General features: G+C 44.2%; 1 protein-coding gene across 1 annotated transcript; it reads left to right on the plus strand.

The window, feature by feature from the left end:
• Positions 1 to 14005: 14005 nt before the first annotated feature.
• On the plus strand, positions 14006 to 50904 carry BSG (basigin (Ok blood group)). Its single transcript, XM_082269401.1, has 8 exons — positions 14006 to 14188; positions 35352 to 35508; positions 37145 to 37233; positions 39588 to 39724; positions 46826 to 47102; positions 47523 to 47547; positions 48971 to 49032; positions 50828 to 50904. Exons 1-7 carry the CDS (start codon positions 14116 to 14118, stop codon positions 49023 to 49025), a joined length of 813 nt encoding a protein of 270 aa, XP_082125527.1. The 5' UTR covers positions 14006 to 14115; the 3' UTR covers positions 49026 to 49032; positions 50828 to 50904.
• The last annotated feature ends 21185 nt before the right edge of the window (positions 50905 to 72089 follow it).

The raw sequence follows: 72089 nt of genomic DNA on the forward strand, positions 1-72089 counted from the left end.
GACCACGGAAAACAACTGTGGTGGTGTAAGATTCTGGTACCGCTGGTACCCTTATTTTCCATTTTCTTTCAATATGCGTCCCACCTTTCTAATTAGGTTGTACGCATACACCTTTAAGACGGATGACGTCATCGCCGAGCGCCGCAGAGCGGCTATTTCAACCGCCGGCGTTCTCTCTCACGTTGTTCGTTCAACCTCCAGCTATTCTCTTTTACTTGGAACAGACCGGAACCTCGCTACTGATCCCTGTATCTCGCTACTGGATCACTCCCTCACTACTGGACCCTTCTACTACTAACCTTACTAGTGATAAGTACCCCACAGGGGAATCCTCCATAACCTTACTTACACTATCTACCTCTGCACATTAAGGACTGTTACTATCTATGCATACTAATTCTATCATCTGCACTGATACATAGATTGCTAGCTCTTGAGTCTACTACCATCTATCCTTGCACTGGGTTAGTCTATCCTGTATTTGTCATCTGCTGTCCTTACCACCTGTTACCATACTCGATTACTAACCTATCTGCATTCTACCTAATACCATCTAATACTCTCCAGAACATTTCTATCAAGTGCTTACCATCTCTGTCACTGTTCACACCTGTCCCTTCAGCACATCATCTTCATACTATCATATACATCCTATCACTCCAGGAACATCTTATTGAGTGTGTATATCTGTATGCTGAAGCTGACAGGCCCATAGTGATGAGTCTGGAGAGTTGGATCTGGTTATTCAACACATCTCTACATGACTACTGAGTGGAGATTCTGCAGCTGCAAATCCAGCCTACTACAAAAACGCAGGAGTGTTACAGGTGGATGACCAAAGAATTCTTTCCCTGGTGAAGAAAACCCCCTTCACAACAGTTGGCCAGATCAAGAACACTCTCCAGGAGGTAGGTGTATGTGTGTCAAAGTCAACAATCAAGAGAAGACTTCACCAGAGTGAATACAGAGGGTTCACCACAAGATGTAAACCATTGTTGAGCCTCAAAAACAGGAAGGCCAGATTATAGTTTGCCAAACAACATCTAAAAAAGCCTTCACAGTTCTGGAACAACATCCTATGGACAGATGAGACCAAGATCAACTTGTACCAGAGTGATGGGAAGAGAAGAGTATGGAGAAGGAAAGGAACTGCTCATGATCCAAAGCATACCACCTTATCAGTGAAGCATGGTGGTGGTAGTGCCATGGCGTGTGCATGTATGGCTGCCAATGGAACTGGTTCTGTTGTATTTCTTGATGATGTGACTGCTGACAAAAGCAGCAGGATGAATTCTGAAGTGTTTCAGGCAATATTATCTGCTCATATGTAGCCAAATGCTTCAGAACTAATTGGACGGCGCTTCACAGTGCAGATGGACAATGACCCGAAGCATACTGCGAATGCAACCAAAGAGTTTTTACATACATACCCGATGTTTAATGATCTTTGAATAAAGAAGAACTGGTTAGAGAAAATTCTAGAAACTGTGAATTCATAGTACAAAGGTTAAGGCTCTTAATATATGCCATTTATACAGTTAATTTTTATAGCTTGAATTATTTTTCCCATTATGGGCGTGAGTGGGGCCTCATGTCCAAGTTTTGCCTTAGGCCTCACAAAGCCTAGAGCCGCCTCTGCGAAGTAGGCATCCCTTATGTCCACAAAGAATAGTAGATCTCCTTGCAGAAGGGTGGCAATGACCAACCTGGCAGGTTACATGCAGAACTTCTGGACCTTTAGAAACCTGTTGAGGGTCTTAAGTGAATGCCTCCATTTTCATTGGGAACAATAAACAAGCTGGAGTAAAACACTCCCTGTCTAAACCTGGGGAAATTACTCCCTATGCAAGAAGTTGCAGAATAGCAGTGTGCAGAACCACCTGCATGTGGATTGGAGACCATGAAGTAGGAAGGTTGCTGAGTCTGAAAGTCCAGTTTGTAGCCTATACATACTATACTCTGGATCCAAACTGTTCAGCCTTCCAGGAAACATAAAAAAGGCAGACAGGCGTCTCCTACCTTTTCCCAGATTTGTCAGGCTTGACGATCTGCAGCTTCCAACAGAAGTTTACCCTTGGTTTCGTCTTGGAATATGGGACCTAGGGGGAAAAATAACCCTTTCAAGGCAGAATATCTGCCTACTTGCAGGAGCACAAACCCTCTGTCTTGGGGGGGTACCCTTACCTGCAGTGATTTCCTTGATGTACTTATCTAAGGAAGAGCCAAAGAGGTGTTCCCTTGAAAGGCTATGTTCATCTTTTGTAAAAAATAAATTTTAAAAAATGTACACAATTTGGAAGGTAAAAATATGCATCTATTATACATTTTTTACACTGCAGCCTGCAAAGTATTGCACCCACGATCAGTGGATCACGGGTGCAATGTCAGGCTTCTGAATACACTCAGTACAGCTCTCTCCCTTTAGCTCCCATATGGGCAGACAGCTACTAAAGTGCAGGAAGAGTCAATGAACTACGAGGGTGCTCATCAGCACTCTTGAAGTTAATTGAGAACTACAAGTTGTCAAGCTGCCTGGACTTGTAGTTCATTCATTCACAGATCTCTGTGAATGAATGACACAGCTGTGTGTACGGAGCCCTGCACAGCTGCACTGTTTTTAAAATCTGACAGCAGATTTTCATGACCAGTGAGGGCAAATAAGGCATTAAAGAGGGCTTCTCGCCTCTGTCACTAGTTTGTTAAAAACAAGAACATCCTTAACAGGGACCTTTAGGGTTTTGTTAGGGTAAGAAGTGGCTGGGTCCACAAAATGGACAGACCATTTTTCAGGAACCCCTTGGCAATAGGGATATTGGTGAGCAAAGTGTTTGGAAGGTGTGAGGCCATTCATCATACAAAACTAGCCCTATGATTGAGTGGACAGGAAAGGTTTTAGGAGGTCTGGGCATTTTCTGGGAGCCCATTCTAGTGACCCTAGGGTGGTTCAGCCCAGGCTGTTTTGAGGGAAGGTAGGAACACACCTACTGAAATAACTCAGTAAAAAAAACATCTCTGTAGGGTCTATCTCTGCAGAATCAGGTGACTCCTCATATTTTTCCACCTCGCCCCCTCCTCAGCAGGAGAAAGGGAAAAGTCAGAGTCTGAAAGGGAGGTGATTAATTGCCTCCAAGATATTCTACTCATAAAGTCAGACATGGCAGCAGAGAACTCCTGCCTACTCAAAAAGGAGGATGGGATTGTGTTTGAGGGGTCAGACAAACTCACAGAGGGAGCCAGAGAATCAGAATGGGGGTGACTAGAACCCTGTGGAGTCCATCACCCATTGTCAACTGAATCACAGCAGGCCGGGCCCCCTGACCCCCTAACTTTGTCTTTGCGATCTGCCGCATGCAGTGATCAGTGTCCCCAAAAAGGGGTCCTCACTCCTCACAACCTCCAGAGCTCTTATGCACATTGAGCCAATGTCAGCCCCCACACATTGACTTTGTTGCAGGCTGGACCTGCATCTTCTTCAAAATGAGGTCTAAGTAAAGCCCCTAAGGCTCAGCTGGAGACTGAACCAATGCCAAAAGCTGCGCATGAAAGCCTCAGTGGCTATGGAACAGCTACAACTCAATAGAAAATTCTGTGGAACAAAGTCCCAAAAGAGGGGGAAAGTAATGCCTCGTTTCCACTGAGCGGAACGGTTCGGGTCGGTACAGTTTGGAAGGGTTAGAATGGTCCGGTCTATTCAGGTGAGCGTTTCCACTGCAAGTCGGGCCACCAGGGACCATGCGGTGTTTACACCAAATGAGGTGTTTGTTTTGCTCTTTCATTTGACGTGAGTATTGAAGTTTTCCTGTCTGCCAATCAGTGGAATCTATTGTGTGATGCCAGTAGCTCCGCCCTAACCGTACCGTACCATTTCCTATGGCCCTACATCTGAAGCAGGACCAGGAATGGTGCGGTTTGGTTCTGTTGTATGGGCCACTTTCATAATGGAAACACTCAAATTAGCGTACCGAACCGACCCAAACCGATCCGCTCAGTGGAAACGAGGCATAAGTTCACTCAGGAGAGAGAGAGTCCATCACCGAAACACACTAAACTGAGGTTCGTTGGGAGGGTTTTTTATAAGGAATGTCCCCATAAGTGCATGCCATAATTTTTTTACTGCACAGTTATCCCTGCGCAGTGGCATGAACTTACATGATAAGACACAGGGCTTTGTGCCTTATCTTGCCTTGGACAATGCTGGTCAGTTTTGCAGTTCTGCCCAACCCACCTAGTGTGAACGTAGGAATGGAAAAGTGCTAAGAGTGTGGGTTAAAGGTTTTTAGGTAAAAGAGAGTTTCATGTCTATTTTGCCAAAACATACTAGCTCCTAGCAGTTTTCAAACCAGTTTGACTTGTTGATTTGCCCAGTTATGCCCATAATCTCATGCTTTATGACACCTAGACAAGATATAGTGTGAAGGGGGTTACTAGGATAAATTGGCATAGTAATATAAACCCAAGAGAGAATGTAACCTTTCCCCACTCTGCTAAAACAAACAAGAAAATATGTTTCTGTTGCTGATCTACAATTTCCATTTAAAGGAAGTGTTAGGCTGCAATCACTCCTTAGCAATTTGATTTTCAGGCATATTTCACAAGGGTGAACAAGGACAATTAGAAAGAATAGGATTCTGCATATACATACGTAGTAAGGTGTACAGACATTGTGCTGCCTTGGTCCAATAATGAAATGCTGCCCCCCCCAATAAAAAACTCACACCCACCAAAAGGCCTCAACATCCATAATTTTATATAAATATTAAAATTAGAAAATATTATATATACTGTTATCTTCTTCCATAACCCACCACCAAACCAGCTCACCATACCAGCCCACCAAACACCCGCTGTCTGCCCTCAATTCTCCTGTCACTCCTGTGTCTGCCACGCTCACCACCTTAGAAGATCCAGCCTGCCCTGCGTGAGATGGAGTGCGCTGATGCCTGACATCATTGCGCACACCACGATCATGTGAGGGGGGTTCCCTGGAGGAGACGCTCTGCCTCCTCATACTCATCAGTTTGCACTACGGGCGGCAGTGTGAGATGGGGAAATGACGCCCGTAACGCGCCTGCGAACTGATGACACAAAACTGCAAAAAAAAAAATCTTGGGAGTCAATTTGCCACCCCTTTCCAAGTGCTGTCTGGGTCCAATGGACTCAGCGGGACCCATGGTAGGGCCAGCCCTGAAGGTGTAGGGAAATAAGCAGAAACACACTCATGTGAGTGGAGGCTATCGAAGTACTGGGTATTTTTGGTCCCCTGGTAGACATGACTATGGTAGACATCTGAAAAGGCAAAAAAAATTTTTTTTTTGTTTTTTGGGTGTTTTCAGGATTTTATAGTCTGTAAGAACATGTTCCATCCCCCCCAATAAAAATGCTGGTATTAAACCCAAAAACAAAAATTGAATGCATTGCAGCTCACCAATCCTTAAATGTGGTGGTTGCACATATTTATTTTTAGGCTTTCTTCCTTTATTTTCACCTAGTGATGTGGACAGTAACCCACTTCCTGTCTTAGGATGTCTCTACTCTGGATGGAGGAGCAACAGAGACACCTGTGAACAGCAGCATTGTTATCTGGGGAAAGGGAATTATGCACTTGACTGATCTAGAATGACTTGACTAAGGGTGGCTATAAGCTAGTAGAATTTTGTTTGACATTTTCATTTTAAAGTAGAACTTTATGCTCCCTACCCCCCCCCTTTTATTTTTACCCCCACTTACTTGGTTGGAGGCCCTGCACATTTCGGGGTCTCACTCACCCAGTGGATCCAGCGTTTTCCTGCTGCGATCTGCTTCTTTTCTGCACCCCCCACGGTCCCACCCTGCCATCTTTTTCTGTGACGTTATCGGTAAGCTGCTGGCTCTTTTGGGTTAAGCTGACGGCTTCACCATTAACTTGGCACTTGGCCCCAACCCACTTCTCTTTTCCCAGTGAAGGTCCATGCCTCCTGGGATATGAGACGTACATATCCCAGGAGGCAATGCAGGCAAAGTGCATGTCATTCGATTAAAGAAAATTGGAAGTAACAGGATGGAAAATGTTTCTCAAACACTCTTCTAAATATGTATGTGGTTTTCGTTTGGTAAAGTCCATTTATTTCAAAATGGAATGTTAAAAGCAAGCAAAATGTTGAATTTCCTTTAAATGACATTGTCAGGATGTTTGATGTACTGAGAATTTTTCGTTTGCACTAGTGTATAGCCAGCTTAAATTGGTTTTACACTCTAAAGTAGAACTTTGCCTACAGGTAAGCTTATAATAAATCTTACCTGTTTATCCTTTGGAAACGGCCTAAGGGCCAGCCTGTCATCTATAGATGGAAGAAAAACAGACAGCAATGCATTCCTATGGGCAAATGGATGTAAACGGATGATCATCCGTTTATATCCATGTCTGTTTAGGTCCATTTTTTTTTTCTTCAATTAAACAAGTCTCTATTTTTGTTCTGTTTAAAAAAGGGAAGCGGACTTAAATGGATATAAACAGTCAGTTTTTTCATTGGTTGTTAGGAGTCGGCACCCACCAGTGTCCTAACAATCAGTGACTCATCCCTGCTGTCAGGGCGGAACTCCTATCTAAAACTCGCCATACCTCTTACTAAATACATAATTTCAAGTGAGATCGCGCAAATGGAAATAAACCCTAAATGAGCTGCAGCAAGTAAATTTATAGGATAACATACATTAAGAAATGAATCAATAAACCACATGTCTCCAAGATATTTGGCGCTAAACTCTGTGATTATAAATATTGTGAAACATAAAAACCAAAGAAATATAAAAAAAAGTTCATGTAGATGATGTGATCAGTCCACAACCATATGTTAAATCCTGGTGATAACTAATATATTTGTGTGTCCCAGCTCCACTTAAAACACCACATGTGCATACACCAGTGCAGATGTCTCCTTACCATGAGATGTGAGACTCTCTGTGAAGAGAAGTCTTAAAACGCTTGCGTGAAAATAACCTTCCATTAGTTATCAAGTTTCCCCACTTAGGTCCCCTGTCAGCCAGAGACTCCTGCAAACATAAAAAAGGAGAGAGCTCCAGACAAAATATTATACACTGATTTGGGTTATGTTTACCAAAGAAAAGTGGCAGAATACATTTTGGCCTAAATGTATGAAACTAAGAAAAACATGTTTTTTTTTCTTCAAGATTTTTGGTATTTTTTTTATTTATATAGCAAAAAAAAAAAAGATATAAAGCAAAATTATATAAATTTGATATAAATGATATAAATTGTGTTGTAGTGTTGCATGACCAGGCATCTGCCAGTTAAATTAGCGCAGTGCTAAATAGCAAATAATGCTATGGTAATAAAGGGGGAAAAAAAATTCTGGAGGTCAAGTAGTTAACACCTTCCCGTCCGACATATAGCACAATGACGGCCGGACAGTGGCCTTAAGATCCTGACTGGACATCACATGACGTCCAGCTAGAAAGTGCTGCTCACGCAGCACGATCTGTCACTGGCTGTATCCACAGGACACAGCCGATGACTGATCAGAGTACCGGTGTTCCGTGAAAAAACCATACCCGTGAGAAAACCATACCCTCGTCACTTCCGGTGCACCTACGGAGGGTATGGATTTCTCACGGTAGTTAAACTTGCGGCGCTTACATTAAAACAGCTCCTCTGCAACATAAATCATCTCCGCTCTTCCCCTGTCACTTCCCTGATCTCCGGTAATAAATATAAAAGCGGATCACGGAGCCGCGATCGCCGTCATTTACATCTCATACACCCGCCGCCGCTTTTATATTTATTACCGGAGATGAGGGAAGTTACAGCGATAGCAGAGGAGATGATTGATGTTGCAGCCGAAGTGTTTTAATGTACCCGCCGCAAGTATAACATTAGACACAGTGCCGTGATAATTTCATGCCCACCGAGCATGCGCACTTCTCAAATTCTTTCATGTTCAATTGTGTATCCGGGGCTCTGAGTATGCGCACTGCTGCGCTGCTCAGCTGTTTCAGACAGGAAGTGACGAGGGTATGGTTTCTTCACGGGGTATGGTTTTTTAACGTTACACCGGCTCGCTGCCGGTACCATGTGACCGCTGTTACCATTCACAAAAGGTCAAATGACAGCAGTACACAATAGATGGCTTCCTTTAATGCCATCTATTGTGTACAATTGTGTTGCTAGCTATGTTTGTTCAATTTGATCACATGGTACAGACAGGGCCAATCACAGTCCACCTGTACCATGTGATTATCTTTGACCAAGCACAGCTAATCACAGCAAAACAAACTGAATTAATCAGTCTCATTTAGTAAAATGCTTGCTTATAGCAATGTAATTCACTGCTATAAGAAAAAATTATGTGTATAAAAAAAAAAAAAAAATCCTGATCCTTTTTCTAGACTTATTGTAGTAACATTATATTGATTTGGTCACAGTGTGCTAAAAAGAAAAAAATGTAATTAAAAGTCCAAATGTTCCAACACGTGCAAAGTGCAAACAAGTGCAAAGAAAGGTGCCACAAATTGTCCGTGGTCTTCAAATTCAAAACGGTATAAAAGCTGCGCAGCAGTGGGATAGTGCTCCCCCCCAATAGGACCGCACTTACTGGATCAGGGACCCCCTGCAGGGGTAAAAGATATGTAACCAGGTACTATATGGAGTAATTCACAATCCCTGTGACACCGATCAGCCCAGATGGAACTTTTTATATGGAGGGATATCTCTTCTCCAACCTTGCTGGGGTATACTCCTCATGGGTTAAGAAAGGAGGCTTACATAGCGTGAATCCATTAAAAATATTGATTTATTAAACAACAATAAACTTAGATATAGCTTCGGAGATGCAGGTATGTATCGGCAGTGTAGTTCCGGTATTCTGCGTGCCGGAGCGCAATGCATTACACTACTAGGGGTATTAGGGGTATTTAAGGTAGGCAGCATCCTTTTCAATCCACTGGATATCCCGGCGCAGAATTTGTATGTACTAAAAAGAAAAATCGTAAACAAAATTATTTTTAAATTGCAATAAAAGTTTTTTTTTTTTTTTCCTGACGCCAGTCAGTGTCCCTGATCACCACCACACCAGTTATATGATGATGCTGTACTGCACTGGTGATAGTATATAAAAAAAAAAATGAATTTTTAATTTTTTTTTTTCTTCATTTTCCACAAAATTATGACAAAAAATTACAACTTCAAAAAACTCGCCATGCCTCTTACTAAATACCTTGGACTGTCTACTTTCCAAAAAGGGGTCATTTAGGGGATATTTGTACTGTCCTGGCATTTTTTGGGCCTCACAAAATGAGATAGGTTGTCAGTACAATCAGGACTGAGCAATTTTCAGATTCAGTGGATATAAAAAGTCTAAACACCCCTGTTAAAATGTCAGGTTTCTGTGATGTAAAAAAATGAGACAAAGATAAATCACTTCAGAACTCTTACCACCTTTAATGGGACCTATAAACTGTACAACTCAATTGAAAAACCAACTGAAAATATTTTAGGGGGGAAGTAAAAATAAAAAACTAAAATAATGTGGCTGCATAAGTGTGCACACCCTCTTATACAGTATCTCACAAAAGTGAGTACACCCCTCACATTTTTGTAAATATTTTATTATGTCTTTTCATGTGACAACACTGAAGAACTGACAGTTTGCTACAATGTAAAGTAGTGAGTGTACAGCTTGTATAACAGTATAAATTTTCTGTCCCCTCAAAATAACTCAACTGTCCCCTCAAAAATAACTGTCAAGTACCTGGAGATGGAGCCTGACGTGGAGAGGAAGGCGATCTCTTACACCTCTGGCCTGGTACCCCTGATAATATAAACAGGAGGCACAGTAGCCTGGAGTGGCCTAGAAGTTCAGATGGTGAAGGTTGCAGATGTGAGGTCTGTGCATACTTGGATGCAGGCTGGATCGTGACGCAGGACAGCAAACACTTGGCAGACTGACCGGTCACAGGCAGCAGATGCTTAGCAGGTTGGCAGGTCACAGGCAGCAGGCACTTGACAGGCTGGCAGGTAGCAGACAGCAGATATAAGGATGGCTGGACACACAGCAGGGTCAGGCAACCTGGGTCGGTAACTAGCAGGTCAGTCAGGAACAGAGCAGCAGGCAGCAGAGTAGTCAGGTTCAGGCTGGAGTTGGCAATGGCAAAAAGGCAGACAGAGAGATCAAGCAGAGACGTGGTGGAAGAGCAGGCCAGGGGTCGGTTCAGGCAAAGTACAATTGTGGTCAGACGGATCAGAACAGCAACAGAGTTAAAACACCAGGAACAGGTAGCAGAATGCTGTAGACCATACGGCAAGGTCCTAGTGCAGCAGAGGTGTTTATATAGCCCATTTAGCGACACTTTAGTGGGGGGCGCGCACATGCGCTGGCGAGTCATGCGAACCAGAATACTCTGTCCATGGGTTTAGCTAATAGGTTTTCTTCATCTGTAGATTTGGCTAACAGAAAATGTGCCTGGGCTTATTTCTTCTTCTCTGAAAAATTTGCTGTCCCCTCAAAATAACTTAACACACAGCCATTAATGTCTAAACCGCTGGCAACAAAAGTGAGTACACCCCTAAGTGAAAATGTCGAAATTGGGCCCAATAAGCCATTCTCCCTCCCTGGTGTCATGTGACTTATTAGTGTTACAAGGTCTCAGGTATGAATGGGGAGCCGGTGTGTTAAATTTGGTGTTATCGCTCTCACTCTATCATACTAGTCACTGGAAGTTCAACATGGCACCTCACGGCAAAGAGAAAAAAATAATTGTTGTTCTACATAAAGATGGCCTAGGCTATAAGAAGATTGCCAAGACACTGAAACTGAGCTGCAGCATGGTGGCCAAGATCATACAGCGGTTTAACAGGACAGGTTCCACTCAGAACAGGCCCTGCAGAGGTTGAAGGTGTGGGGGGGAGTCAGCCTGTCAGTGCTCAGACCATACGCCACACATTGCATCAAATTGGTCTGCATGCCTGTCGTCCCAGAAAGAAGCCTCTTCTAAAGATGATGCACAAGAAGCCCGCAAACAGTTTGCTGAAGACAAGCAGACTAAAGCCCCGTACACACGTACCGATCGTCGGCATACAAATGTTCGTCTTTTCTCCCCGGGATGTCGGTGTCTGTTGAAAAGTGCAAAGACAGCACAAGGACAGCACAAGAATTTTGTCTGCAGACTTCAGCTGACTGCAGAAGTGATGTCATGTAATGGTTAACTTTCCCTGTGTTTTTAATTTTCTGAGCATGCCCAGTCTTGCAAATCTGCGGTCTGTCGGCCGAATTCTGTACTGACTGGCGAACAATCGTCCGTTCTGGTGTCCGCAGACAAAAATTTTCATGTTTGCAAGAAAGACTTTTGTCCGCGGATTGTGCGCAGACATCTGTCGGAGGCACCATACTAACACGCGTACAATCGGCAGATCTTTCGTCCGCCGACGTTTGTATGCCGACGATCGGTACGTGTGTACGGGCCTTAAGGATGTGGATTACTGGAACCATGTCCTGTGGTCTGATGAGACCAAGATAAACTTATTTGGTTCAGATGGTGTCAAGCGTGTGTGGCGGCAACCAGGTGAGGAGTACAAAGACAAATGTGTCTTGCCTACAGACAATCATGGTGGTGGCAGTGTCATGGTCTGGGGCTGCATGAGTGCTGCCGGCACTGGGGAGCTACAGTTCATTGATTGGCTTCTACCCAGAGCTGCGCCATATTTTGCACTCTACCTGAAAGCTGATAGGTTTCTATGCCGAGCTGCGCCAGACTTTGCACTTTACCTGAAAGCTGATTGGTTTCTATGCAGAGCTGCGTCAGATTTTGCACTCTACCTGAAAGCTGATTGGTTTCTAAGCAGAGCTGCGTCAGATTTTGCACTTTACCTGAAAGCTGATTGGTTTCTAAGCAGAGCTGCGTCAGATTTTGCACTCTACCTGAAAGCTGATTGGTTTCTAAGCAGAGCTGCATCAGATTTTGCACTCTACCTGAAAGATGATTGGTTTCTATGCCGAGCTGCCCAAGATTTTGCACTCTACCTGAAAGCTGATTGGTTTCTAAGCAGAGCTGCGTCAGATTTTGCACTCTACCTGAAAGCTGATTGGTTTCTAAGCAGAGCTGCATCAGATTTTGCACTCTACCTGAAAGATGATTGGTTTCTATGCCGAGCTGCCCAAGATTTTGCACTCTACCTGAAAGCTGATTGGTTTCTTTGCCGAGCTGCGCCAGGTTTTGCACTTTACCTAAAAACTGATTGGTTTCTATGCCGAGCTGCGCCAGATTTTGCACTCTACCTAAAAGCTGATTGGTTTCTAAGCAGAGCTACGTCAGATTTTGCACTCTACCTGAAAGCTGATTGGTTTCTAAGCAGAGCTGCGTCAGATTTTGCACTTTACCTGAAAGCTGATTGGTTTCTAAGCAGAGCTGCGTCAGATTTTGCACTCTACCTGAAAGCTGATTGGTTTCTAAGCAGAGCTGCATCAGATTTTGCACTCTACCTGAAAGATGATTGGTTTCTATGCCGAGCTGCATCAGATTTTGCACTCTACCTGAAAGCTGATTGGTTTCTAAGCAGAGCTGCGTCAGATTTTGCACTCTACCTGAAAGCTGATTGGTTTCTAAGCAGAGCTGCGTCAGATTTTGCACTCTACCTGAAAGCTGATTGGTTTCTAAGCAGAGCTGCATCAGATTTTGCACTCTACCTGAAAGCTGATTGGTTTCTAAGCAGAGCTGCGTCAGATTTTGCACTCTACCTGAAAGCTGATTGGTTTCTAAGCAGAGCTGCATCAGATTTTGCACTCTACCTGAAAGATGATTGGTTTCTATGCCGAGCTGCCCAAGATTTTGCACTCTACCTGAAAGCTGATTGGTTTCTTTGCCGAGCTGCGCCAGGTTTTGCACTTTACCTAAAAACTGATTGGTTTCTATGCCGAGCTGCGCCAGATTTTGCACTCTACCTAAAAGCTGATTGGTTTCTAAGCAGAGCTACGTCAGATTTTGCACTCTACCTGAAAGCTGATTGGTTTCTAAGCAGAGCTGCGTCAGATTTTGCACTTTACCTGAAAGCTGATTGGTTTCTAAGCAGAGCTGCGTCAGATTTTGCACTCTACCTGAAAGCTGATTGGTTTCTAAGCAGAGCTGCATCAGATTTTGCACTCTACCTGAAAGATGATTGGTTTCTATGCCGAGCTGCATCAGATTTTGCACTCTACCTGAAAGCTGATTGGTTTCTAAGCAGAGCTGCGTCAGATTTTGCACTCTACCTGAAAGCTGATTGGTTTCTAAGCAGAGCTGCGTCAGATTTTGCACTCTACCTGAAAGCTGATTGGTTTCTAAGCAGAGCTGCATCAGATTTTGCACTCTACCTGAAAGATGATTGGTTTCTATGCCGAGCTGCATCAGATTTTGCACTCTACCTGAAAGATGATTGGTTTCTATGCCGAGCTGCCCAAGATTTTGCACTCTACCTGAAAGCTGATTGGTTTCTTTGCCGAGCTGCGCCAGGTTTGGCACTTTACCTAAAAACTGATTGGTTTCTATGCCGAGCTGCGCCAGATTTTGCACTCTACCTAAAAGCTGATTGGTTTCTAAGCAGAGCTACGTCAGATTTTGCACTCTACCTGAAAGCTGATTGGTTTCTAAGCAGAGCTACGTCAGATTTTGCACTCTACCTGAAAGCTGATTGGTTTCTATGCAGAGCTGCGCCAGGTTTTGCACTCTCCAGTTATAGTAAATCAACCCCTATGCTTGCTAAGGTGTCCTTTATGATTTCAGTGTATTCTGGTGTCTCTGGCATTAACAGTGAGGAGAAATGTCTCCACAGACTACAATAAACCCATTGCCAGGACTGCCCATGCTCCCCTCCATACAGCAGCAGAGAATAGTGTTGTGCGCAGTAACCACAGTGACTGAGGAGCACGGCAGCCATCTCCAGAGCTGTTTGTGTTCTCTGTACGTGACACGGAGGAAGGCGGAGCCAGTGTGCTTCCAGGCCTCTCCCAGCAAGGCGCATGATCGGCTCCCCGCCCCCTGACATAAAGCAACAGCTGACCAAAAGCACCTTCTCAGTTGGCTGCCGGTGTATGAGGAGAGCAAACGAGGGCCAGCCGTGACTTTGAGTGACCCCGGTGAAGAGGCCGCACGATGTACAGCTTCGCGCTGATCACGGTGCCCGCCGTGTTACTCTTACTGGGCGGGAGAGGAGCGGACAGCTCAGGTAATTGGCATGACCTCCGGGCCTGGTACCGTGTTTGCGGGGTCATTTCTGGTGTCAGGGGAAGGACACGGAATCCATGTTTGTCGCTCAATAGCACCTACCTAAACGCAGGTCTCTCTGTGACTAATCTAGGGGGGGTTAGGCCTGCTAGGAGCTGGAGAGGGCGCTGTATACTGCTGACTGGGGCACTAGCGGTGGTTTCTAGTGGCTCCAGGCTGGACATTGGATGGAGAGGAGCACTTACAGCTTTGGCTTCAGCCTGAGCTCTGTTTATCTAATACATGCTAGAGAAAGCTGTCTACTCACAAGCTAGGCCTTGTGGGATTTTTATTTATTTTTGCTCTTGATACAGTAGAGCAGCCTTTCTCAACCCTTTCAGCACAGAGGAACCCTTGAAATAAATTTCTGGTGTCAGGGAACCCCTGATAAAAAAAAATAGAGATCTACAACTCATGAGACATTAGTGTGACAGTCAGTGGGAAGAATGCTCCTTACTCTTGTTATCATTGGGAAGAATTACCCTCTTACAGATAGCTAAAAGGAACAATGGTGTCATTGGGAACATATCTGAGAGGCAGAAATTGGCCTCTTCCAGGAGGAACCCCTAGCCTCCTTCCAGGAGGAACCCCTAGCCTCCTTCCAGGAGGAACCCCTAGCCTCCTTCCAGGAGGAACCCCTAGCCTCCTCCCAGGAGGAACCCTGAATTAGATGATGGTAACCTCCTGTTTGTATGTTTCTATTTGGGAGATTTCCCTTTACTTCCTGCTGCCTCCAGAGACGCAACTGGAAGTAAGAGAATGATGTTCTTGGTGTCATTCAGTTCTCACAAGGATTACATGCACTCGTGCATGTTCCCATGTGCTTTTTTTTTTTTTTTGCAGCCTATTTATTGGAATGGCTGGTATTGCATTAGAAAGCAGATAAAGTACTGCACTCACTACTTTTAAAACTCAACATCAATTGAACTTACCTGGTGCTGTGGTACCATGTGATTTGGTGCCCACAAACCCATTGCGTGCAGTGGATCGAATAGGAAGTGAGTTAAGTGCTGTGTGGGAAACTCGCATGGGTTGTACGGTTCCCACACCTTGTTCTGGTGGGAACTGGCCCTTAAAACACAACTAAAGTTCACAATGCTTACCTCTCCTTCCAAAGGTGCACATTCTTCACCGGCATCTTGTGTGGTTGTTTGTTTCTCTCCTTTGGTGTCAGGCTGCAGCCATCTAGATCGGCCTGGTTGAAGGATGTGTGGGAATGTAAAATGAGCTGTGCATGCACAGCTCGGTGCACATGCTGAAAGAAGGCTGCAAACAGGCAGGTAGGTTTATTTTTTTCCTGTAAAGTCTTCTTTGCGTTTTCTAATTTGGGGGCTCTAGTTCTGCTTTAAAGGGTTAGGCCGGTTGTACTCTGTTAGAATCTTGGCCAGCTCAGCAGGAACTGCCCGAGGTTCGAATCGTTAATGGGCAGGCTGAATTCACCAAGTTAATAACTCAATTTATGCGGCAATCGGCTTGCCAGATTCTCTTACGATTATCGCTAGTGGCTGCTAGAAATGATCATTCTTCTCCCGAGGGCGGTGGCTTCCCCAGCCAGGAAAAGACAATGGCCTGGCAGGAGGGACTCCTGCATCAAAACAGTCTGTTTATGGGAGTGACTGGGAGAACACAATGGCTCTGCGGGAGGGATACTGCCATCAACACTGTTGGGGGTTGCAAATTAAGTGATTTCTTTCCTGCAGAAAAGAATCCCATTGTGTATGGCCAGCTTGATCTGTCCTGATGACTGAAAACTGTCATGGGTGACTAAAAGTGAGGAAAACTTTGGGTTGTAATTGGAGTAAAGGCTGAATCCAGGGACAACGGTCTTCAGCCCCCAACACACATTACAATTTAAATCTCCTTTTAGACCTAACAAGATGTAGTGCACAGGCCTGCCTGATTGAATAGATTTGGTAGGTCCTTATTGGCCATCTTATGGTACATCTAAAGTTGATTTCAGATTGTACCCTAAGGCTTGCGTACATGTTATAGTCTGACCATACAATTGATTTGAGATCTAACAAATGTATGTAAGGAGTCCCTACCTAAATTATCCAATCAGGTGGGTCTTAGCACTACATGCTTGTTGTTAGCGCTCAAGATTGTACAATCAGATTGTAAAGTGGGAGCATAAGATTGTCACCAGAATTCACCTTTATTCCTTTTCCAACCCAAAGTTTATATTTTCCTTAACCCTTGGTGCCGACTGTACGCAAATATGTGTCCCCTCGGTGCCTGACCCTTAGCGCAGAGGGGCTGCACATTTGCGAGAATTGCTGCCAATACACCTGCGCCGAAAGTGCACTCCCGGCATAGCTACATCACCTAACCGACAGGAGTTTTTGGGCCACATGATCACCGTGACAGCCAGTAACGGCAGTCATGTGATCTTAAGTCGGGCTCTGCTTCCGGGTATCATAAACCTCTTAAAGGGCCAGGAAGCGCTGGCGCTAAGAGGAAAACAATTAAGTGTACTGAAAATGCAGGATGCACTTGGCTGAAAACTGAAAATTCGTTTTTTGTTTTTTTTTTTAAATATCAAATATGAATTCAAATGAATATGAATTGTTGGCCATTTAATGCAAGAAAAGCTCAAGCAAAATGTATCCCTTTAAATTCTATGTATGGCTGGGTTCACACTTGTGCGATGAGAGATCACGCGATCTGCACCGCATTGCTGTGCAGATCACATGTGAGGTCTGCGATGCAAATTCAGCCATACAAACTGGCTGAATTCTCATCCCATTCAAACCAAAATGGTGCAGGACCCTTTTTTTTTTTTTTTGTTCTGCACTGGAATCGGATCACACTGGATGTTCACACCTATGCAATCCAATTCCTGCACCATTTGACAGTTCACGCTGCTATCTGCAAACTGATGGGGGGTTGTCATAAACTTTACATTGACATCCCCAGCGGTTCGCAGATGTCAGTGTAAACCAGTGTGTGATTTCAGGTATAATGTGGGAACCGGCACTTAAATTGCAGGGTTTCCCGCATTGCAACAGTGTGAACCAGGACTAAGGCTTTACACTAGTCCGTTGCGTTTCCGTGGTGTTAAAAATCCTGCTTGCTGCATTTTGCACCTCCCTTTTAAAATGCATTGAAAACAGCAAGAACGCATCATTAATGCACCTGTAATGTTTTGATGTCACATGACATGAGAAATGAAAAACACACCATAAATACAGTACAATTGTGGTAAGTTTACTGTGAATTTGAGTCAAAATAATGTGTTTTCAAGTGCCATTATCTGCACCTTTTTCTGTTATCGGCAAAATGCTTTAAATCTAGGAGCCAGCAAACGAGGAAGAATGTGTGCTCTTGTCAGATGAGACTAAAATTGAACTTTTTGGACTAAAAGCAAAATGCTAAGTGTGGTGGAAAACGAACACTGCACGTCACCCCTGAACACACCATTCCCACTGTGAAACATGGTGGTGGCAGCATAATGTTGTGGGGATGTTTTTCTTCAGCAGGGACAGGGAAGCTGATCAGTTGATGGGAAGATGGGACGGAGCCAAATACAGGGCAATCTTAGAAAACCTGTTAGTCTGCAAAAGACTTGAGACTGGGACAGAGGTTCACAATCCAGCAAGACAACAACTCTAAACATACAGCCAGAGCTACAATGGAATGGTTAAGGTTAAAGCATATTCATGTGTTAGAATGGCCCAAAGTCCAGATCTAAATATAACTGAGAATTTGTGGCAAGACTTGAAAATTGCTGTTCAGGCGCTCTCTATCCAATCTGACAGAGCTTGAGCTATTTTGCAAAGCAGAATGGGCAAACCTTTCACTCTAGATGTGCAAAGCTGGTAGAGACATACCAAAAAAGACTGTAATTGCAGTGAAAGGGGGTTCTACAAAGTATTGACTCGGGGTGAAATACAAATGCACGCCACACTTTTCAGATATTTATTTGTAAAAATGTTAAACCATTTTCCTTCCACTTCACAATTGTGTGCCACTTTGTGTTGGTCTGTCACTTAAAATCCCATTAAAATCTGTTTTAGGTTGCAACATGACAAAATATGAAAAATATCAAGGTAGAGCCTGTGGAGTGAGGACCAGCCCTGGGTCCTCACTCCACAGGCTCTACCTTGATATTTTTGACACCCACACCATCTGTCTGCTGATCCCTCACAACTGTTATACAGATGTCTGTGTACCTGTCATTAGCCCTGCACACTAGAGGACACACAGTACAGCTTTGTCTCCAGTGCGGCAGACATCTTCCCAGAGAGCCGCTGTGGCATTCCATGCCATTAGTCTTAAAAAAAAAAAAGACTCCGCCCCTTAGTCATTAAAGAGCCATAGACCCATACAGACTTCACTACTATACAGGAGTGTTCTCCTATCTAATGTAGGCAAGGTTTTTTCTTTTCAATAGGCTGACCGAAGCCCAGGCGCCAGTATACAATTTCTAGTCGTCATGGTGACCTGGCGCCTGGGATTTATCAAGCGCTGCTTTAATACTTTTAAGTGTGTAGGTTTTTTTTTTTTTTGTTTTGTTATACCTGCCACCTCTGTGCAGAGGGTTTGCACACAGCATCCCAGAACCTCTTCTTCTCGGGTCCCTCTTCAGCTCTCCTGGTCCCTCCATCCTGTTGGGTGCCCCCACAGCAGGCAGCTTGCTATGGGGGCACCCAAACTGAGCCACAGCTGTGTCCATTCAGACATGGAGCTGTGACCTGGCCCTGCCCTCTTTCTATTTACATTGGCTGACTGATTTGACAGCAGCAGGAGCCATTGGCGCCACGCTGCTGTCTCTGCCAATGAAGAGGGCAGGCCGGACGGCCGAGACATTCCTACCACATTGCTGGAGCTAGAGGGACCTCAGGTAAGAATGATAGGGGCTGCTGCACACAAGGCTTTTATCTTAAGGCATTAAGGTAAAAACCTGCCTTTACAACCCCTTTAAAAAGCCAGACTGGTTGTAAGCCTTCCATGCTTCAACAAAAAAAAAAAACTCGCATACATGATTCTAGCGGCCATACTGAGACATCCCCTTAAATCCCCTGGTTTATCATACTAGATAAAAAAAATAGTATCAATTTAGATCTCTTCTTGGCAAAAGGATCATCTCCCGTCCAAAAGAGACTGTTTTTGTATGATCACATTGGATTCAACTTGCACCTCATCGGCTTGATGGTGCTCTTAATTCCACTTTTCTTGGTACACTTTATGTAAGTTCTAATTATGCATCCATATAAAAAATATAGCAACTTAAATATAGTAATTTCCCCTCACTTTTTCTTTCTAGAATATATTGAGATATAATGTATTGAAGAAAACTTACAACATTTTAAACAGTGGAAGAAATGGATTAATAGCCTTTTTTTAACATGGAGATATAATTTCCATATTCACATTTGAGGGTTTTGTAGCTCAAAGCTCCAAAATACAACGTTCCAAATCCCATTGTTTTTAATTCTGCCTGTGCACACGAGCATAGTGTCACTTGTAGCCCAAAAAAAGTGATATGAGCATCTTTGAGCTTGTGTGTTTTTTGGCCTCAGAGTTCAGTGGGTGTGCCTGGGAAAAAAATGCACATCTATCGCATCATTTTTTTTTTTCTAACTTTTCATTGGCCAAGAAAAAAAAAAATCAAGCCTCAGAAGGCCTTTACAAATGCTAAAGTAGATGCTCATCTGAAGGGATTCTACCCTACTGTAAGTAAGCAAAAACTACAGTGTGGCATCACTTCAGTATCTGCCGACTAGCCAGTTATATGACATGGGGAAAAGGCATTGGGGTAAAGGTTCCCTTGCCATGTTTACTGAGGCAGCCATACACTGATGGATTTATTTTTTTCCTGATGGGTAGTTCTAATGAGGTCCATTGCAGCTCAAACTTTGGCTGATTCTGTGGGATTATGGGCAGTTAGGGCCAAGAAGATTGGGTACATAAAATATTTGTATTACAAAAGGGTATTAGGAAGACTTTAAATGTAGGTGTTAGGTTTAGCCTTTGTTTAATAGCACTTTTTGAACTCTGAAACCAAGCAGGGTTAGTTTTAAGAGATGAAACTTAGTGTGGTAAGCTTCTAGGTCTGATAATCTTTCCTTCTCTGCCCTGAGATGCAGCATGTGATTTGTAAACCCTTTGATGGCCTTTATTCTTCCTGGTCTATGTAGAAACCTGGTGGTAAATCACTGTTAAGGCAAAAGTAGAGTCTATAGCTGTCAATGGTAATGCACCAAAATGCTGCATAATCATGAACCAGCTGTAAGGCAGACCTGGTTTAAAAAGAGAAAAGCTTATAGTAAAGTGAGCTATGTGTAGTTAAATTATACTGTAGTCCTAAATGTGAGTAGGTTTATATATTTACATAAGGTCCAGTACATACTAGAACACGGAGTAGCGCACGTCACTGGATGGTACTGCATATGGCCGCATAGAAGCTATGCATTTACTTGAATGAAGTGCATGTCAAAGTTGGCAAAAGAACAGTGTGATGTGGTAGAACGCGCATCAAACACCCTCTCGCCATACGTCATTGCAGCCCTAAACCGACCTCTGCAGCAGAATAAACCACTTCAGTTTAGTGTGGGGGCAAGTGTGAATAGGCCCTTAATGCATATTTTAGAAGTCTGGCTAGTGAACCTTGCCCATCCTAAAAAAGGCTGCAGATGAGTGAAAAATTGCAGTTATTTTGCAAAAGGCTTTACAACCAATCAATTTGGTTTATGCTCATCCTATGGGGCTCCAGTCTTTAAGTGCGGGTGGAAGGCATAGGTCAGTGATGGTGAACCTTGGCAGTTGGCACCCCAGATGTTTTGGAACTACATTCCCATGATGCTCAACTACACTGCAGAATGCATGAGCATAATGGGAAATGTAGTTCCAAAATATCTGGGGTCACAAGGTTCTCCATCACTGGCATAGGTGTACTGTTCAGCCCTGCTGCTGGCAGCCTGTAATAACTCGGAGGCTGAAAGCTGCTGAAGCTGGACAGTGCTCAGTGCTACGAACATCTAAGGCAGCATGTGCCCAGGAATAATTTCCCATCTGCATGAAGTCTGTTAGGGCAATTGTCCCTGGGCCTATATTGCCCTTCCAAGTTTGTATTTTGTGCACTGTCATGCCACAGCAGCTTTCAACCTCATCTGTCTGCCAGACAGCAGGGCTAGATAGTGCACATACATCCAAATGCTGGAGCCCTGTGCGTAGAGCCTTATTTTAAACCATTGCTTAAACCTGATGCATGTTTATGGTTCTGTTAACAAATGTCTTTAAGTCTTACCTGGTCTCTATATAGCTAGATCTCGCTATCCATCCATTCTTAGTATTTGCATTACTGAAACTCACCTGTCTCTAAGATATAGATAGATACTTGCTTAGGCATTGATGTTGAAGCTAATCTTATCCTTTGTGCTACATAAACCAATTCAGTTTTATGACGGATGATGTTGACATTCCTTTCTCTTCAGATGAGGTGAATGTTGAGCTTTGGGTGCTAAATTCTAGCTGACCCAGCTGTTAAATTGAATCATTGACCTGGAAGTTTCAGCCTCCATAATTTGTCCCGTTTAATTGAAGAAAAAAAAATTTAAGTTTCATATTGAGACTTTCTGTAGGCACACACTTCATTCATTTCTCCATCTGCACCTTCCACTCATCCTGATTTTAAGGTCCCTTTCTGTGATGGCTCAGTTATTCCCTTTTTTTTTTTTTTCTCCCCTTCTATTGACGATAGTCGCCAGGGCAAGGAGTGATTCTCCTTTAGCCAGGGCACAAATTGCAATTGACACCTCTTAACACCCTAATGCTTTTATCCAAAATGTAAAAGGTTTTGGCTTTAGGGCTCATTCACACGGGCATACCGTATGCTGCCATCAGATCTGTGCAGGATATTGTCCTTACACACCAGCATTGCAGGCTATGGGCCCATTTGTACAGCTGTTTTTGTCTCATAGGGGTTTATTTACTCCTGCAGAGAAAACAATCAGCTTCCATGTTTTATTGCCGAAGCTTAATTGAACAAGCTGGAGTTAGAAGCTGATTGGTTTATATGCAGGAGTGAGTCTGATTTTTGCACAGTCCAGCTTTAGAAAAACCCATAGTCTCTAGCTGTGTAAACCAAAACAAGAGAAATTTGTGTTCAGTCGGAATTTTGGCCGGATTTTACTTTGTACACATGTAAAGTTTGTGCAAATGTTTACATGCATATGTTTACATGCATAAATATGTCCATGTGTCCTTGCCTAGTGAGTTCAGGGTCAGAGGGGTTGTAAACATGAACAATGTGTTAAGTAGTGGTGGCTGCACGTAGGGACTACATATAACTGTACATGGGCTTCTATTTCCCAAAGATAAACTTTGGATATGACGCTGAGCATGTGCACTAAACTTCTTTGGTCGCCCATGGCGAGGCCTGTTCTTAGTGGAATCTGTCCTGTTAAACCGCTGTATGGCCTTGGCCACCATGCTGCAGCTCAGTTTCAGGGTCTTGGCGATCTTCTTAAAGCCTAGACCAGGGGTCTTCAAACTATGGCCCTCCAGTTGTTTAGGCATGATGGGAATTATTGTTCCTAGTCATGCCTGTTAGGCTGCATTCACACTTGAGCGTAGCGTTTTCGCTTGTGTTTTTTTACCGCGATTTCAGGCTTTTTTTCAGGCGTTTTTTGGAGGCAGTCATTGACATCTATCAAAAATGCTGGTAATCAGCCCAAAAAGCTCATGTACTTTTTTTCAGCTACAGGCGTTTTGCAAAACGCTCAGATGTGAACAGGGGCCATTTAAATGAATGGGGTTTTACTTGTTGGGCATTTTGGAACGTTTTTTTTGAGCGTTTTTGGAGCAGATAAACACTCAAACGCCCAGGTGTGAATGGAGCCTAAATGCCAGTTTTACAATGCCTCATGGGATGTGTAGTTCTGCAACAGCTGGAGGGCCGTAGTTGGATCCCAGGCCTAGACCATCTTTATGTAGAGAAGCAATTCTTTTTTTTTTTTTTTTTTTTTTTTTTTTTTTTTTTTCAGATCCTCGGAGTTCTGTTGCATGTTGACCTTTCAGTGACCAGTATGAGAGAGTGAGGGCGATAACAAAAAATTTCACAACTGAGACCTTATAACACTAATAAGTCACAAGACACTGGGGAGGGAAAATGGCTAATTGAGCCCAATTTGGACATTTTCACTCGGGGGTGTACAACTCACTTTTATTGCCAGTGGTTTAGACCTTATTGGCTGTGTTGAGTTATTTTGAGGCGACAGCAAATTTACACTGTTGTAAAGTAGTAAGTGTACAGCTTGTATATTTTAGCAAAGTGCCATTTCTTTAGTGTTGTCACATGAAAAGATATAAAATATTTGGGTTGGAAACTGGCATCTTTATTTTAGGCTTGCTTGTTTCAGGGACAGGAACCTGCTGCAAAATAGATTTCTTGGATATTTGGAAAGATGTATGTCCAGGGACCTGGACTCTAAAGGAGTCCAGACTACCGATCAACATTATGGAATTCAGCGCAATAAAACTTTGCTTGATTCACTGGACAAATCATCTTCGAGGGTGTCTCGTTCAGCTTCCTTTAGACAAATGTCACTGCAGTGACTTGCATCACATTAATCATCAAGGGTGTACTAGAGTGTCCTGGCGGCTCAAGAGGTGACCAAGATCCTAATATGGGAGGAAAACTTTGTTCCAGCCCTATCCGCCGTGCATATCTCTGGAGTGGAGGTGTCATCAGGTGTTGAATCGGGGAGAATATTCCCTTCACCCAGAAGAGTTTCACCTGCTGTGTCCAGTGGGGGGACTCTTGATGTGGATCTGTTGGCCTCTCGGGTCAACAGGAAGGTACAGAGGTTTGGATCCTCTGGCAGACACCAAAGACACACTACTGGCTTCTTGGGGACAGTATCGGCTGATCTATGCGTTTCCCTGACTAAAACTGCAGTCAAAGGCTTCTGCGCAGAATAGAGGCGGAAGGGACTCCGGTAATTCTGGTGGCTACAGACTGGCCTCGCCGGTCTTGGTACGCCGATCTGGGGAGATTGGTCGCTAATGCTCCCGAAGACTTCCTCTCAAGGAAGATCTGCTGTCTCAAGGGCCGATCTTCCATCCTGCTTTAGTCGCTGGCCATATCGGCGTGGCTGTTGAAAGCCAGGTATTGAAGGATAGGGGTCTTTCTGACTCTGATTCCCACACTTTTGAAGGCCAGAAAATCGTCCCCTCGAAGATTTATCATACATGGAAATTGTACACTGCATGGTGTGAATCCATTAAGGTGCATCCGCTCTTATTTTCGGATTTTGACTTTCCACTAAGAGGGGTTGAGCAGCAGTTGGCTTTGGGTACTATCAAAGGCCAGATGTCGTCTCTAGCGGTGTGTTTTTCCAACACCCTTTAGCCATGTGTTCTTTGATTCGCACTTTTATTCAGGGTGTTCGCCACATGGCTCACTCAATATGGTCCCGGTTACCTCTGAGATCTAACCTGGTACTGTCAGTTATTCAGAAACCTCCTTTTGAACACAGGGAGATTCCTCTGCCTACACTGTCACAGAAGTTAGCCTTTTTAGAAGCTATTACCTCTGTGCCCAGAGTGTTGGAATTGGCGGTGCTACCCTACTGCTCACCCTACTGCTCACCCTGCCGCTCACCCTATCTGGTGGTCCACAGAGACAAGTTGGTACTTTGCCCTAATCAGTAGTTTCTTCCTAAGGTCTCGAATTTCCATTTAAATGAAGACGTGCTGCCTTCATTATGTCCTAAGCCCAAGCATTCTAAAAAATTTTCCTTGGATGTAGTTAAGGGTAATCGGGGTTTACCTGGCGGCTACTGAGTCCTTCGGAAAAACAGATTCGCTTTTGTCCTCACGGACGGACCTCAGGATTGGCTGGGTCTGCCAGATGGATCAGGCAGGCGATACAGGCTTATTCAATTAAGGGTCATGTTCCACCTTTTTCCTGTGAAGGTGCATTCTACTAAGGATTTTCTCTATCAGGTGTCAGTGATAAGTTTGCAAGGCGGCAACTTGGTTGAGCACACATTCACAAAATTCTACAAGGTAGATGTGTTGGCATCTTTGGATGCTTCTTTTGGCCGCAAGGTTTTGCAGGCTGCTGTTTAAAAGAGAATTTATTCTCTTTGAAAGTGTATGTTTCTAGGTTGAGATCCAGTTTCTAGGTTGAGCTCCAGGTTACCTGGTTGGCTAAGTTTAGCCTTTGGGAATTGCGTTCTCCCACCCCTCATGTTCAATACTGCTTTGAGACGTACCAATGGTTAAGAATATGGAGCTGCGTCTGTCAATGAGCGATGGACTAGATTTTTTACTTAACTGTACAAATGTTTTTCTCTGAAGTTCATTGACAGACGCAGCACCTGCCCCTCTATATATGAGTTGGGTTGGGGTTTTTTCTTCTGACACTGCTTGCGACAAAACTGAATGCCTATAGCAGAGAGTGGGTATATACTCCCAGGGACTGCCCCATAGGCGTGGTAAAGATTTTTTTTTCCTGCCTAGTGTTCTACTACTGTAGGGGGCAGTATAACACAATGGTTAAAAAGAAAATGGCGCTGCGTCTGCTGAACTTCAGATAAAAGGATTTTACGGTATGTCAAAAATCCAGGTGTTTTTTTTTTTTTCCCAATGCGTTTTTGCACCCAATATTCTACAAGGGTTATTTCTATTGTAGTCCCTCTATACCTACTGCCCCTCACCCACAGCAGTTGTAGCCACTGTCCCCAGCCCACTGTTACTGACTAGATTCCATGTCTTTTTGACTACCTCCCTTTATGGCTAGTCTTGCACTATGTGCACTCCTTCATTACAATGGAGACTTCAGCCATACATAGAAGGATCAAAATTTTGGCCCGTTAGCAGGAATCTGCTGAATTTTGATCCATCTATAGGAAGGCTGTTTGAAGTAGGTTGCTCAACAACCAGTCTGTCAATTTATTTTTTCCCTTCGATCACTGCCAAGAGCTATATCCACCAGCAGTGATTATTGTATCCCGATGCCTGGGAAAACCTCCCCATTTTTAGAGTACAATAGTGCAGTGGGAGGGAAATTGAGCAATTTTCTTAACCTGTGGTTGTAGGAAAGAAAATTTACATGTATGGCCAGCCTTGGTCCTATGTACTTTTTTAATGCTGAGCTTTGTGTGTTTCATTTTTTAAAACCACTACGAGCATTTTCAGTTCAACTAGATTAAATGCCTCTGTTTTTGTCTCTTTAATCGCCTGTACAGCAGTAGTCTGTTAAACTGCTTTGCCTATGTAGTGGATTTAGACCCTTAGCAGGTAAAGCTGTTGAACATGTACAATATGTACTTCAGTTGTGCTCCTTGCCTGCAGTTAAGCCTTATCAAGTTGCAAAAATAGTTGTCCCGGATTAATCTGCTGAGTTAAATTTTGGATGGTAAATCTAATTAGCGCTGTACTATGCTATGTAAATGGCATGTGACATACATACAATTTCTCTAATTTTTCCTAATTTTATTCTGGTGGTCTGTGATTGGCTGGCCACTGGACCGTCTGTGTTCTAGCTGGCACTGGACTCTGAAAGGAATCCCCAGAAACACTAAGCCCCCGTTCACACTGAGGCGACCTGGTCGCCTGACAGGTCGCCGTAGGTCGCCTTCCATAGAGAAGCTGCGGACCCGTTCTAATAGGAGCGACACAAGTCGCTCCGACTTAGAAAAAGAGTCCGGAGCTTCTTTGGGGCAACCCGGAGCGACCTGCATAGACTTCAATGTTATGAAGTCCATGCCGGCCGCTCCGAGGTCGCGGGGCGAGCAGCGCGCCGCGACCTATGAGGTCGCCCGGCAAAGTCGGGTCGCTGCAATGTGAACGGGGCCTGACCTGAATACCAGATTATTTACATTTTTAAACAAAGACCAGTTTGTTTTTCAGACTAGGCCCCCCCCCCATGCTGGCCTGCTTTTCACTTTGAGGATTTTGTTAACTTCACTGTGCCCATTGTCTAGATTTGGAGAAGGTCTTCACGTTTTGCTTCTTGGCCACCACCTTCTTTTAGACCGATGTCATTCCTTTTCTTACTAGAACATCCTAAGAGGTTCTCTAGCTTCTAGTTTCATCATTTTATAAGTGCATTTTGACAGGTTGCGGTTTCATATGAGGGTATAGCCTTCAGATTCTGTGCGCTTGGTGTAAATTTCTCCTGTAGGTGGCAGTATAACCCTTGGTTGCTTTGCCATTAAATCCCACCCTCTGAATTTTAGGGAATATTAGAGAAATCTTTAGGGAATATTGCAGAAATCTTTATCTACCACTAGGGCTGCAACTAATTATTTCTCTTCTGTTCATTGACGTACGCAGTCTTCTGATCTTCATATCAGTAGGGTTATGCTGCCTCCTACAGGAGTAGGACACTATGCAGAAAAAAGTTCTGGCTACGCCTATGGCCAGTCCCAGGGGAAATACCTTCTCTCCCTGCTTTATGATGTCTGTTTTAATCTGCCCAGTCAGGAGTAAGGACCTAGTTCCTTGCTTGGGATCTCTGGTCCTGCCAAGGTGTGTGTGTGTGTGTGTGTGTGTGTGTGTGTGTGTGTGTGTTCTGGGTTTTTTTTCCTGTGAGATCTACAAGCAACTATGCTGGATCTCTGGGTGACAGGCTGGTTATATAGATCCAGTGGTCACCCCAGCCGGCCAACGAGTGCGCAGACCTTAACTCCCTGCTGCATCGGCTACGACCATAGTTCCACTGAACCGGGACTGGCCCCTCGAGTTAAACATCTTGCCAAGTCGCAGCCCCTCCCTATACACTGGTGCTCATCTTTCAGGTCTTTCTTTCTGGATCAAGATGCATCTTTGCTGTAGGGTGGTGAGTCTTGGAGTCTCTCCCTCTGCTGAGGGTCTCCATTGCGCGCTGACCTCTTAGGGGTGTTGTAGCGCAGTGGATGTTTTTGGGGGGGGGGGGAGACTTTTTGCCGATGGGTTCCCCTGGTGCAACATGGACCCTGCAGTTGCTGGAGGACAGGGGGTTGTCTGCTTCAGTGATTCCTACTCTGCTTAAATCAACTTCTAGAAAGATCTATCACCGTACATGGAAGACGTACATTGCGTGGTGTCAGTCTCTTGGGGCTCCCCTCACTTCCTGTTGAAGGAAAGCAAAGATTCGAGCCACCGAGTAAGTTAATGAAAAGTTGGCCTTGAGTACTATCAAGGGTCAGGTCTCGGCCTTGGCAATTTTCTTCCAAATGCCATTAGCGACCCATTCCTTGGTGCGTAACTTCATCCAGGGGGTGCGACACTTGGCACCTCCAGTGCGTCCTCTGCTGCCATCTTGGGACCTTATTTTGGTGCTGTCGGTTCTCCAGAAGCCTCCCTTTGAAAGCATTTGGGAGATTCCCCTGCTTACCTTATGCCAGAAGGTGGCCTTCTTGGTGGCTATTACGTCTGCGTGCAGGGTGTCGGAACTGGTGGTGTTGTCCTGTCCTCCCTATCTGGTGGTTCACAGGGATAAAGTGGCACTTCGTCCGGATCAGTCTTTCCTTCCGAAGGTGATTTCCACTTAAATGAGGACATGGTGTTACCCTCTGTGTCTGAAGACAAAACATCCTAAGGAAGTTGCACTGCATACGCTGGATGTGGTTCGGGCAATCAGGGTGTACTTGGAAGTCAGATTCGCTCTTTGTATACACGGTTGGCCCTAAGAAAGGGCTGCCTGCGTCTGCTGCAACTATTTTCAGGGGGATCAGACAGTGGTGCAGGCTTATTCAATTAAGGGTCAGGCTCCTCCTTTCCCTGTTGAGGTGCATTCTACTTGGGTGCTTAATGCTTTCTGGGCTTTTCACCATCGGGCATCTGTGCTTCAGATTTGCAAGGCGGCTACCTTTACAAAATTTTAGAAGGTGGATGTGCTGGATATCTGCAGATGCCTCTTTTGGTCACAAAGTTTTGCAGGCTGCTGTTTAAGTGGGTTCTTGGTCTCCCTTGAGGGTTTTATGGGTTTTCAGGTGGGTCTCATCTTGTTCTGATGAGTCCAAAGTTGGCTATGGTTTAGCCCTGGACTTATTTTTCTGCGGTTCCCACCCCTCCTTTTATGGCACTGCTTTGGGACGTCCCTGATATGAAGATCAGAAGACTGCTGCGTTCGTCGACTGATGGAGAGAATTTGATTTGTCTTACCGTAAAATCCTTTTCTCTAGTTCATTGACTGATGCAGTATCTGCCCCTCTATTTTGAGTTGGGTTGGTATTTTCTGACACTGCTTTGATACAAAACTGACATCCTATAGCAGGGAGAGATGGTATACCCCCCTGGGACTGCCCATAGGTGTAACCAGAACTTTTTTCTGCCTAGTGTCCTCCTCCTGTAGGGGGCAGCATAACCCTACTGATATGAAGATCAGAAGACTGCGTCCGTCAATGAACTTGAGAGAAAAGGATTTTACGGTAAGACAGAAATCCAAATTTAGATAATAGATTAGTTGGCCGATTGTTTAATCAGTATAATAACCGAAGTGTGGTATATAATTTAGTTGTTAAGTTTAAAAAAACAAGTTTCCCACTTCAATAGAGGGCACTTTCACCCCCCCCCCCCCCCCTGCCCAGGCCAATTTTCAGCTTTCAGCACTGTCCCACTTTGAATGACATTTGCGTGGTCATGCAATGCTGTACCCAAATTTATTCTTTTTTTAACTGTAAGGCACTGATCAGTGGCTTGATTACTAGTCCTGGGCTTCCCTTTGAGGAGGAGCTCTGATAAACGGCACTTCGCATTTACATGTGACCGGCTGTGATTGGACACAGCCAATCACATGGGTAAAGAGCCACGTCATTGGCTCTTTACCAAGGTCGGGGTCTCGCTGTGCAAGAGTGGCTGTTTTGGGGCACAGCCATATGACTTCCTCCCAGAACTAGAGCTGCCCTGCCCTGCCGTCATTTGACGGTGGGAAGGCGGCAAGTAGTTAAACAAACAAACAAACCTGTTCTACTTGCCTGCTCTGTGTAATGGTTTTGCACAGAGCAGCCCTGATTCTCCTCCCCTTTGGGGTCCCCCACCGACACTTATGGCTCCTGCCTTCAGAGTGCCCCAATAGCAAGCTGCAAAGTATAGTATAGAGTGCCCCTATAGCAAGGTAAACACACCACTCACTTCCTGGCCGGGACTACATGTCATATGAGGCATTGATCCTCACACATTCACAAGTTCTGACACTGCCACATATGGAGGGTGTACTGAGCTCTGTGTATACGGATATATGTATGTATGGATGGTATGCTGAGCTGTATGTGTGCTGCACTGCATTTCCTGATATTTAAACAAATAATGCATTCTGTATGCAGACCAACTAATCGATTATGAAAATAGTTGACCACTATTAATCTGTTATCGATTAGTTGTTTCAGTCCTATCTACCACACTGCATCTGGGTCAAATCTGGAAGGAAGACCTGCATATATCCTTTTGCTTGACTGTCAGACTTTTGATTTTTGCAGTGTGCATGGATAGTCAGATTTGACATAAAAATAATCCTGTAAAAGACCTTACTGACTGCAAGAGTAGAGTGCCCCCCCTGCTCTGTAGTGTTCTGTTTCAGTATTGTAAGGTCAAGGATGTGATCTTTTCTTTAGTGTAGCTGACAAAGGTCAACAGCTGTTCAGAAACATTTACCACAAATGTCAGCAAAATGTCCTTAGTGCTTTGCGCTGTCTTTACGCTTTAAAAAATTATGTATCCAATTATGGATATGATTTGGACCCGGTTATCCTTTTTTAATAATCACTTCAATTAAGGCATTACAATTGACTTGGCAGTAATGCTGAAGTCATTCATGATTGGGTGTTGTGTGGTAACTAATGTACTACTGTATTTTTGCTGACTCCCAAGTAAGGTAATTTACTTACTTTGACTATTTCCCTATGTTTGACTTGTCTACACACCTTTACAACCACTTGGCTAAAGTGTATGCGTGTGTTCATTTTATATTATATATCTGTATCCTATACATGCATCATGCGTTACAGATGCATACTTTCCTCCCACCGATATCTCACTGATGAAACTAATTTGGTGTCCCCATGCACATGTGCATACATGTAAGTAATGTATAGTTTACCTGTGTAAACATGCAAAGACCTTGGTTGTATGCATTTTTACATATTTACCAATCAATGGTTATAAATAGGACACTTGGCTAATGACACAGACCGTTGTGGTGTTTGTTAGTGGTTTTTCTTCCAGCTGGTAACTTGTGAAACTCCAAATAGACTTCAATAACGAGATCTCCAGACAGCATTTCATCACTGGTGACCGGATTTGTCCTGTCCAGTTTAACCACTTGAGCTCTGGAAGATTTTACCCTCTTCATGGATCAGGCCATTTTTTGCTATTCAGCACTGCACTACTTTAACTGGTAGTCGTGCGGTCATGCAAGATTTATAACCCCTGAAAATTGGGTAATCAGTAAGATGGCAATAAAATAGGATCTAATGCCCTTTTTGCTTCAATCAAACAAGATGGCTGAAAAGATGGCAGCTAGCAGAGAATATACAACCTCCAAAAGACCATATGATCACAAATTGTGTGTAGTGCTTTACATAAATGAAGAAAAGTCTGTGTAACCAATTGCTGTGAATTGACGATTGTTTCTTGATTCAAAAGCCCACTGACAGTGCAATGCGTAAATGCTCCCCACAGAGCAAATGTCTAACATTCAATTATAAATGCTTGCCCCCAAAGTGTTGCACAGTGCTCCCTATCTGTGATAACCCTCTACCATTACTACTACTCACCAGGTGGTAGCCACTACCATAGAACCTGGTGACATCCTAGCTAAAACTGTAGGAGTTAAGAGGACTTCATGAAGAATCGGTGATAGATGGCTTATTAGGCGGATCCCTTGAGAATGTGCATGCACACGAAACAAGTGTTTAATTGAATGCTGGATATTCGCTTTCTGGTGAGTGTTTTTGACTTATCGCACCGTCAGTGGGCTTTTGAATCAAAGGATCGTTGGTATGGGCACTGCACCAAATATATTATATGCTTCTCTCCTGTCCTTGAAAATAGAATTGGCATAGGGAGCATTGTGGGGGACCATTCTTTTTGAGCTCTCACTTTATGGACTCTCTAAGGAGTAGGATTATCTGAGCCTGGGGGGGGGGGGGGGGGGGGGGGGGGGGGGGTCTAAGTGAAATTGCGATCTTTAAATGATTAGTCGTGCCGCTCTACTTTGTCTTACTGCAAGTTCTAGCTTTTACTGCAGTGTGCTAAATTGCATATACCGTATACTAAATTGCATAAATGCAATATGCATTGCTTTTTAGGAGTTTGGTGTAGACCATAATCTGCTCATTCATTCTGTTCTGCCTAGGTGCATGTAGTGCTTTTTTTTTTTTTTTTTTTTTTTTTTTTTTCCTCCTTTTTTCTTAAGCGTCATTATTATAAAATGTGTTAAAACACTTCAACAGAAACCACCAAGATAGAAAAAAACATTCTAAAACTCGGGTTAGTGCCGCTAGAAAATGCATGGACTGTCACCACTACTTCACTTTTTATTTTTGTGCAATGGAAAATGTTGCTCAACTTTCATTGGAAATGCTGACTAATGGAAAGGATGGACCTTTCGCCTGAACTTTTTCCAAAGGCCGCTTGGAGAAACTAAGAATGTTGGGGTTAATCATTATCTTAATGTGGTGAACTGAAGTAAAATATTTTATACAGTCTTGTGATGTCTATTTCTTGTTTGGTCTGATTGTAATCCAATCTGTTTAACTTATGCCTTGTCCTATTTAGCTGTGCGTAGCCTAATTATCTCACAGATGAAGAGAACACTACTCATAAACCATCCTGCTTCCTTTTGGTTTTTCCATATCAAATACTCTTGTATGATTAGAATTTTTTGTGCTCTTTTGTAAGGTGCATAGGATGGATGGGATAGATTAGGTTTAACAGGTGAGCACCTTGTCCTGCAAACCCTACAGTTTAACAAATTGCAGTGCCAGCTAGGTATGGGAGGCACTAGTGGCAACATTGTGTTAATATGGTTACTGTAAGGTGCTGTAAGAGTTCTAGTTAGTAATTAGATGAAGTACTAAACTGTTGGGTGAGCAGCAAGGTTCCAAAGTATACATCAGTTGATTCTGTTCACACCTACTTTTCTGTTCTTGGTTTTTTTTTTTTTAACCTTTTTACCTGTGCCCCACAGCTGGGTTCATAAAATCTCCACTCTCAGAGGTCAGACTGACAGGTGAATCAGTGGAGCTACATTGTGAGGCCATCGGGCGCCCCATACCTGAGATTCAGTGGTGGTTTGAGGCAGACTATAACAACGAAAGTTTCTCTCAGCTATGGGATGGAGCCCGTGAAGACAGAGTACAAATGAACACAACCTATGTCTTCCATGCTACAAGCACACTCTATCTTTTTGATCTGAGCCCAGAAGACTCGGGAACCTATGAGTGTCGTGCAAGCAATGATCCAGATCGTAACCATTTGACCAAGATTCCTCGCATCAAGTGGATTCGTTCCCAAGCCAATGTTGTTGTCATAGACCGTGAGTGAGCAGCTAAATGAAGATTTCCTCTGATACCCTGAAGCCCTGCTCCCTCGTTATCCAAAGTGCCTCCTCCCAGCAGTCTTAGATTAGAACTTCCCTTGCAAGTGCTTGGCTAAATATGAACTGTTCCTTGGTCCAGGATCCCATTCCTTAATGTTTATTTCCCCATTTGATGACCTCCTCTCGTGTTAGAATTGGTTTGCTGTACCCCGGCAGTGAAGCCTACTTCTCCTTGTGTGGGTTTTTTTTTTATTTTTTTTATGGATTCTCCTGGGTTCAAGAGAAAATATTTCTAACCACAAATTAGATTCTATGTTGGCATGCTTTCAGCTCAGGACACAATACTGAAGACAGATCATGTTCAACAAAAGCTTCAGCATGGAAATGTACACTTGGGAGTCCATTGTTTTCCTATACCAATTGTCATTCTCCGCATATAGTTCCAGAAGTCTGCATATTGTCTGATTTTTAGTTTCCTTATGTTGCCCAGCCCACCCTACTTCTGTCTGTCCAATAGATTGTTGTAATCTCTGTCATAACCTTTAATCTTCCCTGTTGGAGCAACCCCCATTTAGTTCTAACCTCTTATCTGTTTGCCTCTGCTACATGTGTGTCCATTTTTGTCTTCACATTACACAACCACTTCACTTCTCAGTGCTTTGTCTTGTCAGTTTTTAGTTTCCAAGGAGTGTATTTTGATGCTGACACTTACTATGGAATTGTGATGGGTTTACTAATTGGAGTTTGTACTGCAAGAGTTTAAAATGCAGACTTTTACAATGTTTAGGAAAGATCTACTGTTAGAATTTTAATATGCAAAATCTTCATTCCTGCTTCAAATTTTCTTGCCATTGCAATCGATGTCTTTGATTCCCCCCCCCCCCCCCCCCCCCATTGATTAGAAAATGGAACGGATGTTCTTTACTGCAACCTTCTATTTTTTTTTTTCTACTATTTATAGCCAGTTTAAAGTGGATCTTTACTGCATCTGAGCACCAAAAACGCTATTTAAATAAATAAATTTTAATAATCAAAGCAAACTCCCCTATCCACCCATGTCTCAATGCTTTAGTTTGATGAAAAATCTTTGAAAAATTACTCCTAGGATTTCTGTCCCTGGCCATTTTAAGTAAGGGCAAATGATTCTTATATCATTTACTTCCTGCCCTTAAGTATGCTGAGCTGAGAGAACCTCTCCTCCTCAAGACTCCTGGGATGTATGACATAATTTGCTTAGGCATGGACACCAGGAAGTAACCAATGTTTAAAAAAAAAAAAAAAAGTTTACAGCAAGTAAATATATACTTTCCTATCTATTTTACTAATGTTGGTAGCATGAGGATTATAAATGTTGATTGGGAGAGAAGTTCCACTTTAAGCAGATGTGAGTGGCAGAAGCCCAATTCTTGGATGGTAATAAAATATACTTTTTGTCTAAGTAGTCATTCCTGGCTACGTTTTATGCAATTGAGAAGATATTATTGGTGTACAGAAGTGGCATTTCACGTTGCATTTTAACTAGCATTTTAGTTAACTAGCAGCTGATCGTCTAGCCCTGCTTACTTGTGCCACCTCAGAAGCTGTTGTGAAAAATTGTGTTTTTAGTTTATCCTGACTTCTGCTGTGGTTCTAACTACTTTTTTGTCTATAGATCCACTTATTGAAACAAGCCAGCCAGATGCAACCGGTGGAGATTTGCTCATCTGCAACTTGACAGACTCTGCTCTTCCTATTTCTGGTCACCAGTGGCTTAAGGGAGCCAAAGTGATACATGAAGATGAGGGTTCCTCCCAAATTACAACCCACAAGTAAGTAGACTATTCACCAGCGATGTAAGCTGTATATGCAAAATGGAGAGCAGAGCAATCTTGCACCATGTAATGTGCAACTGGGGGGGGGGGGGGCAGAGCTCCCCTTCAACCTCCCTGCTGGTGTGATTATTTCAGATTTTAGGTGCTGAAAGCGGTACCATTATTTTTCACGGAAATCTGTTCTGTACATTTTTACCACTCGCCTTCCCCCTGCGATTCCTCCCGCTGTGTGCTCGGCCAATGCCGGCACCTTTCTTCCGGTTCCCTTCCATGTGAGCATTGCGGTGGTGGGGGGGCGGTGGCAATTTCAAAAATGTAAATACTCTAAATGACATGATACAAAGCTGTGATCCTAACGGATTACATTTTATCATGCGATTTCATCACAGGATTGCACCTGGTGACTTTTTTTTCCAGTGCCCTGCCTGTTTTCCGGTTCTTTGTGCCTGGAAAATTGGAACGACCATGGTGTCCAAAAAGCATTCTTTTTGCGCAGAAACGCTTTTAGACTAACTGGAAAACAGCAAAACTGAGTTACTTGAACTGAGCTATAGCTATCTGTGGGAAAATTCGGCATCCGGTACGGAAAGTGACAACGGCTGCCATTTCTGATGTCTTTCTGGCACATAGCTCCATTGGCAGTTGTGAAGAATCATTTGATATACTTTCCAAATTCCACTAGCTATGTGCCAGAAAGACATAAAAATCGTCGCTGTCATCACTTTCCGTACCTGATGACGAATTTCCCCACGAATTGCTATCGCTCAGTTCTTCAAGTAACTACGTTTCGCTGTCGTCGATTTCCAGTTCTTCTAAAAGCGCTTTTGCGCAAGAAAAATGGCATCCAAAATTTTCCAGGCACGAAGAACTGGAAAAGTATCAAGGTGCAATCCTGTGGTGAAATGGCATGATGCAGTGTAATCCGTTAGGATCCCAGCTTTGTATCATGTCATTTGTGTATTTAGACTTGAATTTGCTGCTGGTTCCACCCCCGTGTTGCAACGTTCGCAGGAAAGAGAACCGGAAGGAAAGTGGGAAGAGAGTGTGAGGATGGCAGGGGATCGCAGGGAAGGTGAGTAACATTGTGGGGTAATCCCGACTGTGGCTCGGTTACCGCTTTTGGTACTGAAAATTAACCCCAAGCCACACTCGGCAATACTGCTAGCGGGGTTAATGACCTAATGGTTTGGTTGTTACCACAGTGTAAATCATGCATAGTCGAGTCCTTTTGAGGGAAAAAAAAAAAACCTTTGTCCTATCCCTTTACTAGGGAGATGCCAATTCAATGGAATTTGATGTTGGTTTGTGAGCCTTCAGACCTTTGTTGCCTAAATTTGTCTTGGCATGGGAATGTCCTGTGTTGTGGAAAGTTTAGGCTTTCTGTGCTGTCAGCCTCTGCACACATTAGCATCTATGTCCTACTGATTTGTTGGAGCTGCAAATGCTATGAGACCATTCACCATCCTAATAGATTAGCAGCGCTTGAGGTTTTTTTTTTTTTTTCAACCTGACTAAATCTATAGACCAAAAAGGCATGCACTGTTTTTTTTTTTTTTTTTTTTTTTATTTATTTACATTATCTAATGCCACTTTGTGAACGTTGGGCATAAACTGTATTTGCTTCTTTTCCTAGTATTACTGCAGTGAATGCAGAAACATCTGGACAATACACCTGCAAGTTCCTGACCGCTCCTGAAGTGTCTGCGGTGATTAATGTAACAGGTAAATTACTCAATGTTGCAAAAAGCTCTAGTATTTTAATGAGCAAATTTACAACCTAAAATGGGAAAATAAAGCATCAGACCATTTACAAGGTGCTTAAGCGTCTGCGTCCTCAGTCTTTTTAGTGCCAGTTCACATTTCTGCGATGCGGGAACGCTGCGAATATACAGCGTGTTCCCACATCGCGTTCACACTGCCATATGCAATACACTGGGGCTGTCAATTAAATAACGACGCCCCCCGATCATATCGCAGTGCGATCTGAAAGTTTGCATAGAATCGGATCGCACTAGTGTGAACCACCATGCTGCGGACCAAAAAAGGTCCTGTGCGATTGTGGTGCAAATTCAGCTATACAAACTGTTTGGCTGAATTTGCACCGCACAGAGATCGCATGTAATTTTAGGAGCAGTGCACTCCGAATTACATGCGATCTCTGTGATCGCAGGAATGTGAACCGACACTTAGTCTTCATCTTGGTTCATAATTTGCTGCTTTTTCTTGAGTCTCCTTGCATTTCTCAGACCAGTCCGCTGATATTTGTATCTTAAAGCAAGCCCATTGGGGCCTAAATTGGCAATACTATAGTGTGGACCCATGTAGTCCATGGGGTGTAGTTGGTCACTTTAAGTGGGCTATAAAGTTCTGACTTTACAACTACCACTCTCATTTACCTTGTTTTGAATAGTTCTTGCTTTTTAATAAACTTCCTGGATTCTTTTTTTCTTGCCTATGTTGTCTGATACTTTTACCTATATCGCGCTTTGGTATAGGTAATACATCCTATAGGGTGTGCAATTAAACAAAAAGGGTTGCTGTTATTGACATAAATCTTTCTGGGGCAACAAATCTTTGACAGCTGCAATGCTTCTATTCAGCAGTAGTAGACTACCTCTACCATGCTTCTATTATACATACACCACTTGGTTTAAATGCATTTTTGGCAGAAGTTGAATTTGGTTAAAGCAAAACAAACTATTTTAGTTGACCTCTTCCCTAAAGGTCTGATTGTCCTTCACTGGAACCCTCCTTTTTCCCTGGGTACTGGTCTTCGAGCATCCTAATTGGCTGGCACGAGATAAGGTATCTCCTCTGTATGGGCAAGAGTCAGTAATCCCCAGCACAAAGGGACTGTGCTGGTGATGCAAGCTGAACTGCACAGTTTACATGCCACAGAATACTGCAGGTAAATAGGTGTTTTAATTTCAGAACAGACCTTGCATGTGTCTTGCGAGTCTGCTTGTAAAGTGTGTGTTTTTTACCTGGTTTAGGTTGGATCCATGGTGTTCATGGCAAAATGGCTTTTGTGCTTTTAGGTTCGCTGTGCCATATACCAAAATGTAAGGTGGTGAATGGGATACACAAGTTCACCTTGTCTCTGAACTGCACCTCAGTCTTCTGGGATGTTTCAGTTCTATAGACCTTATGAAGAGCAATGCACAGCTGTCCAAAGATGCAGATTGCATCTTTAAGCAAAATCTTGAAAACCAACTTGTAGGTAATTGGTACCTTGCCCTTGTTCTCTCCAGATCTTCCACTGATTTAGTTAAATGAAAGTTCCATGTATTCCATGAAGTAGTTCCATGTATTTGTTTTGCATATGCTTGCCTTGTGAATCTGATCATTTGGTACCGATTTTATGTTACAGCTGTATGTATTTCCAGAAAAATCAAATTACACTTGCAGTGTGCTCCCCTTTGCAAAGGGTTAAGTGCTTGTTTTTATCTAAGGGCAACATAACGGACAGACCTAATTTGCCTGATCCCATGCTCCACCAGCAGCCAATGATCTGTGCTTTTCTAAAGCTCAGGATTGTCTACCGACCCTCACAACTCTAGATCTCTGATAATTGTATGTGATGGCGTTCAAGAAAAGCTGCTTTGGGGGAGTGGGGTCATGCAGCTTGGAGGAAGCTTGTGGGACAAATAAGGTAATTAAAACAGGTTTTATTCTCCAGACCCCCCCCCCCCCCCCCTAGATACACAAGCATTTAAAGAGGAGCTCCAGGCGCCTTAGAAAAAAATGTAGCTGTTGACTTTTAATAGGATACTGTCCACAAATCCAGCGGTGTCTTCACCCCAGCCAATTTTAGTCGGCTCTTTGGTGTCGCCGCCATTTCTTCGAAGGGAGACCAGCAGTGAAGCCTTGGCCGGCCTTTGTGAATGGCTGGGCAGCAGGGAAAGGAGGAGGGGGCCAAACTTCCGGGTGACTTCGATGTGGCAAAGTCAGGCAGAGGTTGGGAGCAGGTACCTGTCAAAACCAGAAAAGTGCCAAATGTGGCAGTGGAGGGAGGGGGGAGGAGATAAACAAGCGAAGTAAGTGTTCATGCTAGTAAAACACATCTTCCTTTTCAGTTGCGCCTCATGTTGTGGCTTACAAGAAAACCGAGCATGGCAATGAAGGAGACACAGGAGTGCTGACCTGCAAAAGTAACTCCTTCCCACATGTAGAAGAGTGGATGTGGTCAATGGTTACAGAAGATGGTATTAAGGTATGAATTGCACCACCAGAGTTGTGTAGTCTCTTTAAATTCTGAAAACCTTTATTTAATCTGGCATGCTTTAGAATGGGACTATAGAAATTTTCAGTTAACCTGTTTTTTGACTGGCTTCATTTTGGCAATGGTTATAAACCTTTTTGGTTTGCAAAATAAACTGTATCCTCATAAGGCATCTCTCTCAATCCACAGCACTTGGTGTGGATTCTTGCAGCTCGCCTCTGCAATCTGCATGCATCACTTCCAAATTGGGCTATGTAAAGGGGGTTGTGTCCATTCCCTCCAATCGGGTTTAAGCCTGGTACACACTAGTAGGTATGTTTGTTTGTGTTCCCCCCCCCCCCCCCCCCCCCCAACCCTGCAGGACAGAATGAAAAAATACTGCTCAGTGAGGAGCCGCTGTACTAACTATCTGATGTTGGTACACTTATCTCCCCTGCTGCTGTTTTTGCTAGGGGGATGCCCCCCAAGCCCGAGCACTCCAGTCGGCATGCCTTTTTTGGTCATGCCCCTTCAGGTGGCTGGACGGCCGACCTAAATTGGACCAACTGCAGTACACAGTCTAATGTCAGCCAGTTTCTATTGAACCAGCTGATACCGCCTGACCTTCGGCCTGTGTGTGCTAGTGTTTACAGTGCTTGGCTCTGTAATAAGCAATATGATGTCGGATCCCCACCTGCCTCCTGGAAATAACGCTTATCCGGGCAGTAGACATATGCTGGTTTTCGGTAATTCGATATATCGCGGTATTGCATAGCCACGGTATTGTTGTTGTGGCATTTTTAAAATACCGAGTTTCTCTGCTCCTGGGTCTGACTTGTGAATTGATACATTTCAGCAGCGCGCCGCGACCTCGGAGCGGCCGCCACGGACTTCATAACATTGAAGTCTATGGCGGTCGCCTCCTGGTCGCCCCAAAGAAGCTCCGGACCCTTTTTCTGAGTCGGAGCGACTTGTGTCGCTCCTATCAGAACGGGTCCGCAGCTTCCCTATGGGAGGCGACCTGTGAGGCGACCAGGTCGCCCCAGTGTGAACGGGGGCTAAGTCTCCCAGTAACTATAAACAAAAATGATTACATTGTATCTTTTCCTTCCCTCTGCCAGGGAGAAAGGAAGTTTAACCTCTTAAAGACTGGACCTTTTTCTGACACTTGTTGCTTGCAAGTTAAAATTCGTTTTTTTTTTTTTGCTAGAAAAGTACTTAGAACCCCCAAACATTTTATATATTTTTTTTAGCAGAGACCCTACAGAAAATGGCGATTGTTGTAATATTTTATGTCACACTGTATTTGCGCAGCAGTCTTTCAAACGCAATTAATAGACTTTAATGAATAAAAAAAAAAGTAACAGTAAAGTTATCCCAATTTTTTTTTTTGTTACACAGAGAATCGTGATCTTTATTCCAAGCTAAAAAATTGTGATTCTCATTTTGGCCAGAATCGTGCAGCTCTAATATATATATATATATATATATATATATATATATATATATATATATATATATACATACATACATACATACATACATACATACATACATACATACATACATACATACATACATACATACATACATACATACATACATACATACATACATACATACATACATACATACATACATACATACATACATACATACATACATACATACATACCAGCCCACATTACATTATTATATAGCCATCAAGCAGTGTCTGGCCTACCTGGTGATGACTGGTCCTGGCGCTCTGATCCGATGGCCTGGTCTTTAAAGGGGCAAATCCTTGCGATCCAGAAGTGGTTAAACCTGCAGGAGGACCTGGTTTTTTTTTTTTTATCTATTAATGACTTTACTATTGCTTTAGGCCTGGTTCACATGTATGCGGGTTGGCGGTTCACATTTGCACAGGCATAGCAGCCCATTGATTTTGACCGGGCTGCTATGCCCTCATTTTCCGCAGAAAAAAGGTGCATGCAGCATTTTTTTAAAATTCAGTGGCCTTGAAATCCATCCTGCTTTTGCACCATGCGACTAACCTGCAGTTCCTGCTCTGGCAAGCTTTCTGCATTTTTTTGTATACGTGGGCACGGCATTTAAAAACCGTTTGCGTGTGCAGCAACGGCAGATAAGTCGCATGGTGCAAAAGAAGGATGGATTTCATGGCCACTGCATTTTTTTTAAATTCTGCATGCACCTTTTTTCAGCTGAAAACGCAGGCATAGCAGCTCAAGCCCATTCACATCAATGGGCTGCTATGCCTGTGCAAATGTGGGCCCCCAACCCGCATACATGTGAACCAGGCCTAAAGCAATAGTAAAGTCATTAATAGATAAAAACACCGGTCCTCCTGCAGGTTTAACCAATTAGTCACCACCAGGACCACCCGCCGCCTTTTTACTGCGGCAAGGTGGCACAGACAGGCAAAGCGACGTAGGTCTACGTCACTCTCCTGAAGGCCGCTAGGGGGCGTGCGTGCCCCCGATCATCAGTGGGGAAGCCGTTGCGGGTGTCAGGTGGCTCCGATTGCCGCCTGACACCCCTGCTCTCTCCTTGCGGAGACACCCCTGCTCTCTCCCCCCCAATGATCAGAGCTCATGTGTTTCTAGATTGTAAGCTCTAACGAGCAGGGCCCTCTAGTTCCTCCTGTTTTGAATTGTATTGTAACTATTGTCTTCCCTCACATTGTAAAGCGCTGCGCAAACTGTTGGCACTATGTAAATCCTGTATAATAATAATAATAATAATGTGATCCTGCTATATAGGATCGCATGTCTGAGATCATTTTACAAGTCCAACCCCAATACAGTTAGAATCGCTCCCCTCGGGTCACATTTAACCCCTTGATCACCTATACGGTTAACCCTTTCCCTGCCAGTATCATTATTACAGTAACAGTGCATGTTTTTAGCACTGATTACTGTAGTAATGTCACTGGCATCCCCAAAAGTGTCAAATGTCAGGGGTCTGACCTGTCCGCTGCAATGATGCAGTCCCGCAAAAAAACGCAGATCGCCACCATTACTAGTAAAAAAAAAAAAAAAAAAAAAAAAAAAAAAACATTAAAAATGACCAATCTTTCCCGTATTTAGTAGATGCAATAACTTTTGCGCAAGCCAATCAAAATACGCTGCTCACTATATTTTTTGGGGGGAAAAAATGTAGCAGGAAACAAATTGGCTTAAAATTTATGTATTTTTTTTTTTTTTTTTCTTTTCCAAAATTGTTGTTTTTGTTTATAGTGCAAAATAGAATCGCACAGGTGATCAAATACCACCAAAAGAAAGCTCCATTTGCGGGGAAAAAGGACGTAAATTAGTTTGGGTACAGCGTTTGTCTGTTAAAGTATTTGCGCAGAAATTTTTCATAAGCGTGTTTTTTTTTTTTTTTTTTGTTTTTTTTTTTTGTTTTTTTTTCGGTTTTGGATGCAAAAAATGCACTGAATTGCATCAAACACATAGCATGTCTATTCAAATCTGAGCCACAAAATTGTACCAAGCCGCTCAGGACCCTTTCCATCGCAGCTGTACTGCTATTGTGAATAAAATGTATGGACTAAAGACAAGGTAATATTGGAGCAGCTACACTTCACCAGTAGTAATTTTGTCACTGAAAATATTTGTTTTTCTCAGCTGCAAGTTTTCAGTGACTTGGGGCTCTTTCACACGGATGTTCCGTATGTCCGTATATCACCCCATCCATTTGTGGGTGATATACGGACATAATGCATGTCAATGGGATTGCGGATGTCAGCTGATGACCATACGCTGACATCAGATTTGCGTCCTTTCAGTTTTTGGAACGGAACAGAACCCTATTTTTCCTCCGTTAAAAAAACGGAACAGATGCAAAATCGGATGTCAGCGGTGTCATCCGCAATCCCTATAGACTAACATTATGTCCGTATATCATCCGCAAACGGATGGGATGATATGCGGACATACGGAGCGGATGACACAAGTGTCATCTGTGTCCGTGATAAAAAAAAAAACTGACCGGCCGTGTGAAAGAGCCCTAAAACGAAAATAAAAATTTAAGTCAGATTACAAAAACTACAATGAAAATAAATTCCAAATTTTTGCCAATAAACTCAAATGGATAGCAAATGTGAGGGAAGGACGTTTACCCGCCTGAACTTCCACTTTTCTTGGAGCTCTACCTGTCAAAGCTACAGTCCCCTGACCAGCTGTATTGGCTGACAGATGCAGGCTCCCTCTTTTTGCCTGGGAGTTCTGGAACAATGCCCAGAAAACCACATGGTGAGTTTTCCCTCCCCAGCAAGGTAGCAGTGCTTGGCACTGTGTAAAATAACAGCCTCCCCAGATCCGTTCTCTGCTCAGTGCACTCCCATTTACTTCCCCCCCCCCCCCCCCATATCCCCATTATGTTAGTTTTTTACTCCAGGAGTAGGAGTTTGGAAATTCTGGAGAAAAGCTTAAATGCATTACTCCTTGACTAAACCAAATGACAGTGGTGCAACTCTCCTTCTGGGGCGCCGTCCTATGACTGCGCCCTAGAATGGCCATTCTCGTGTGCCCATGCAGTGTTCTAGGTCACTGCGCGACCCTGGTCTCGGTAAAGAGACGATGACTCGCATGCGTAAGTGCTGTTGGCTCTCTTCGCCTCACACTGTTAGTGATCATCAGTGCCCTGATTACAGTAAAGCCCAACAAATTCACTGTAAATGTATACTGCTTATACATCTCCCTGTTCTCTGCTCTTTTTTTTTTTTTTTTTTTTTTTTGGGTAATGTGTTTAAAGATGCATTTTTGTATTTAGAAGTTTGTACAAGCGTTTCAGAGCTAAATGATGATGGAAAAATGTACTGTCCCATTGCCGGTGATTTGAAAAGACCAGTAATTCAAACCAGGGTATAACCTATGCCTTTTTTATTTTTCTGTTTTCCATCTGAGTGGGTGGTCAGTAAAACTTTGTTTGGTAAAAGTACAAAGATTTTCTCCAGCTGTGCATAATTCAGAATGTATACACACCTTGTACCCCCCAATGGACAAGCCCTTGTTAGTTCTACATAACTAATCTGCCTCCTGGCAGAAATCCAACAGCCTGAATAGATATTTTGGGAAGCGGTCTGGTCTGTCGTCCTGCACGTAGCAGCCCGTTCAGTGCAGGGAAATGAGCTCATTAAATGATCGGGTATTGTGAATCTTCCCTGTTTTTTATAGTATTAAAAAAAAAAATGGGTCATCACCCTTTTCTCTGCCAATAATTTTCAGATAAAATTGCCTTCTACGCTAAAAATACGCAGCTTTGCCAACTGCTAAATATTTAGCCAGCGTAGTTTGAATGTAATTTGATTTGGCTGGAGGGATCAGTTGTGACTGACACATTAACCACTTGCCGACTGCCGCCGCAAGTATATATTCTGCGGCGGTCAGCCCCGTGCCGGCAAAGTGACGTACTGGTACGTCACTAGCCTGTGAGCCAATAGGGGGCAAACCTGTGCCACAGGGGGCGCGCCCCTGCTCGTTCCCGGACACCTCTGCGAGTGACCGGCGGACCCGATGTCCACCGGTCACACGCGATCGTCAGGTTACAGAGGGAGAAAGGCAGGCGGCTAATGTAAATAAAGCCGCCTGTCATTCTCCCTTGTAACAGCAGAGATCAAACGGTCCTGCTATGTAGGACCGTTGATCTCTGCTGTTACACACACACACAGCCACATCCCTGCACAGTTAGAAACACGCCCCTAGGGACACACTAACCCCTCCCTCTCCAATAAAGTTAACCCCTTCCCTGCCAGTGTAATTTTTACAGTAACAGTGCATATGTATAGCACTGATTACTGTAGTAATGTCACTGGTACCCCCCAAAGTGTCAAATGTCAGTCAAGGGTCCGATCTGTCCCCAGCAAGGTCGCAGTCCCGCAAAAAATCGCAGATCGCCGCCATTGCTCGTTAAAAAAAAAAAAAAAAAAAATTACAAAAATCTTTCCCGTAGTTAAACCCAATAACTTTTGCACAAACCAATCAAAATACGCTTTATTTTTTATTTTATTTTTTTACCAACCATATGTAGCAGAAAACAAATTGGCCAAAAATGTTAAATTTTGATTTTTACTTTTACAAAAAAAAATGTGAAAAAAAATATTTTTTTCAAAATTTACTCTTTTTGTTTGTTTATAGCGCATGATCAAAAAATCGCACAGGTGATCAAATACCACCAAAAGAAAGTTCTGTTTGTGGGAAAAAAAAAAACGTCAAATTCGTTTAGGTACAGCGTCGTACGACCGCGCGATTGTCCGTTAAAGTCACGCAGTGCCGAATTGCAAAATAGGGCCTGGTCAGGAAGGGGGTAAAATCTTCTGGGGCTTAAGTGGTTAATAACCTCCCAATAATTCTACCTGTTTTTGTTTGGGAATAAATTGCCAGTACACTGAAATGGTTAGTTGTCGGCTATGTTAAAAATTGGACTCCTAATCCTAAATGGCAGGCTGATATAAAAGCGAATTATACCTGTAGGCTCTTAAATACTGAATTAGGGAAGTTTGTGCATCAGTAACAAAGGGCCTGTTTGCAGGAAATTTGTTTAATTTTCTAATAGTGACTACAGAATGCCCTTCTGTAAGGGGTAGCTTTTCCGTTTTATTTGAGCTAAAAGATCTAATATCTCAAGCATTTTTTTTTTCCTTTAATTTTGATAATGGCTTACAGCTATTGAAAACCCAAAATATTAAAAAAAAAAATTAGAATATTACATAAGACTGATTTTAAAATCAGTGTTTTTAATACAGAAATGTTGGTTTATTGAAAAGTACAGTACAGTATCATGTACAGTATCGTATGCACTAAATACTTGGTTGGGGCTTCTTCTGAAGAATTAATGAAATGTGTGGCTCAGAGGCAATCGGCCTGTGGCCTTGCTGAGGTGTTATGGAAGCCCAGGTTGCATTGATGGTGGCTTTCAGCTCATCTGCATTGTTGGGGGGGCTCTTATCTTCCTATCAACAATGCCCCACAGTGGTTTGTTTGTTTGTGTATAATTTAGAAATTGGGATATACAGAAGCTTAACAAATGACTGAATAACTGAATTTGTTTACTTTAAGCGTGTTGACTTAAAATGAGGCAATGAGTTCAAGTGATTTTTCTGCTGTTCAGTCCATAGTGAACGGAAGTGATGACCGATATTACATAAAGTCCTCTGGAAATAAGACAGAGCTACGTATTCTCCTGTTGGAAATTGAAAGAGATGAGCGTGAATACATTTGCAATGGATCGAATATACATGGTATCGCTGGGGCCACCATCTCTCTGCATGTGCGTAGCCGTCTTGCTGCCCTCTGGCCATTTCTTGGAATCGTAGCTGAAGTTCTGATCCTAGTAACCATTATCTTTATCTATGAGAAGAGGAGAAAGCCAGATGATGTACCTGAAGGTAATACTATATGAATATAAATTTTTATATATTCCGTAAATGTGGATAATGTGTGCATGGCATGTAAGGGAGCTCTTGGATGTCTAATCCTTTCGAAAACCTTTTTCAATTATTTTTTTTTTTTTTTTTATCCTGCCTTTTTACATGGTTCAATTGCTTCTTAAAATTCCTACTTAATCTCCTTCTGATCCTACTACAGTCTGTTCCTTCTGTGTATCACTGTAGTGAACTCATTGTTTCTTTTTCTGAGCTTCTGGACATGTGAATTCTTTTGGTAAGCTGGAGCTTGAGCCTTTTTCCTGCTTTGCTTGGTTAGAACATCTGCTCTGCTCTGAACATGTTAGCAAGGTGCCTACTGCTATGCTGTTTTTTTTCTTTCCAAGTTGTTAAAACAATTTTTTTTCCCTCTTCCCTTCCTAGATGAAGATGGTGGATCTGCTCCTCTGTAAGTATTACGTTTTACTTTGATGGAGTTAAAGGCCTGTAGCATGTGATTTCGTTGGGTATTTTTTTTTTTTTTTTTTTTTTTTTCTTCCCAATTTTGGAAACTAATTAATTTTATTCCTTGTAGTGGCCACACACTACACTGTGCCCACAGTGCAAACCCTTACTGCTTGTTTTGGTTAGAGAAGCACTTTCCCACGCTGTAGCTTTTTGCTTTGTGGCAAAAAACCTACTTTTTTTTTTTTTTTTTAACCACTTTTAAGTTCCCAGTGTTGGGCTTTAAAGCATCATATAAATAGAAAAGCTAAAGGTTTTTAAGTGTCAAAACTATAACTCTTATACTACTTCTGCAATGCATGCTACTTTTAAAGGCTTTGTACACTTTCTGATGTTTTCCTTTGTTTTAATTAGGCTTTCAAACTGCAGAGGTCATTAATCCACCTTTGCAGTTTTATTTTGCATGAGTCATGTTAGAACAAACTTCTGGCGCAGGAATATGAAGACTTAGGCAGGCCAAAGATGTGAATTTCATTCCTGCAAACCACAGGTTGCAAGAATGAAAATCACTTGAATCCCCCATAAACACATTGTTGATGGGGGAATCCCTGATGTTGTGTTCTCCCGACACAGGGAGCCATCCCTTCCGGGAGAACACAATTATTGCTAGTGGCTATAGCCACTGCCGATTGCATGCTAGAAATCTAGCATGTTGGTTGTACCAAGGTCTATCGATGGATTGACAATCCAGTCAGCCTGCCCTAGATGGTTTGAATCTTAGCTGGTCCCTGCTGAACCAGCCTTGGTTCAAACAGTCTATGGCTGGCTTTACTATAGGCTGTGTACAGAGCAACAAATGACATTTCATGATCAGTGTATATCTTATGCAGGTGAAACGCGTACGTAGGAAGGTTTATAAAAGAAAAGGTGATGGGACTTTGTTGTGTTTAAAAAAAAAAAAAAAGCCCATGAAGCCACCAGGAGTGTAAATCTGACAAGCTGACTGTTGCTGCCAGATTGTTTCCACACACCCCTTAGTTGTTTAACCCCTCGGCACTGACAGTACGCAAATATGCAGCCTCTCGACAGGTGGGCCTTGGCGCTGAGTGACCAAATATTTGCATTCATTACTGCAAATACAGATGTACCGAGAGTGTTCGCTCTCCCGGCAGAGTTACCGGCAGCTAACGGAAAGCCAATCACGGCGGTCACATAATCATAAACCCCACCCTGCCTCCCGCCATCCTAAACCCCTTAAAGGGCTGGGAAATGCCAGCTCCAGGGGGTTAGAAGCTGAGGAGCTTGTTGGACATATTGTTCTAGTAAGACTCTACAGTATACCACTAGCTTATAATCCTAAAACCTATAATATTCAACCCTCCATAGTAAATGTTTTTTTATTTATTTTTTTCCCCTTTCTTTTGTAGGAAAAGCAATGCTGGTGCAAATCATGACACTGTGCGACAGAGGAACTCTAGCTGAGTTGCAGGTAAAGGCTAACGTGCCTTTTTAAGCGTCTGTATAACTATTCTGCCCACAGGTTGGAGAAATTAATGTTCAAACATGTCTGTAAAGCTTAATGAAATGCATGGCTTTTTTTTTTTTTTGTGTTTTTGTTTACATTGTCCTTTAGTGCCGGTTCACACTGCAGCGGCACAACACAAGTCGCTCCTATTAGAACCGTTCCTGTACTACAATATGGGATGCGACGGTGCGTGACTTGTCAGGAGTACCAGTGTGAATGGAGACTTAGAGAATTGTAAGCCTGGGATGTTGGAAAGCAGGAACAGTTGGCGATTACGCACTGATAGTACTTTGAGCCCTCTACATTGCTGGTCTTAAGCTGGGTATACACGCAGAATTTTAATCAGTGTTTGACCATCTCCACTTTGTCAGAAGGCAAACAGTTTACTCAAGTTGTTGGAAGTTTTAGCCTTCTTTTCACTGTTGTAGCTCGTCCATGTGGAAGGAAGCAATGCATTCTTGACTTGAAACAGAATTATGACCTGGCCAAATTTTGGTTTGGTTTGTGGGCAATGTAATCTGAAATGCTAGCTTTGGAATTAAGTTAATTCCTCTAACCCCACCCCAGAAAATTTCTTTTGCTGGTATTTTTGTTTTTTACTGTTTTTGAAGCTCTTCTAAAGCATTGCATTTGTATTCTGCTTTCCAGTGTACAGTGACTGGTTTTGATGCCCTGCTGCATTTTTTGCAAGTATTGGCTTCAGTCTGTTTTTGAATTTGATCTTGTGTAAATAGAACTATGATCAGTCCACTTTCTGGCAAAGTCAGATGGCAAGCTTTTTTTTTTAACCATTTCCATGTTGGAGCAATTGGAAGGGGACATGCACATGGGTGGTATACCTGTGGCTTTGCTGGCAGCGCCATCCGAGTGTAGTAAATTGTTAATCACTTTAATCAAAGTAGGCAATGAGCATTAAGGAAAGCTTGTGTACTGCAGATCAACACTTGATCCAGCTGTAGACAGAAAAGTCCAACTGTGTGAGGCCAGTGTCTGTCCAGTGGAAAGCTGTTTCAGCCGCGTTGGTGGGTTCCAGTGCTCCTTGGTTTACAAGATCCCCATGTGGATGCTCAACTACACGCTCTGCGCATGCGTGCTACATCAGGCCATGTGACTTGGATTTTGAGGGCTCATGAATACCAACAGCAATATGACTGCCACATGCATGTTCGGAGCACGCACTGGCTATGGCGCCTGCTGCTTTGTTCGAGCTGTAAGTGGATTATCCACATGGGTATCTTCCAAGCCAAGGAACACTGGAACCCACCAGCGCAGCTGAAGCTGCTTTCCACTGGACAGATGCCTCACACAGCTGGACAGTTTTCTGCAGCCAGATTAAGTGTTGATAAGCAGTACACAAGCTCTTCTGAATGTGAGTTGCCTACTTTTGAATAAATTGATTTTTAACCATTTACTATACTCAGGGGGGCTGCTTGTCTGTTTAATTCATCCCACAGAGTTGCTTCTTACTCATCCAGCTGGAGGAGTAAGCAGCCATTCACCTATTAGATCTGGACTTGCATACGGACTTTATTTTGGACTCTTGCATTGTTTTTGCTACTGGTCTTCCTCTCTCTCCCTCCATAGAGCACCGCATTCTCTCATTATTCTGTGGCTGTACCAGTCTTTTGACAATTGTGCATGTTGTGCCTACAGGGACTTTTTTTTTTTTTTTTGTGGTGCTGGACTGGTGAAAAGGTACATGTACCTTGTCTAAAATTTTAACATAGCAACTGAATCCTTTTTTTGTTCTGCATTTCAGGTGAAGTCTACTACACATAGAACAAGCTCCAGAGTTTTGCACTCAAGAGTTCATTGGATTCCCTGTCCTGTGACCTTTCAAATATATAATTGACAATTCCTCTTGTGTTTTTTATGTATTTTTATTGTGTAATGCCTAGAAGACTTCTAGGTATTAGTTATACTGCTGGACTTTATGTACATGTGATTCTAGATCTGCTGACAGGGGCTACTTGTTCTAGATACTGGTGTGAATAGTTGCCAAAAATGAAAGGCTTCTGGTGCATAAAAATGAAAATGGGTTCAGCTGTGTCAATGCCACCTTTCTCTTTGATCCTCTGAGTTCTGTGACCTATGATTTACTAATGTTTGATTTTACTTTGTATGTTACAAACTTATTACAGAAAGCATGCCATGTGCATGCAACACTGTTACTTTTTTTTTCTGTTTGAGTTGACAGAATAGGAAACTTGATGGATTTTTTTTTTTTTTTTCCCCCACACAATCTGAGTTTGTTATAAGAAGTTGACACTGGATTGTAAATTTGTCTGCAAAGAAACCACACCAATAAAGATTTCCCTCTTTTATTTGTGCAGTTTTCTTACTAGTTTTACATTGCATGTAGGACCTCTGTAGATTGGTATTCATGTTCTCATACGTAATGTACTGTCAAATCTTTGCAGTTCCAAGGCATTCTTGACATCTCATCCTCACTCGTCAATAGCAATTAAGTATTTTCTGTTAAGTGTATCTAGTTAATCCCCAATGGTAATTATTGCACTATTAAAGGACCAGAAAGCCAAAATGTGTCTAGACAAAAGATGATCCTCTCCCACTTTAATAGGTCAGATTAGACGAGGATACTATTGGCTCAGTTGACTAATGCCTGCCATATGCATTTCAAATCTCGGCTGGTTCAGCAGGAACTGGTCTAGATTGGAACCATATATGGGCAGGCGCAATGTAGAAAGTTGATCGCTCAACTTGGGTACAACCAGCCTACCGGTTTTACACGCGATTTATCACTAGTGGCTGCTACAGCTGCTAGGAATAATCGGTCTTCCCCAGGAGGGGGAAGGCTTTCCCCCACCGAGAGAATACAATGGCTTGGTGGAAGGGTTTTCCCTGTCAAGAGTCTGTGTTGATGGGGGAATCCAGCTAATTTGTTTCCTGCAACCTGTGATTGCAGGAAAGAAATCTGTTCTGTGTATGTGCTGCTTAAGCCGTAATTTTATTTCCAGCTATGTGTTTAGGCTGGCCACACGGTCTGTTTTACAATGTCTTAGTTTTGATAAATATTAAGAAAAATCATACAGAACAATTGTTTCCATGCAAACAGACCTTTGTTTCAGTCCTTTAGTAGATTTAAGGATATTGTACAATAGGACAATATGGTTGGCTTTATTTGTTTTTCATTAACCACTTTACCACCGGAGGATTTTGCTGTCTTGCGTCCAGGCCACTTTTTGCGATTCGGCGCTGTGCGAGTTTAACTGACAATTGTGTGGTCGTGCGACAACGTACCCAAACGAAATTTACGTCCTTTTTTTCCCACAAACAGAGCTTTCTTTTGGTGGTATTTGATCACCTGTGCGTTTTTTAGTTTTTGTGCTATAAACAAAAAAAGGGCGTTTATTTTGAAAAAATAACTATTTTTAACATTTATATGAAATTCCCCCCAAAAAAATGTAGAAATCAATTTTTTTTTTAAATTTTTGGCCAATTTGTTTTCTGCTACCTATGTTTGGTAAAAAAAAATCACGATAAGCGTATTTTGATTGGTTTGCGCAAAAGTTATTGCGTTTACTAACTACGGGAAAGATTTCTGTCATTTTTGGTTTTTTTTTTTTTTTTTTTTTTTTTTTTTTTTTTTTTTTTTTTTGCGGGACTGCGACATTGCGGTGGACAGATCGGACCCTTGACTGACATTTTTGACACTTTTGGGGGTACCAGTGACATTACTGCAGTAATCGGTGCTCTACATATGCACTTACTGTAAAAATGGCAGTGAAGGGGTTAATTTTATTGGAGAGGGAGGGGGTTAATGTATGCCTGGTGCTTACTAACGTGTGGGGGGGGGGGAGGTGACTGAGTGACAGAAGGACAGATCGGATGTTAGCTATGCTGAACACTCCGATCTGTCAGTCCCTGTCACTTAGGAGATCTCCTCACTCGATTCCCGACGATCAGGGCAGAGCAGCGGCGATCGATGTGAATGAAAACAGCGGGAGCGCACCTCCGGCGGCGCGTGAGCGCCGCCTACAGGGGGAGGAGTCCAGCGACGTAGGTCTACGTCGCTGGACGGGAACTAACCACTTTGCCGCAGTACGCTCCATGTGAGCGGTCGGCAAGTGGTTAATAGTCAATATGTCAAAATAACACGAGCGTCACAACTTATGAACTGAGCCCTATGTAGGTATGCATGCCTGGCTGATCTGCTTGGAAAAGCATTGAGCAGCCCAGTTAGATTTTAGCTAGGTAATTTGACCAAAAGCAGTCCAGCACTAGGACTGTAGCTATGCTGTTCCCTCTCTAGAAGCTTAAAGAGAGTTTTAATATCCGGCAAAAAATATGAACGAAGCATATCCCTGCACTGTCATTTCTGTCTGCTGATTCTCTATCAGCATTTGTCACTTCTGACAAGTTTTCTTGACACTGAGAAAAATTGTGATGGGAGGGACCTTCAGCTGATTGGCAGCCTCATCTCTGTTCCTATGAGCGGTTTGTAAGGGGCGGGGGCATGTCTCTTCCCTCAATCAGCCCTCAGAACTCTCCTCGCTAAGCTCTGCAGAGTAAATTCAGCTCTCTGCCTCCTTTTTCTGAACACTCAGACAAGCTTTAAAATTCAGCACTTTGAACAGATGTAGAGAGAAGATTGCATATAAACAGGTGAAACTGATGAAACAAACCCTCCAACTTTAAGTTGTACCTGAGGCCAGTCACGTCAACCACTTTAAATTTGGAAAGTTTCTAAAAATGTTTTAGTTCAATTTGATTTTATTGAAAGAGATTTTACAAAGTATTTCAAAGAACAGACCATATTAAAAACAGTCAGACATGGCACACATCAGGATTTGTATGGAGATCATCGGGTCCATTAGAATGTGACTGAAGAGTTGAGATATAGGTTAGCTAACAGTACCTCAATGCTACAGGTCACAGCTTTGACAGCAAGAATATCAATAGTGGTACAATTACCACCGTAGCAGGCAAGGACACAAGGGAGGCAATCAAGTGGTGATGTTGGCAGCAAATATCCAGGTAGTCCATAGTAAAATACTGGAGAACAGCAGATTAAAGCATATGGAGAACTGCATAGGGAACCGAAGACACATAATCAGAAAGAGGAAAAGGTAAAGCTAGGCGTGGAAACAGAAGTAAGGAAAGAACCTGAAGAGATGGGGGGGTGGGGGTTATGCGCTTCCCCCCCACCCCCCTACTACAGCCCACTGGCACCGGTAGCATGGGTCCTCTAAGCCAGGACTTGAAGCCATCCGAACAGCGAAACATGTCCCAGGGCGACCATGTGATGAACTATTACTCTCTGCCCCCCCCCCTCCCGTGCCAACACTCATGTCCCTGATTTTATCCAGCTCTAGGGCTCATTCGAGTCTAGAGGGTACGTGTACAGTTTTCCAATGTCTGGGGAGCACTGTCCTGCCAGCTGCCAAGAAGAACCGAAGGATATCCCTCTTGACTGGAAGGAGCCAGGTATCCGAGACAACGGGGCCAATTCCAGTGTAGCAGAAACCGTAGTCTCCTGAAGTTTGCAGTACAGAGCAATAATTTTGTTCCAAAATCTGGGGGCATTACCACCACGTAGAAGCGTTCCTCTGGATGACATGCACCGCCAACAGCGGTCTGATTTGAAGTGGGTTGATATATTTAGACGAGGAGGGGCACCTGTACCATCTGGTCAGGAGCTTGAACCCCTTCTCCTGAACTTGAGATGCGTGGGTCAAAGCAAAACACTTAATGCCAGTCAATAGGAGAAAGGTCTCGTCCCAAATCCCTACCCCATGCAGTAGTGTAGGCTGGCAGGTTAGGGTGAAGGACTCCCAGAAGTAGAGAATACAGCTGGGACACCGTGTGCGTGGGGAGATCGTCTTGATGTAAAAAGGTGTCAAACACCGAGGGGACCCCTCAGACATTGACCAGCAAGGGCAGGGTACGAACATAAGAGGGCCTGTCGCCGCTGTAACCAGCTCGTAAGGTCACCCACTAGCATGTTGAAGAGTTCTTGGGCTGTAGCAAGGAAGGGTCAGCACGTAGGAGCTGAGCCGCCCGCCGATGGTCTGACGCGTTCCAGGGTCCAAATCTCGTGCCCAAGGCTGGGGTAACAAAAGGAGTCATGGGGGCCTGAGAGGCGGCCCGATTTATTCAGGCTATCCCAAGTCCACAGGGTCTGGTAAATTAGACTGCCCAGAGAGGGCACAGGCCTATGAAGGTGCAACAGGGTCCATGGTAGGGCTCTGAGATTGAAGGGGGTGAGAAAACCGTTTTCTCTGTCGCTCATTGACAGACGTAGTCCTCCTTGATTAATATCAACACTGGTTATACTGCCCTCTACAGGAGTAGGACTAGACAGGAAAGAAAACGTTCTGGCCACACCTTAGGGGCAGTCCCAGAGGGTATATCCTCTCTCTGCTACAGCAAATCAATTTTTTTTCTGTAGTTAGGAGTAAGGACCTAAGTTCCTTGCTGGGATCTTTGGTCCTGGCAAGATTTTTTAGAAATACTTTTTTAGGCAGCTTTTCTTCTCCAGTGTTCCTGTGAGATCTTCAAGCAAGTACGCTGAAACTGGGCGACGGGCTGGATGTTGAGATCCAGTGGTCACCCCAGTTTAGCCTACGCGCGCGTGCAGGCCATAGCTCTGCGCTGGGTCGGCCGCGACATAGTCCCACTGGACGGGGACTGACCCTGCGAGTTAAAACGTCTCGCCTGGACGCCAATGACCAACGGAGTCACGGCGTCCACATTGGTCGACAGCCCCCCCACTCCGGTGGAGAGGGGTTCTGTCAGGAGTTGGCGCCCGCCTGGTTTCCGGTATGGTGAGTAAAATGTTCCTCCTGTCGGGTTTGTTGGTGGACGCGGGCCCCTCTCTGGGATGGATGGACGTGATCCTAACAGGTGTCATTAATCCCCCTCTTTAAAAAAAAAAAAAAAAAAATGCTTGGTTTGGGAGGTTTGGGAGCTGACTATAGTCACTATAAAGGAGATACTGAAATCAGTGGCAGACTGTTAAAAGGCATTACTATTAAGGTATAGAGGTATCTTACCTGACATAATACAGGCCGATGCCTATGCCTGGATTACCGCAGGCGCCATCCTTCCATAAAGCCGGTCACCTTCTCAGGCCGCACAGCCTCCTGCAGGCCTCACAGGCCGAGGACTACCTCCCGCAGGCCGCACAGGCCTCCTAGGCCGAGGACTGCCTCCCGCAGGCCGCACAGGCCGAGCACACTCCCGCAGGCCGCACAGGCTGAGCACACACTCCCGCAGGCCGAGGGCAACCTCCCGCAGGCCGCTACTACCTTGCAAACCGCCGCTATCCTCCACAGGCTGCCGCTATTTTCCCGCAGATCGCACGGGGCCACAATTTTGGCGTAGCCTCGTGTCTCTAGCATGGGGGCGGCCATGTTTGAGGTGACCAAACACCTCGAGGAGCAATTGGGAGGCGCTGGAAGGCGTGTAAAGGGGCGGAGCCGCCTCCTTTACCCTGGAAAGCAAGCCAAAGACTTCCTGTCTGTAACAGACAGTGCTGGAAGCAGGTGGTATAGAAACTTCTGAGCATCAGGTGGTGAGCCTTGGGGTCTCTCTCTCTCTCTCTCTCTCTCTCTCTGTCTGTAGGGGTCCAAAAGCAGGTAACACTGAGGGGCGCTGGGGGACTAGAAAAAATCTTTTTATTTTTTTTTTGGATTACAATTAATTTTTTCTGGCAAGTGTCTTGTATAATCATGGACCCTGCCGCACATGTATCCCCACCTGATCCCCTCGAGGTGGACGCAGGACCCTCCAGTGCCTCACAGAGTATTGATGCATTTACAGCAGTTTTGGAGTCTTTGGTATCCTGGGTGGAGATGGGCTGTCAGGGACGGGGGTCAAGAAAGCGACCCCCGCCTACCCCTATTTCATCTGATACTTCAGATTCTGAGAAAAGAAACAAGGGCGCCAAGTCATAAAGGTAGATGAATAGCTGTGTAATTTAATATAGTAACTTACATGTTAAAAACAGGTATTCCAATGAAACAGCATGCATGGTGTAAAAGGACAGTCCCCACAGTAGATCCGATGGAAGATGCAAATGAAGGACAGTCTCTTGAGGAGCTGCCTGTCCAATCTTCACCCCAGTACCCTGATTTGGACTTTTTGTACTCTTTCATCAGCAAGGATCCATCCGGGATCATCGCATGATTGATTAGGACTTCTACACACTTGAGGTTCTTGTATCTTGTTTGCCCTGCAATATTTTCATTGTTACCCAATTTCATTTATTCATTTATCCATTTATATTTTTTTTAGTTTTATTTTTATTTTTTTAATTTATATTGGTGATTCATCTGTGGTACCACTGGTCATGTGGTCCCCTCCAAAATGGTCCAGTGAGCACTGATTCACTGACCTAGGTCAGTGTGTGTCTTTTTATTCACTTCAGATTCTGAGATGGTCATTGCAGCTGCAGGTCCCTCTGCAGGGGCTGTTGTCTCAACTAATGTTCCCTCAGATGGTGAGGAGGACGGTTCTACCTCCGCCATAGCACAAGAAGAAGCATTGGTGGACGCACTAGTTGTGTCTGTCCGGGAAACCTTAAGACTTGAGGTCATACCGGCAGAGGTAACCGAGATGGAAATTCCCTTTGGTACTAGTAAGCCTACCAAGACGGCGAAGGCTTTTCCTTTACCCAAATGTTTTGGTAATAAGATTAAAGAGGAAAGGGATCATCCCAAACGAATCCTGACTATTTCCAAACGCATTGCTAGAATCTATCCGTTTGAGGAATCCCTCATTAAAAAATGGACGGTACCACCAGTGGTGGATCCACCGATTTCCAGACTAAATAAAGCCACTGTTATCCCGTTGGATGCTCCGTCCTTCAAGGATCCGGTGGATCGGAAAGTGGAAGCGGAATCCCGCACTGTTTTTTCCCTGATAGGGTCATCCTTTAGACCAGTGGTTGCCATTGGTTTAGTTTCACAAACATTGACAGAATGGGCAAAATTGTTACGCCATGACCTAAAGGGGAGAAGTATCCCCCAGGCAGCGTCTGATTTGATGGAACAAATCATACAAGGACTACAGTTTGTCTGTGACGCATCCCTGGATGCCACTCCCTTGTTAGCGCATGCATCGATGTCAGCTGTAGTCCTCAGACGTGTGCTGTGGTTAAAATGTTGTTCGGTGGATCAAGGTTCCAAGAAAGCCTTGGCGATTTTCAGGGGAATCGCCTATTTGGGGCCACCCTAGATGAGAGCATAAAGGATGTCACTGGGGGCAAGAGCACTTTTTTGCCGCAGGCTGCTAAAGCTAAAGGACCCCGTAACAGGTGTGGACCTTTCTTTTCCACTCATAAGAGGTTCGTTCGCTCCGCTGGGGCGAGCGGGAAGGGCAAAGCCCCTTCAGGAGGTTTCAAAAGGCGCTGGCCGGGTAAACAAAAGGCCGACTCAGCCAAACCTGAAGATAAGGCTAATACAGCCTGAAGGTGCGCCCCCCACCCGGCTCAGGGGTGGGGGGGACGTATTCACCGGTGTTCAGATCCAGGGCTTTCCTGAATCCCGGATTAAAGGGTTCAGGAGATCATACGATCAGGATACAAGATCGAGTGTCGATCACTTCTACCGGTGCGATTCTTCCCTTCCAACGTTTATATGCTACAGGGAGCGGTAGCTCCCGTTCCCTGAGCAGATCATTTTCTTTACCTTTTCCAAAGATCATTCCCAGTTCCCTTCAGGAATCGGATCTGGTTGAGCGAGCGGACCAAGGAGTCTCTGGTCCGGTGACTTCGGTCTCTAATGCTCAACCAGGAGAAGTCATCACTTCTGATAGGAATCAAGTTTCTGATAAATGTGTGGGAACCGAGAGCGATCAGACTTTGTCGGATTGCCTGGACCAAGCAGCTCTAGGGCAGCCCGGTTCGGATCCAGTCAGACAATATCATGGTGATGACTTAGGTCGATCACCAAGGATTTCACCATCTGTGTCTTCATTAGAGCATCCCGGAGGTGGATCTGTTGGCATATCGACTCAACAGGAAGGCGCGGAGGTTGGCAACGCGTGCCCGCGATCCTCTAGCGAACGCAGCAGACGCGCTGAACGGCCCGTAGGGGCAGTATCAGCCACCATATGTCTTCCCCCCCTCTCAAGTTGCTGCTGAGATTTCTCCGCAGGATAGAGGTGGAGGGAACTCCAGTTATCCTGGAAATTCCGGGCTGGCCTCGTCAAGCCGGGTACGCCGACTTGGGCAGGCTAGTCGCGGACGCTCCTTGGAGACTCCCTCTCAGGGAGGATCTGCGTTCTCAAGGACCGATCTTCCATCATGCTTTACAGTCGCTGGTTTTAACGGCCTGGCCATTGAGACCCAGGTACTGAAGGACAGAGGATTGTCAGCTTCAGTTATTCCTACTCTAATTAAAGCAAGGAAAGCGACTTCCAGCGAAGTCTATTATCGCACGTGGAAGACTTATATAGCGTGGTGTGAATCTTTGGGATTTCCCCCACGTACCTATTTGGTGACCCGAATTTTGGCTTTTCTGCAAAAGGGGGTTGAGCAGAAACTATCCTTGAGCACTATCAAGGGTCAGGTTTCAGCATTAGCAATCTTCTTTCGGAAGCCTCTGGCTACTCATTCCTTGGTGCGGAATTTCATCCAGGGGATGCGGCACTTGGCTCCGCCAGTGCGCGCGCCCTTACCGCTCTGGGATCTTAATTTGGTTTTGTCGGTTCTGCAGAAACCTCCCTTTGAAAATATCAGGGAGATTCCCTTGCTTACATTATCCCAGAAGGTGGCCTTCTTGGTGGCTATTACTTCTGCACGCAGGGTGTCAGAACTGGCTGCATTATCATGCCATTCCCCATATCTAGTGGTTCATAGGGATAAGGTAGTTCTTCATCCGAAGCCATCCTTTCTCCCTAAGGTGGTTTCAGATTTTCATCTGAATGAAGACATTGTACTACCTTCCTTGTGTCCTAAGCCCAATCATCCTCGGGAATGTGCGTTGCATTCCTTGGATGTAGTTCGGGCAATCAGGGTATACCTGAAGACTACGGAATCGTTCCGTAAAACGGATTCACTTTTTGTGATCACGGATGGCCCCAGAAAGGGGTTGCCTGCATCTGCCGCGACTATCTCCAAATGGATTAGGCAGACGGTGGTACAGACTTATTCTATTAAGGGTCGGAATCCTCCGTTCCCTGTTAAGGCGCACTCCACTCAAGCGCTCAGTACTTCCTGGGCCTACCGCCATCAGGCGTCAGTGGTCCAGGTGTGCAAGGCGGCTACCTGGTCGTCGGTGCATACCTTTACAAAATTTTATAAAGTTGATGTGATGGCATCGGCGGATGCCTCATTTGGCCAAGGTTTTGCAGGCCGCAATTTGAGGAGACCGGTGGTCTACCTGGAGGGTTTTTTTCCATTGGAATTTCAGTTGAGTCTCATCTTTTGATTGATGAGCCTTTAAGACTTCTAGTTGGCACCGGTTGGGCCTTCTAGATTGGATTTTGATTTCCATTTTCCCACCCCTCATTTGTGGCACTGCTTTGGGACTTCCCGAGTTGATATTAATCAAGGAGGACTACGTCTGTCAATGAGCGACAGAGAAAAATGGATTTTTGTAAGATCTTACTGTAAAATCCTTTTCTCTTAAGCTCATTGACAGACGTAGTACCCGCCCCTCTGTTTTTGAGTTGGGTTGGGTTAAATTCTCTAAACACTGCTTTGTGACATAACTGATTTGCTGTAGCAGAGAGAGAGAGAGAGGATATACCCTCTGGGACTGCCCCTAAGGTGTGGCCAGAACGTTTTCTTTCCTGTCTAGTCCTCCTGTAGAGGGCAGTATAACCCGAGTTGATATTAATCAAGGAGGACTACGTCTGTCAATGAGCTTAAGAGAAAAGGATTTTACGGTAAGATCTTACAAAAATCCATTTTTATTTGAACCTATAATTTAGTGGAGGCGTTGTGGAACCAGTCCACCACGCGTGTCAGTGTCGCCGCCCAGTGGTAGAGAGAGCAAAGTCAGGAATACCGGTGCCACCTCTAGACTTTGGGGAGGGTAAGTGTCGTGAATTTCAGGCGAGGGCGGTAATGGAGCCACATGAAGCGTGAGAGCTCTGCGCAGCTTGTTAAAAAGAGGTTGGTATATGAATGGGCAGAGCCTGAAAGAGGTACAAAAAGTGAGTTGGAACATCCAATTTCAAAATGTTGATTCTCCCAAACCATGACAACAGTTTTCGTGGAGTAGGCGGACAAATCCGACAGGGTTTTAGTCAGAAGGACACATTTTTTAGTGTAAAGGCGGGTCGCGTCAGAAGTTAAGTTGATACCCAGGTATCGGATAGAGGATGACCCAGTCTTAAAGGGGTACGAGTTAGAGACAATAGCTAGTCTGGATAAGGAAATATTTGGTATTTCAGATTTAGAGTGCTTCACCTTAACCACTTTAGCCCCGAAGGATTTGGCTGCTCAAAGACCAGGGCCTATTTTGCGATTCGGCACGGCCTGACTTTAACGGACAATTGTGCGGTCGTGCTATGCTGTACCCAAATTAAATTGACGTCCTTTTTTTCCCACAAATGGAGCTTTCTTTTGGTGGTATTTGATCACCTGTGCGATTGTCGCTCTTTTTTGTTTATAGCACAAAACGTAAAAATTTTGAAAAAATATATTTTTCACATTTTTATATGAAATTCTCAAATTGTAAAACAAATTTTTTTAACATTTTAGGCCAATTTGTTTTCTGCTACATAGTTTTGGTAAAAATCGCAATAAGCGTATTTTTGATTGGTTTGCGCAAAAGTTATTGGGTTTACTAACTACGGGAAAGATTTGTCATTTTTATTCTTATTTATTTTTTTAAACTAGTAATGGCGATCTGCGTTTTTTTTTTTTTCGTGGGACTGCGACATTGCGGCGGACAGATTGGACCCCTGACTGACATTTTTGACACTTTTGGGAGTACCAGTGATATTACTACAATAATCAGTGCTATAAATATGCACTGTTATTTAGAGATTAACAAATGGCCACGTCGGTCACCGATACCAAAGCCCTACCAGTCAAAAACAAAATTGCCTCCTAACTTTTTTAGCTGGCTCCTAGATTCAAAGCAAATTTGTCAAGTTCTGGTAGTTGTGGTGATATGTACAGTTTTACAAACACATGTCAACTTGTAAAATTATGCTTGGGCATTTAAATTTGTTTTACCTCTAGGTGTGAAGGGGTTAAAGGCTATTTTTTTTTTTCTTTAACCGCTTGCTGAGCGCCTGTCGGAGATATACTGGTCAGTTTGTGGAAACGGTCCTGGCCACTAGGCAGCGGGGATGCTGATTGATGGGACCAGCGATCGCTCCCTGCTGAAAGAGAACGACGATCAGCTGTTCTAAACACAGCTGACAGTTTTTTCTGAAATGCACACAGAGCGCCTGTGATCCTTCTATATAAGATCACAGGTCTATGTGTTCATTTCATAAGTCCCTCCCCCATTATAAAAACACTTCCCTAGGCTCACACTTACCCTTTGATCACCACTGGGTTAACCCCTTCCCTGCCAGTGTCATTTTTACAGTAACTGCATATTTTTAGCACTGATTACTGTAGTAATGTCACTGGTCCAAAATATTAGTGGTGTGCCAGATTTAAATAAAAAAAAAAAAAGAACAGTGTATATCAATACTAATGTTCACAACATATATAGTGCACAACCCAAAGAAATATATAACTCTTAAATAAATGTACATATACAAGTGCAATCATCCAGAGTGTCCGTATGAAATAAATTCAAAGTGCAGCTATCCAAGTGTCCACATAGAAACAATCCAGTGTTTCCTAGTATACACCTCTGTGAGTGATACACAATCCAATCACCTTGTGAAATGGTCTCTCACCTCCACTATAGACCTGATCACAGGTCAGTAACAGCTGGTATCTTTACACAGAGATCCACGAACCAAGGGGGCTGCTACTTAGCCACTCAGCTGTTATTACAAGCAGTGGGAGGGGACGTCACCCCCCTCCCGTCTCCTTCCGTGGTTCGCCCGGGTCTCTCGTCCCTCCATAAAGCTTGAGCGGCCAACCGGCACATCCGCTGGCTGGCCGAAAACCCGAATAAAGTCAGAGTCAGCTCTGATAGGGTCTCCGATGTAGAGTGTTAGAGGGGCCAGATTTTAAAAAATTACAGTATTCAAAACAGCCAAACTTGCCATTTTGAATGCTTTTAAGTGCAAAGGAGGGATTTTGGTTTTTTTTTTTGCACTCTTTGCTGCTGTTTTTTTTGCACTCTTTGCACATGGATTTGAATATAAACTTTTATGCTTAATTCATTTTTTTGATTCACTTTTTTTGCACCAGCACTTTATAGAGGTATATTTATATTATTGAGATATATTTTTTTGTCACCAGCACTTTATGGATATGGTCTATTTGTGATTTAATATTAATCATGACACTTTCTCACTATAGCATTTTTATTTGCACGGAATTTTTGATTTTATTTTTTTGTGTAATATCAATTTTCTTTGTAATATCAATTTTCTTATGTGATATGACGTCTCTACTCAGATCATTTTGAATTTAGTGCTGGTTTATTTATATTTGTTTACGTATGTGGTGACACTACTATAATTGGCAGCTTTAGGCTCCATGCACACAGGGCGTCATAAAAACGTGCTCCAAAGCTGTTTACTTGACGCTGGGAAACAGCAGCTGTAACAACGTGCTTTCAGTAGCTTTTTCAATTAGCGTTATTGCACGTTTGGCCACAGTAGCTGTTAGCAGCGTTTTTTCTGCCTCCATTCAAAATCAATGGTTTCCCTATGGGAGCCTATTGATTTGAATGGAAGTCGCACCGCAGGTGCGACCTGCGGCGCGACCTGCGCTGTGAGAATCTTGAGGGGGAACTCCACGCCAAAATGGGGAAAAAAAACGGTGTGGGGTTCCCCCCCAGGTCCTTCGGGTCTGGTATGGAATTTGAGGGTAGCCCCACGCCGAAAAAATCCAAGCATGCAGCCCGGCATACCAGGGGAGGGGACGAGCGAGCGGCTCCACCCCCCCTGGATCATACCAGGCCACACACCCTCAACATGGGGGAGGGGGGGTGTGGGTGCTTTGGGGCAGGGGGGGCTCTGCACCCCCCACCTCAAAGCACCTTGCCCCCATGTTGATGACAAGGGCCTCATCCCCACAACCCTGGCCGGTGGTTGTGGGGGTCTGCGGGCAGGGGGCTCATCGGAATCTGGAAGCCCCCTTTAACAAGGGGGCCCCCCAGATCCCGGACCCCCTCCCTATGTGAATGGGTATGGGGTACACTGTACCCCTACTCATTCACCACATAAAAGGCAGTGTATGGAAATAACGACAGGAGACGTTTTGGAAAGTTTATTAAAAATCTTCATCCGGCTCTTCTTGTCTTCTCCTCTCCGGGGGTCTTCTGCTGTCCGCTCCTCTCCGGGGTCTTCATGTGACGTCATCTGTGACACAAGGGGGCGGGGTCTTCCGATGATGTCATCTGGCGGCCACGCCCCTAATGGCTATATAATAAGCTCCAGAGACCGGCATAATCGCCGGAGACGTCGTCGTCGGAGGACCGGAGGAAGAAGAAGAGCCGACAGCAAAAGAGCAGAAGACCGGAGAGAAGAAGACAAGAAGAGAGGACAGCAAAAGAGCAGAAGACCCCGGAGAGGAGCAGACAGCAGAAGACCCCCGGAGAGGAGAAGACAAGAAGAGCCGGATGAAGATTTTTAATAAACTTTCCAAAACGTCTCCTGTCGTTATTTCCTTATACTGCCTTTTATGTGGTGAATGAGTAGGGGTACAGTGTACCCCATACCCATTCACATAGGGAGGGGGTCCGGGACCTGGGGGGGCCCCCTTGTTAAAGGGGGCTTCCAGATTCCGATGAGCCCCCTGCCCGCAGACCCCCACAACCACCGGCCAGGGTTGTGGGGATGAGGCCCTTGTCCTCATCAACATGGGGGCAAGGTGCTTTGAGGTGGGGGGTGCAGAGCCCCCCCTGCCCCAAAGCACCCACACCCCCCCCCCATGTTGAGGGCGTGTGGCCCGGTATGATCCAGGGGGGGTGGGGCCGCTCGCTCATCCCCTCCCCTTTCCTGGTATGCCGGGCTGCATGCTTGGATAAGGGTCTGGTATGGATTTTGGGGGGGCTACCCTCAAATTCCATACCAGACCGAAGGGCCTGATTTGGAACCTAGGGGGGAACCCCACGCCGTTTTTTCCCCCATTTTGGCGTGGAGTTCCCCCTCAAGATTCTCACAGTGCAAGTCGGATCACCCTGATCCGACCTGCGGTGCAACTTCCATTCAAATCAATAGGCTCCCATAGGGAACCATTGATTTTGAATGGAAGAAAAAAAAAAACGTATAACGTGGCTTAACGCACGTTAAGCCACAATATTCAGCCTTTAGCAGCGTCAGACGTTTTTACAGCTTGACGCTGCAGCTCCAGAACGCACAGTTCCTGGGTTTTTTTTGGAGCTGTAAAACGCCTATGCCACTTGGAGCTCCTAAAAGCTCTATGTGTGCATGAGGCCATAGAATAACATGGATGGGCGTTCTGCAGCTGCAAAAAAAAACGTCTGACGCTGCTAACAGCAGCTCCAAAAACGTCCAGTGTGCATGAGGCCTTACTCTCACCACCATGGCGTGGTTGTGTGGATCTTACCTCCTCCCCACTCTCTTTTATTAGACATTTTACATATCTTTTACACATTAGAGCCTCAATCCATACTTCATTGGTAGCGCATCAGGCCCTTCTTTCTACACTATTTACTCGGTGTAACACCATCTTTCACACAAAAAGTTTGGCTAACTTTACTGTTTTGTTTTTTATTCATTCAAATGTATTTCTTTCAAAAAAATTGCATTTGAAATACCGTGTGACATAAAATATTGCAATGATCACAATTTTATTCTCTAGAGTCTCTGCTAAAAATATCTAATGTTTGTGGGTTCTAGTAATTTTCTAGCAAAAAATGCTGATTTCACATTTAAGCGACAAATGTCAGAAAAAGGCTTAGGCATTAAAAGGGTTAACTGACAGCAACAGGAGTTTATGGCTGCTGCTGCTCTCCGAGTCTCCTGTGAGACCAGGAATGTTGTGTGGGGCTGCAGCTGGGACAGCACTAGAGTGGTAAAGGGTGTCAGGTAAGCAGAGGTAACAGTTAATGGGGTGCTTTTTATTTTAATGCAGGGAAGGCTTTAAAAAAAAAAAATGTAGAAATCAGAACCACTTTAAGTGCATAGATTACTACCTTTACCCATTGCTGCTTTCCACCCTCTAAAACTTTTTATATATAAAAATAATTGTATCATTTTATATATAAAATGACTTTTTTTTTTTTTTTTAACACTTCTCTTTCAAATATTTTTAATTGAAAATGACAAAAGAGTAACAAACAGTCAGTGTTGACAACTCAAAACAGGGTAGTATAACTGCAGCATAACAGTGAAATTATTTGATATACAAAGAAGATGAGCTTGCCATTGGAAAACATTGGCCAAAGTGTGGCCCAATAAAATCGCTAAATATCAAGAGGTCAGTGATATCGGTGAGACCTCCCCCGAACCTTCCGGGAGCCAAGAAAAGGAGGTGCAGAAGATCAAACTTCAGGTTGGCGAGCTGAAACCCGTCCCCAAGCACCCAAAGGGTTGTGATACATTTGGGGAACCGGTCGCACACCAAATTGTAACCGGGCTCAAACAGAAAAGGAGACCCTGGACATGTCAGCAAACATGCGAGTGGGGAATAGGCTCCACGCGAAGGAGTGGGGGGAAGCCTTAATCAGGCTAGGAAAGCCAACATTGAGGGAGAGGACAGAGATAAAGGAGGAGAGGGAATAGCAAAGGAAAGAAAGAGAGTAGGTGAGGGGGAGAGGATAGAGGGGAAGTCACCGGGGGTATGACAGGAGCAGCATTTCAGGTAAGATCACTCTGGAGTGTATAAATATTGCACCTGGGGGTCCCAAATAGCCTCAAACTTTTCCACCCGGTTATGTAGGACCGCTACTATCTTTTCCTGGGTCATTATCCAAGAAATCTTCTGTTTTGCTGAAGTCAGGGAGACCGTAGGTTGTTTCCAGGCTTTGGCCAGTGTGAGCTTCGCTCCCAAGAGCATTAAAAATAGCAGTGTTGACCTGTGTTTGGGATATTTGTGCGTAAAGTCATGTAGAAAAGGCTACTTGGGGTGTCTGGGGAATCTGAAGGCTCGTGACTAGCCAAAGCAAGTGGAAAAATTTGTTCCAAAAAGAGCGGATTCTAGTGTGTAAAAGATCCCTGGTGTTCTCACCCCCTGAAACACAGTGGGGAGGTGTTAGGGAACATGAGCATCAGGCGTGTCATTACCAAGTACCACTGGGTCAGGCTTTTGATGTTCGTTTCAATTAAAGTCGTGTTTATTATGCCCTTGAATGACCTGTTAAAAATGCGATGCCACTCATCCATAGAGCACTCCATCTGTAAATATTTCTCCCATTTGTGCGCATAAGCTGGTTTTTCTGAGGGTTCCACTAAAGCAGCATAGATGGTCCATATACCCCCCCCCCCCCGTAGTTCCATGGACTCCGAACACCACCGTTCGTAGGAGGTCAAGGTGGGTGGGACACGTTTGTCCAGCCACATTTTATGCAGGAAGTGAGAAATTTGAAGAAAACACAACTTTTCGGAAGTCGGCATCTTTAGTTTGTTAATGCAGTGAGAGAGGGAGAGGGGCCCGTATGGTGAGAGGAAGTGCCCTATACGATATAGACCTTTGTTTGTCCACCATTGAAATGCTTTGACATCATGCCCAGGTAAGAATAGGGGGTGATGAAACCAGGTGATTTAATGGCTTTATAGGTGAGACCAATGTGGGGAGGCTGTAAAGCTGTCTGCACATTTTGATCGAGTGTGAAAGGGTGGGTGCTAAGATTGCGGGTTGGAGCTTAATCGGGCACCAAGCAACATAATCTATCGTATAGTGGGGGATCGCCTGTCTCTCAATTTGAATCCAATCAGGTTTAGGTCCACGAGTGTAAATCATCGAAAACTGAGCCAGTTGAGCCGCTTGGTAATATTTCCATAAATTGGGTAAGGCCAGCCCGCCGTGCGTTCGCAGGCGGAATAAGACTGACCGCGAGCAACGGTAGCCTCTTTTGCCCCAGACAAAGTTGATTATACTGGATTGTAATTTGGTTAGATGGATTTTATTGAGGGGAACAGGTAGCGACCGAAAGAAATACAAAATCTTTGGTAATAGGGTCATTTTGATGGCGTTTATTCCCCCCAACCAGGAGAGATTGTGGTGATCCCAGCCCGACAAATCTGCTATCAATTTTTTATACAAGGGAGGGTAGTTGGCTTGGTATAAGGTGTCAATTGATGTGGTAAGGTGTACCCCTAAGTAAGGTATCGAGGACTTGCACCAGACAAACGGAAAAGAAGGTTTCAGCGCCTCAAACGAGGATGTGGGAATCGATAAGTTGAGTGCCATGGATTTGGGGAAATTCACTGTGAGGCCCGAGGCCAGCGAGAATTTGCGAAGAACTTGCATAACATTCGGGATCAAAATGACTGGGGAAGTCAAGAAAAGTAACACATCGTCTGCAAAGAGTGCACATTTGTGTTCTGTGGGGCCACAATGAACGCCGCGTATGTCTGGATGGTGGCGAATTGCTATCGCAAGGGATTCAATAGCGATAGCAAATAAAAGGGGCGAGAGGGAGCAACCTTGTCAGGTGCCTCTCCTAATAGCAATAGGGTCGGAGCAGTGACCTAAGATACGGATGTGGGCAGATGGTGAGGAGTAAAGAGCTTTTAAAATATTAAGGAATTTAGTGCCAAATCCCCACCTCTGAAGGGTTTCAAAGAGATAAGGCCATGAGATTGAGTCAAACGCTTTATGTAAATCGAGTGAAAGAAGCAAGGCTTCTTGGGGGAGCTGCCATCCCACCTAGAGTTGATTAGAGAGATAAGATCCACAGCTCTCCTAATTTGGTCGGAGCCCTGTCTCCCCGGGACAAACCCCGATTGGTCCTTATGTATATAGGTACTAATGAAGCGGGAGAGCCTGTTGGAGAGGACCTTTGTTAATATTTTTAAATCTACGTTAATGAGAGAGATGGGTCTATAATTGCTAAACATCACTGTGATCTTTTCCTGGCTTGGGTATGACTGAAATGTATGCTAAGTCCAAGGTCTTCTCCACAGCCTCACCAATTCGTAAGGCATTATAAAACCTGCTGAGATGGGGAGCCAAAGTCTGCCCGAACGTTTTCTAGTAGAGTGTGGAGAACCCATCTGGGCCAGGGGCAGACCTTGTCTTCAAAGCCTTGATAACACTCAAGATTTCCAAGTCCGAGATGGGCTCCTCAAGAGTATCCCTATGTTCCCGTCAAAGGCGCGGGAGTGGTAGTTCATCCAGAAAAGACTGAGAGTCCCGGGAGAGGGAGGGAGACTGGGAATCATAAAGTTTTGTATAAAAAGCGTGAAATGACTGCAATGCCTGTTGTGGATTTTGGGATAGTATTCCCTGTGACGTTCTGATTTTGGGGCATGTGAAGGAGCGCTGTCTAGGGGACAATGTGGCCGCGAGTCTGGGACCTATTCTATCAGATGAGGCGTAGAATTTAGCACCCGACCTCGCAGTTGCTTCTCCACCTCCGTCGTCAACGCGAGGTTCAGTCGAAGTCTGGCTTCTTTCAAACTCACTTTGGAAGTCGGGGTAGGGTTTCGTTTATGAGCTTTACTAAGCGTCAAAAAGTCTGATTCCAATTTAAGGAGGTCGGCCCGTCTTTGACGTTTAAGATTGGTGGAGATTTGTATGATCTTCCCCCTGATAACCGCCCAGACAGTTTCAGCGGTGACCTCTGGAGCAAGATTGGTGGCGAAATATTCCTCCAGTTCATTGGACAAAATCTTGCATTGCGCAGGATCGCTCAAAAGCGCTCCATTAAGAAGCCCCCTGAACGTACCAACCTGTGCCTGAGTGCGATTCAGTATCAAGATAACCATGGCATGGTCAGAAATGGGTGAGTCCCTGATGAAAGACTTAACTGTGTGTGGTATGGTCTTAGCTGAGACAAAGATATGATCTATCCACGATAAGATATTGTGTGGAGCTGAGAAATGTGTATAGTCTCTGGCGGTTAGGTTAAGTTCCCTCCAGATATCTACTAGCCCTTCCGAGAAGAGCAACTTAGCAATGCGGGTGCTCTGCTTGGGAGGGCGTCACGAAGAAGGGTTACCCGGTCTCGATTTGTCCAGTCCCTGGTCTAGAGCTATGTTAAAGTCCCCCCCATGATTAACACACCTTCTGCCTGGGGGTTGACATGTGTGGCTAGATGTTGAAAAAAAAAGGTCCTGGCGTTTTTTTGGGGCATAGTAGGAGAGGAGAGAATACATGGAACCTCCCATGGTGCCTATCAATAGCAAATACCTGCCCTCTCGATCCTCCACTTTACGTTTGAGATCAAATTGGACATGGCGCGCAAAAAAAATCCCTACCCCCTTGGTTTTATCAGTGGCGTTCGCTAAATAAAATTGTGGGTATTTAGGGTGGATAAACAAAGGTCTGTAAGAAACTGGAAAATTAGTTTCTTGTGTGAATGCAATATCAATGTGGTGGGAATGATATGAATTGAAAAGATTACATCTCTTCGTAGGGGAGTTTAATCCCTTGCACATTGTGGGAATAAATCTTCCAAGGGTGAGATGAGGAAACCGGTGGGTTCATCGAGTCAGCCGAACATGGAGCTTTGAAGGTGAAGCATAGTAACAAATCCTGCACCGCACCAGGTGGGAGCCAAGATTCGGACCGGGAGCCAGCCCTAGAAAGCTTGGAGCCTGTTGGAACAAATTAGGGAGACCCCCGGTGACCAGGGGAAGGGAAAGAAGAATGAGAGGGGGAAGAGCGAGAAAAAGAGCAAAGACCAGATAAGAGAGCCACATATACATAACAATATGCCAGCGAAAACTGTACCAAAAATTCCCAACCCAAATCAGGAGAGGTAGGCCAGGCCCTACCCCATCCTGAAACCCATAGATGCCCGTGAGGAGCACAGGCATCAGTCCCAGTCCACGTGGGGGGAAAATTCCCAGGTAGAGAGGGAGTGAGGCGCAGCAGAGATCCCGCTGTGACCGGACGCCCCAAAAAAGACAACATAAGGGGAAAAAATTATAAATAAAGGGGGGGGGGGAGGTAAGACACGTTAAAATGCAGCAAAAATTTCCCTATATAATAAAAAAAAAAGGGGGGGGGGCTTTTGAAAAAGGAGATTATACCACAAAGCATGAATCAAAAATACCTCGGAGGGGGACCGTGTAGGTTTGTAGTCGTGGGGGCGGAGCCCCACAAGTAATCAATCAGGTGTGAGTCCTGTTAAAGTTAGAATGACAGCCAGTTCAGGAAGTACTTTAGGGAGGTCTTGCGTCTTTGGCCCGTTTGAAGTGCTGTTTCTCCTAAGCTGGAACCAGGGGGCTCTGAGGAGAGGGGCGTTTGCAAGATCCAGAACTTCTGTTCGGAGCGGAGGTGGTTGGTTCTTGGGAGATGAGATCAAGGTTCAGGAGGAGCTGTTCCCCGTCCGGGAGAGTCGAGAAGCTATAGGTCTTCTGTTGATGAAGAAAAGTGAGGCGGAAAGGAAAAGACCACCAATACTTAATCGCTCTTTGTTGCAGGACTTGAAGAAGCGGTTTGAGTGCTCGCCTCTTTTGAATAGTAGTGGGCGACAGATCCGCAAAGATTTGGATGGGGAAGCCTTGGACAGACAGGTTATCGGAGCGTCTTGAGATTTTCATGACCTCTTCCTTTACTTTGTAAAAGTGAGGTTTTATAAAGATGTCCCGTGGAGAACCATCAGGGAGGGGGGCTCTGAGGGCCCTGTGAGCCCTATCTAGCTCAAGGTGATGGGGTTGTATGTCAGGGATTAAGTCTCAGATAAATTTGGTGACAACATCATCAATGTCTTTAACACTTTCAGGCAATCCCCTGATCCTAAAATTATATCTTCTGGAACGGTTCTCAAGCTCATCAATTTTGGAGAGGGCAGTGTCAAGTTGGTCATGTAAATCTTGCATTCTGGCAG

Source organism: Pelophylax lessonae (genome assembly GCF_965119305.1).
Source record: "Pelophylax lessonae genome assembly, chromosome: 1".
Classification (NCBI taxonomy): Eukaryota; Metazoa; Chordata; class Amphibia; order Anura; family Ranidae; genus Pelophylax; species Pelophylax lessonae.

What these genes read in the sequence shown, in the direction of transcription:
- BSG (XM_082269401.1), top strand. Translation starts at nt 14,116, where the DNA reads ATGTACAGCTTCGCGCTGATCACGGTGCCCGCCGTGTTACTCTTACTG. An exon ending in GCCAGATGATGTACCTGAAG is followed by an intron (nt 47,103 to 47,522) that starts GTAATACTATAT and finishes TTCCCTTCCTAG; the next exon opens with ATGAAGATGGTGGATCTGCT. An exon ending in GATGGTGGATCTGCTCCTCT is followed by an intron (nt 47,548 to 48,970) that starts GTAAGTATTACG and finishes TTTCTTTTGTAG; the next exon opens with GAAAAGCAATGCTGGTGCAA.